This window comes from Ranitomeya imitator, chromosome 6 (genome assembly GCF_032444005.1).
Source record: "Ranitomeya imitator isolate aRanImi1 chromosome 6, aRanImi1.pri, whole genome shotgun sequence".
NCBI classification, from domain to species: Eukaryota; Metazoa; Chordata; class Amphibia; order Anura; family Dendrobatidae; genus Ranitomeya; species Ranitomeya imitator.
In genome coordinates this window covers 393,412,584-393,484,672 of record NC_091287.1, presented here as the reverse complement: position 1 = coordinate 393,484,672, position 72,089 = coordinate 393,412,584, and positions in this window count along the sequence as shown.

Genomic DNA, 72,089 nt, shown 5'->3' with positions numbered 1-72,089 from the left:
GTTGTCCACAGTGCGGACATACCCATCCTCCTGGTCCGGCTAAACTCTGAGGTGGTGTTTGGAGAAAAGATTGGGCATGTCGGTTAAGGTATGGGGGTGGGGTATTTTTAGATTCCACATTTTGTTTTTCTCCACAGCCTGTGGGTCTAATACACCACTTTTTACTCTGTTGATTATATGTCCATCCCTCATTTTCTGCTACCCTAGAGACATCAATCAATGCTTGGATCTGATCTATCCATTTCTTGTCTCTGATTATGCCTTTTTTCCTTTCCTGAATTCCTTCCCATAGTTTTCTACTAAAAGCTTCTGCCCTAGTAACTCCAAACTTACTAAAAATCTTTTTCAGCCCCTTAGTGGCATCTTCACCACTTCTCTCCTTTATGATAGTATAGATATCTAATTCTTCTGGTTCCGACTTTGTTTGCTTATTCCCCATTTTCTTATCCTGAGCTTTCTTGCCCTAGGTGGCGTTTGGGTATGAGAATACCTCGTTACCTTCTTCCTAAGGAGCTAGGATGTCTTTTTCTTGCCCTAGGTGGCGTTTGGGTATGAGAATACCTCGTTACCTTCTTCCTAAGGAGCTAGGATGTTTAAACTGTGTTGATGTAAGAAAATCCTGATTCCTACACCTATAGCAAACAACACAAATGCAACCAGACAGAAAAAGAAAAAGAACATACAACGTATCTTGTCCCAGGCTAATTTATCTGTCCTGGGCTTATACTATCACATACAACGTATTCTTGTCCCAGGCTAATTTATCTGTCCTGGGCTCATACTATCATACACTTATCCGTCACCAGGTTTTTGTCAAAGACAGGATCAGAGATTGAACATAGGCGCGGAGGTCTCCCCGAAAGGACGCAACCACGTTGCCCAGTGGGACAGTCACTTCTTCTGTTTCAACCCCCTGGGCGGCTTATAGGGCTATTCCCAACTTCCACACACCTTCTATTCACATTCACTCTCATTCAATGCCGTACTCCGTGAGGTGATCAATTCCTAAATAGTTCAAGAACCCGAGCTATAGGTATCCTCCTCTACTAGAACTACCCGCTAAAGAACACGACACAGAAAATCTTACGGACAGTGCAGGGCAGATATAAGAGATCTAACAGTGTCTCTTACCTGGCCAGGTTTTTGTTCATCTGCCGTCCATTATCCCAGATTCTCTTTTCGTTCGTATTCTGCCGGTGTTCTTGAAGGAATACACAGACCTCGGGTCCCTGTTCGGGCGCCAGGAAATGTCGGGATCACACTCAGTCGGAGCAGCCTTTGGAAGTGGGGAATCACCAGAAATAATACACAAGACACGTCTTGTATAGTGTATCACTGGGAAGTTTCTGAAGCACGCCTGCCTTCAAGGTGCTATCACTTCTTTATATAGTTGTTTCAGTAGGTTTAGTGGTTATACAAGTTTTGCATGTTTAAACAAAGAGACAAAACAGGAAAGAAAGAAAAGAAAAGAAAACAGTTTCGTGGGCGGCAGTTTCACAACAAACAGTACAAAGGCAATTCCACAGACAAGAAAAACAGGATTTCATACTATAGCTAAAATGTCCTTGAATGGACAGGTCAATATTTATCACAAATTCTTTTTTTTTTATTTTTGTTCATTGAGGTAATCATTTTTGTTCTGCTCTTCACAGCACCATCACGAGGGACACAGATCTTTGATTCTATAGGAAACAACCTAGGGGTTTTCGGCTCCAGTTAAAAGTACACAGATCTGATCCAGTGACCATCTCTGAACCATGGATATGTTTGGAGAAAGTCAGGTTTGGAACTCGCAGGTTGCCTGATTCCATGGAGATGGTCGGATAAGCCAGGTGGTGACTCTCGTGTCACCTGGCTTTGGACCTTGTATCGACTCTATGGACTGTTCTTCATCATCTTCCTACGCTTGTCATTACCTTTTCTCTGTGTGTGTATCACAGGTTGAATAGCGACCCTGGAAGCTCTGACGTCATGTCAACTGGCTTTTGACCTTGTACGGACTCTATTAACTGTTCTCTGTCATCTCCCTACACTTGTCGATATCTCTTCTCTGTGTGTATATCACAGGTGGAATAGCAACCGAGACAAGGAAAGAGTGAGACCCTGTAATGTGCACTATGTTGGGGTAATTGCTGGGACTGTTCTGTTTGCTATTGTGTGTTATGGTTCAATAAAGTATTGCCGCACTGATTTACATTAACCTTGGGTTGTATGTGTAGTGTATTGCCCACTGGGAGATATAGCGGGCGTTCAGTGGTATGAGCCCAGGTCCATGCAGTCTTGCTAAAGACAGCTGGGCCAGCAGACGAGAGCACCCACTGACCCCATTTCTCCACAAATGCAGATATATTTTTAAAAACTTCTTTGAGGGGAAATCTAGAGATGAGTGAATATGTTCAGAAAACGATCGCCAAGCATGAATTTGGCATGAATATGGTACATTCGGATTTATGATTGGTAACATGAGCACTTTTCTTAAAATCGGAAAAAGTCGGTAACATTCGTGTAAAGACAGAGTAATAGCTGGCAATTCATATGCCAGGTTCATTAAAATCACAGAGTGACAGGTTAGAATAGATAGAATAGATATAAACACATAGAAGACATATACAGTATATGTATATATATATATATATATATATACAGTGGGGCAAAAAAGTATTTAGTCAGTCAGCAATAGTGCAAGTTCCACCACTTAAAAAGATGAGAGGCATCTGTAATTTACATCATAGGTAGACCTCAACTATGGGAGACAAACTGAGATAAAAAAATCCAGAAAATCACATTGTCTGTTTTTTTAACAATTTATTTGCATATTATGGTGGAAAATAAGTATTTGGTCAGAAACAAACAATCAAGATTTCTGGCTCTCACAGACCTATAACTTCTTCTTTAAGAGTCTCCTCTTTCCTCCACTCATTATCTGCAGTAATGGCACCTGTTTAAACTTGTTATCAGTATAAAAAGACACCTGTGCACACCCTCAAACAGTCTGACTCCAAACTCCACTATGGTGAAGACCAAAGAGCTGTCAAAGGACACCAGAAACAAAATTGTAGCCCAGCACCAGGCTGGGAAGACTGAATCTGCAATAGCCAACCAGCTTGGAGTGAAGAAATCAACAGTGGGAGCAATAATTAGAAAATGGAAGACATACAAGACCACTGATAATCTCCCTCGATCTGGGGCTCCACGCAAAATCCCACCCCGTGGGGTCAGAGTGATCACAAGAACGGTGAGCAAAAATCCCAGAACCACGCGGGGGGACCTAGTGAATGAACTGCAGAGAGCTGGGACCAATGTAACAAGGCCTACCATAAGTAACACACTACGCCACCATGGACTCAGATCCTGCAGTGCCAGACGTGTCCCACTGCTTAAGCCAGTACATGTCCGGGCCCATCTGAAGTTTGCTAGAGAGCATTTGGATGATCCAGAGGAGTTTTGGGAGAATGTCCTATGGTCTGATGAAACCAAACTGGAACTTGTCGTGTTTGGGGGAAAAAGAATACTGAGTTGCATCCATCAAACACCATACCTACTGTAAAGCATGGTGGTGGAAACATCATGCTTTGGGGCTGTTTCTCTGCAAAGGGGCCAGGACGACTGATCCGGGTACATGAAAGAATGAATGGGGCCATGTATCGTGAGATTTTGAGTGCAAACCTCCTTCCATCAGCAAGGGCATTGAAGATGAAACGTGGCTGTGTCTTTCAACATGACAATGATCCAAAGCACACCACCAGGGCAACGAAGGAGTGGTTTCGTAAGAAGCATTTCAAGGTCCTGGAGTGGCCTAGCCAGTCTCCAGATCTCAACCCTATAGAAAACCTTTGGAGGGAGTTGAAAGTCCGTGTTGCCAAGCGAAAAGCCAAAAACATCACTGCTCTAGAGGAGATCTGCATGGAGGAATGGGTCAACATACCAACAACAGTGTGTGGCAACCTTGTGAAGACTTACAGAAAACGTTTGACCTCTGTCATTGCCAACAAAGGATATATTACAAAGTATTGAGATGAAATTTTGTTTCTGACCAAATACTTATTTTCCACCATAATATGCAAATAAATTGTTAAAAAAACAGACAATGTGATTTTCTGGATTTTTTTTCTCAGTTTGTCTCCCATAGTTGAGGTCTACCTATGATGTAAATTACAGACGCCTCTCATCTTTTTAAGTGGTGGAACTTGCACTATTGCTGACTGACTAAATACTTTTTTGCCCCACTGTATATATATATATATATATATATATATATATACACTATGTTCCAAATTATTATGCAGATGACATTTTTCTCGGATTTTCCTAAATGGTCGGTTCAAATGACAGTCAGTCTAATAAACGTCATTACTCATTAGAGTATACATCAAATTTTATTGAAGAAACCTCCCAATGATAACAGTATAATCTCCAAAATGAATAAAAACTCAAAATGCACGGTTCCAAATTATTAGGCACAGTAGAATTTCTAAACATTTGATATGTTTTAAAGAGCTGAAATTGCTCATTTGTGGAATTTGCACCATTAGGAGGTCACATTCACTGAACAAAAAAGCTATTTAACTCCAAAACATCCTAACAGGCCAAGTTACATTACATAGGACCCCTTCTTTGATATCACCTTCACAATTCTTGCATTCTTGAGTTTTTGGAGAGTTTCTGCTTGTACGCTTTTGCATGAAGTCATAATAGCTTCCCAGAGCTGCTGTTTTGATGTGAACTGCCTCCCACCCTCATAGATCTTTTATGCTCATAGCAGCCAATGACTCAGAGGTATTATTTGCAGCATGAGATGGGGCATTGTCATGCATGAAGCTGATTTTGCTCCTGAAGGCACGTTTCTGCTTTTAGACCATGGAAGAAAGTTGTCAGTCAGAAATTATATTTACTTTACAGAGGTCATTTTCACATCTTCAGGAACCTTAAAGGGCCCCACCAGCTGTTTCCCCATGATTCCGGCCCAAAACATGATTTCTCCACCTTCTTGCTGACGTCGCAGCCTTGTTGCGTCATGGTGGCCATCCACCAACTATGCACTACTCCATCCATCTGGACCATCCAGGGTTGCTCGACACTCATCGGTAAACAAGACTTTTTGAAAATTAGTCTTCATGTATGTCTGGGCCCACTACAACCGTTTCTGCTCATGAACACTGTTTAGGGGTGGCCAAATAGTAGGTTTATGCACCACAGCAAGCCTTTGAAGGATCATACACCTTGAGGTTCGAGGGACTCCAGAGGCATCAGCAGCTTCAAATAACTGTTTGCTGCTTTGTAATGGTATTTTGGCAGCTGCTTTCTTAATCTAATTAATTTGTCTGGCAGAAACCTTCCTCATTATGCCTTTATCTGCATGAACTCTGTCTGTGCTCTGTTTCAGTCACAAATCTCTTCACAGTATGATGATCACAAAGTTTTTGTGAAGTATGTAATTTTTCATACCTTGTCCAAGGCATTGCATTATTTAATGCTTTTCAGCAGCAGAGAGATCCTTTTTATTTCTCATATTGCTTGAAAACTTTGACCTGCTTAATAATGTGGAACATCATTTTTAAGTAGGTTTCCTTTAATTAGAATCACATGGAAAACTAATTATCACATGTGTTTAAGATTGATTTCAGTTATCTATTGAGCCCTGAGAGACAATACCATCCAGAAGTTTATTTAAAAAAAACAAAACAATTAAATCTTTATGACACTTAAATCCAATTTGCTTAATAATTTGGAACACAGTGTATATATATATATATATATATAGATAGATAGATAGATAGATAGATAGATAGATAGATAGATAGATAGATAGTAATGCCGCGGTAGCACCGTGCGCAGTGAAGAGGCAGTGACCCACAAAGTTCAAACACAAAATGTGTTGCTTCACACAGAAAGGTGCATAGCATTTTAAAGTACACATCATCAAATTTCAATACACACAGTTGCATCTCATCTCAGTGCCCGCTTCATAGCACTACACATAATATGACTTTAAGATTGCAGTCCCTAGTATCATCTTCCTATTCATTCCTGTGGGGTTGAACACTTGTTGCACCATATGGGTGCAAGACAGGGCATCCGCATGACCCTGTGATATCCCCACCCAAAACAATATTTTCAGTCTCTCCTGTCAATACCTCTAGGGGGAGCCTATCGGGATTACACTCTGACCCCAATTTGGCAATCCCTTTGGCAGTTTCTTAACATTATCGGGTTCTACGCCCGACAAAGCACAAAAGCACATTCTCTGCTGCTTCCACTGCAGCTCCTGCTGCTGCAGAACCTCTTGCTGCAACTGCATCTCCTACGCATTGAAAACTTCATGCATCCGCTGAGCCGCAGTAAATCTTCGTAACCCCACCGAGTTACCACCAGAAGTCTTCAAAATTAATGGCCCGCTGAACAACAGCAAGCTGTCTTGAAAAATATTTTCCAGCAGATTTGCACAACGCTATGCAGCACGCTTTAGTGTATGCCAAAGTTCACACTGCCCGCATTCTTTCAATCATATGTAATGCCGCGGAAGAACCGTATGCAGGGAAGAGGCAGTGACCCACAAAGTTCAAACACAAAAGTCTCTTTAATGTGTTACTTCACACATAAAGGTGCATAGCATTTTATAGTACGTCATCCATGATTAATACACACAGTTGCATCTCGTCTCAGCGCTGTTTCATAGCACTACACATCATATGGCTTTTAGATTGCAGTCCCTAAACATGCCCGACCTCTTCTTGTTCAGTATCCGTAGGGCGACCGCACGCCATATTACAGTCTCCAAACACAGCTTCACATGTTGCAGACACTACACACACCAGTTCTCCTCTGACTAGTTCCTGTGGGTGTCCTGCACTTCTGTATCACAGACTCTTTACTCACACAGCCATACACAGTCCAGGATATCCTCCAGATATCAGCCGGGCACCATATCCAACTGTTTGCAATCATTACACATGCCAGTCCTCTTGTGGGCACAGGAGATCCACCTCCGGGCACAGGACTGTCCACGTCTGACACTTTTGGGCACATGACATCCACACCAGACTGACACTGATGTTGCACCTGACACCTGACACACCCATACCCCTTACTGCAGGGTTTTTAACAAACAAACCTGTGGCTTTTATATATATGCAGCTCTGGCAAAAATTAAGAGACCACTGTACAGTTTTATAAAGATCAGCTTCTCTACATGTCTGACGGCCATTTCATTCCAGTGTCAGTTGAATTTCAACAAGAGTACACCTCATTCTACTTAATGTGCTTCTGATTGGGTGCTCACTTGTACAAAATCTTATGTAGTGAAGGAAAGTATAAAAAAAACTGCTGTCGTGTTCACAATCCTCTTGCAATAGGACAAGCTGGATGGCAAAATAAGTGCTAGTAATATCCCAAAAGTAATAGGAATGAAAAACAACTTTTAACCATGCCAAAGGAGTTGAAAAGAAAAGCCTTGAGTGAGGAAAAGAAGGGCTCAATTTTGGCTTTACTTGCAGAGGGATGCAGTGAGTGTCATGTTGCCTCCATTTTTAAAATTTCTAAGATGGCAGTCCATTACAACAAGGTCAAGCAGCAGACACTGTGGACAACAAAGCTACACACCGGCAGAGGGCTAAAATGACTCTCCACTGACCACTGCCTTATTCGAATGTCACTCAGCAACCACAGGATGACATTAAAGGGAACCTGTCACCTGAATTTGGCGGGACCGGTTTTCGGTCATATGGGCGGAGTTTTCAGGTGTTTGATTCACCCTTTCCTTACCCGCTGGCTGCATGCTGGCCGCAATATTGGATTGAAGTTCATTCTCTGTCCTCCATAGTACACGCCTGCGCATGGCAAGGTTACAAAATAATTTCTGCAGTAGTCAAGGTTCCTAAGAGCACGGTGGCCTCCATAATACTTAAATGGAAGAAGATTGGGATCACCAGAAGTCTTCCTAGACTTGGCCATCCAGCCAAACTGAGCAATTGTGGGAGAAGAGCCTTGGTGAGAGATGTAAAGAAGAACCCCAAGATCACTGTGGCTGAGCTCCAGAGATGCAGTAGGGAGATCGGAGAAAGTTCCACAAAGCCAACTATGGCTTTATGGCAGAATGGCTCGATAGAAACCTCTCCTCAGTGCAAAACATATGAAACCCCGCATAGAGTTTGCTAATAAACACATGAAGGACTCCCAGACTATGAGAAATAAGATTCTCTGGTCTGATGAGATGAAGATAGACCTTTGTAGTGATAATTCGGTATGTGTGGAGAAAATCAGGCACTGCTCTTCACCTGCCCAACCCCAGCAGTGAAACATGTCGATGGCAAAATGTTGCTGTGGGGGAGTATTTCAGCTGCAGTGACAGGACAACTGGTTGTCATTTAAGGAAACATGAATGCCACCAAGTATAGAGATATTCTAGATGAAAACCTCTTCCAGAGTGCTCTAGACCTCAGACTTGGCCAAAAGTTCACCATCAAACAAGACAATGACCCTAAGCACACAGCCAAAATAACAAAGGAGAGGCTTCAGAATAACTCTGTGACCATTCTTGACTGGCTCAGCCAGAGCCCTGCCCTAAACCCAATTGAGCATCTCTGGCAAGACCTGAAAATGGCTGGCCACAAACATTCACCATCCAACCTGACGGAACTGGAGAGGATCTGCAAGGAAGAATGGCAGAGGATCCCCAAATCCAGTTGTGAAAAGCTTGTTGCATTATTCCCAAGAAGAGTCATGGCTGTACTAGCTCAAAAGGGTGCTTATACTCAATACTGAGCAAAGGGTCTGAATACTTATGACCATGTGATATTTCAGTTTTTTTTTTTAATAAATTTGCAAAAATTACTACATTTCTGTTTTTTTTTACTCAAGATGGGGTGCAGAGTGTACATTAATGAGAAAAAATGAACTTTTTTGTAAAATTTCTGCAATCAAACAAAGAGTGAAAAATTTAAAGGGGTCTGTTAGGAGTCGAGTTTCCTCTGCTGCACAGGGGGAATCTCGATCCGTGTCTGCTGCGGTCTCCCATTCGGTATCGGCCGCAGTGGGCTCTGCTCAGCGGAGACGTCGCTCCCAGCGTCTCGCTGGGGCTGATTCGGTGCATAGGGTCACTACTGCCTTTTCTGGCTTTCCTATGGTACCCTGAACTGATCTGCGGCGAGCGAGCCTCTCTGGGACTAAGTCCTTGTTTACTCACACTGAGCATGCCCAGGGCAGGGCCTTCCATTGGAGGTCGAGGGCCACATGTTCGGTCACATGCTCAGGTGCTGCAGTACATTCCATTGGTCCTTCTGGAAGGTCCTGAAAGGGCAAAACATGCTCAGGTACTGCAGCACTTTCCATTGGTCCTTCTGGAAGGTCCTGAAAGGGCAAAAACTTCAGTAGCAGCTTCCTGTGCTGCAACTATATAAACTGCGCATGACCGCACGGCCATGCGCTAGTATTGTCTTATGTTATGTGCTTTGCGCCAGTGTGGTCACATGTATGTGTGTTCAGGGACCCGGCTGAAATAAGCCCCTAGAATGCTGGCTCCTCCGGCGAGGAGATTGAGTCTGAGTGTATTCAGGGACCCGGCTGAAATAAGCCCCTAGAATGCTGGCTCCTCCAGCGAGGAGTTTTGTGTGTTTGTGTGACCACTGACTGCTCTCTGTTTGGGCAGTTAGCCTGTGCCTCTGTGGAGTCTAACAGGGCACAGTGCTTTCCTTTCACGGCTACTCAGTGAATTAACTGAGTTAAATAAACATAAACCATATAAGGTACCATAGGTGAAGTGGTGCTAACAGGACAAACTGCCGTACTCATGTCCGTGCACCAACAGGACTCTCCCTATCAGATATATACCACATTAGAAAAAATGGAGATAGGTCCAAGGATAACAAAATAACAACTTTATTAAATATATAACAACTATAATGTACAAAATACAAAAATGCAAGACTAGGATCGGGAAAAGGAGGGCACAGGTCCCGACCAATGAGATGGAAAAACGGCCAACATGGGAAAGAAAGCAGGCTAAGTGCCGTCAATAGATAGAGGAAACCAGGGTAGTATATGTTAGGGGTCGAGTTCCCGCTTCTGCACAGGGGGAATCTCGAGCCACCTCCACTGCGGTCTCCCATTCTTGTCCAGCCACAGTGGAGTCTGCTCAGCAAAGACGTCGGTCCCAGCGTCTTGCTCATTCTCACTCTGTTCTGAGAGTTACTGCTGCTTCTCCAGTCTCTGCCATTAAAGTCAGTGCTGGTCAGCAGCGAGCGGACTTCTCTGGGACTAAGTCCTTGTCTGCACGTACTGAGCATGTCCAGGGTAAGATCTCCCGTTGGAGATCGAGGGTCATGTGCTCAGGCTCTGCAGCACATTCCATTGGTCCTTTTGGCAGGTCTTGGAAGGGCAAAGGTACTGTAGCCACTTCCTGTGCTGCTGCTATATAAACTGCGCATGACCGCACGGCCATGCGCTAGTATTGTCTTACAATTGAATACATGTGTTTGTTGTGAGTGCAAGTCGTTCATTAAATACCCCTACCCTATTGTATGACTGTTCGCGTATGGCGTATGGCTGCTATCTAGCGCCCGACTAATCACTCAACGTGTCACACACGTATCAGCGTCTATTACTGTGACCGCCAGTGCGGCGCCACGCACCAGTAGTGCGCTTCCTGACCCACGTCTGGGTGCTTAGTGGTGCCTGCCAGCATGGCACAGTTCGCACTTCGGTGCTCTAATTATAAGAGTTGCCTAACACACCCTGTTGTGGTGTTGTGTCAGCCAGTGGTCTAATCGGACTTCAATCCTGTGTCTTGGGGTTGTGTTCGCTGACTCCTTGCTTGCACTCTTTAGTGCGGTATTGCGGACCTGTGGTTTTACCGGGTTCGCTTCCACCGCCATATTACGCTGCCATTTACTAGCAGCAGGTTTTTACCTGCACGGTGGACCCCGGACTGCGAACGCATCTATTACATCTTTCTTGGTGCGTTCCGCCAGTCCTAACAGAATACTAGCGCCAGGGTCTGGCTAGTAAATGGCAGACGATCAGCGTTTACAGCGGTACATCCAGCAGCTGGAGGGAAGGTTGGCGGCTCTAGAGCGTTCAACCTCAGCTGTGGATGTCACTGCTGTCGCTGTTCAGGCTGCAAGTGTAGCCGCAGCCAGTTTGTCCGCTGCCACCTCTGCCCCGACTTTATCCCGTCTCCCGCTTCCTGACAAGTTTGCTGGTGACAGTAAACAATGTCGCAGATTCGTAAGCCAGTGCTCCATACACCTTGAGCTCCTGGCGGCGCGTTTCCCTACGGAACGGGCGAAAGTGGGATTTATTTTATCTCTCTTGTTGGGCAGGGCGTTGGAGTGGGCAACGCCACTTTGGGAGCGTGATGACCGTGTGGTACAGAGTGCTCCGCTCTTTCTGGACGCTCTGAAGCAGGTCTTTTTGGGACCCCGTATTACACACGATACTGCGCTCCAGTTATTGACAATCACTCAGGGTTCGTCCGTGGTCAGTCAGTTTGCCATCCAGTTCCGGACTCTAGCCTCGGAGTTGGAGTGGTCGGATAAAGTTCTAATTCCGGTGTTCTGGAGGGGACTGGCAGACCACGTGAAGGACGCCTTAGCCACCAGGGAGATACCCACCACACTGGAGGAGCTTATTTCTCTATCTACTCGCATCGACCTCCGTTTTCACGAACGAAGGTTAGAGCAGACCCAGTGTAGGCAGAGGTTTAAACTGGCTCCCACCTTCGCCAGACCTCTTGAATCTTCCGTTTTGGCATCCGACTCCCATGAGCTCATGGAGGTTTCTCGAGCGGGACCTAAGTCTCAGGCCGCTCGAGTACCCATGGTTTGTAAAAATTGTCACCAACGAGGACATTACACTAATAAATGTCCACGGCGGTCAGGAAAACAATCGCGTCTAGTAACCTTAGGGGGAGGTTCACTAGACACAGCGGCTTTTTCCTCCAAACTGTCCTTTAAAGGGACAATCCTGTTTGACTCATCCACTCTACCAGTCGAGCTTTGTGTGGATTCAGGAGCAGAGGGAAATTTCATGTCCTCTGCTTTTGCTCTGCGCCACGCTGTACCACTTGTTATGCTCGCCAAACCTGTAACTGTTAGAGTTGTGAATGGGTCGACACTTCCACAACAAATCACACACCAGACTGTTCCATTCTCGTTGTCCATGTCCCCTTCCCACCAGGAGATTATTTCCCTTCTAGTCCTACCCGAGGGAATGGATGAGATTTTACTGGGAATACCCTGGCTCGGTTACCACTCCCCACATATTGAGTGGTCCTCTGGGAGAATATTGGGTTGGAGTAAGTCTTGTATGGGCAGGTGTGTGAGTGAGTGTGTACAGGTCTCTACTACCGAGGTACCCGCAGACCTTTCATCTCTTCCAAGGTACTATTGGTGCTATGCAGATGTATTCTCTAAAAAGGCAGCAGAGACTCTACCGCCTCATCGCCCCTATGACTGTCCTATTGACCTCTTGCCTGGAGCTGAACCTCCTCGGGGAAGGGTATATCCCCTCTCTCTCCCTGAGACGGAGGCTATGTCTCAATACATCCAGGAGAATTTGGCAAGAGGATTCATTAGGAAGTCAGTGTCTCCTGCAGGGGCGGGATTCTTTTTCATACAGAAGAAGAACGGGGAATTACGTCCTTGCATTGATTACAGGGGTCTCAATGCTATCACCATTAAAAATAAGTACCCGTTGCCCCTGATATCGGAGCTCTTTGACAGGCTAAGGGGAGCAAAGATATTCACCAAACTAGATCTGCGGGGTGCCTACAACTTAATTCGCATCCGTGAGGGGGACGAATGGAAAACGGCTTTCAATACCAGGGATGGGCACTATGAGTACCTGGTGATGCCCTTCGGGCTCTGTAATGCCCGAGCCGTTTTTCAGGACTTTGTCAACGATATCTTCCGGGATATGCTTTCCACCTCGGTTGTAGTCTATCTGGATGATATTCTCATCTTCTCTCCAGATATTGACTCCCACCGGAGAGATGTTGGCAGAGTCTTCGAACTCTTATGGGCGAATTCCTTTTATGCAAAGTTGGAGAAGTGTGTGTTTGAACAGGAGTCCTTGCCTTTCCTGGGCTATATCATCTCGGCCCAGGGATTGGCTATGGATCCTGCCAAACTACAAGCAGTGATGGACTGGCATGAACCCCATTCTCTTAAAGCGGTGCAGCGCTTTATGGGGTTCATAAATTACTATCGCCAGTTCATTCCCCACTTCTCAACTTTGGTAGCTCCCTTGGTATCCCTCACCAAGAAGGGAGCGAATCCCAAATCGTGGTCCGAAGGGGTCTCCAAGGCCTTCTCTTCTATAAAGTCCCATTTTGCCAGTGCTCCTATCTTACATCGTCCCGATGTGGGTAAGCCATTCCTTTTGGAAGTGGATGCCTCATCCGTTGGTGCTGGAGCAGTCCTCTATCAAAAGGATGCTCAGGGTCGGAAGCACCCATGCTTCTTTTTCTCAAAGACCTTCACACCAGCGGAGAGAAATTACTCCATCGGGGATAGAGAGTTGCTGGCAATGAAGTTGGCCTTTTCGGAGTGGAGACATCTCTTGGAGGGTGCTCGGTTCCCATTCCAAGTTTTCACGGATCACAAGAATTTGGTCTATTTACAAACAGCCCAGCGGCTGAATTCTCGTCAGGCCAGATGGTCCTTGTTTTTCTCCCGGTTCCACTTTACCCTACATAATCTCGCCGGGGAGAAGAACATTCGTGCTGACACTCTCTCGCTCCTTCGTGTCAGCTGAGGAGGAGGAGGACGAGCCTCGGCTCATTGTCCCTTCGGAGAGTCTGAGAACTGGAGCTCCGGTTTCGCTGGAGTCTGTGCCCCCGGGCAAGACTTTTGTTCCCATCAATTTGCGTCCGGAGGTTCTCGCTTGGGCTCATTCATCCAGAGTGGGTGGACACTTTGGGGCAAAAAGGACATCTGAGCTACTGGCGAGGACGTACTGGTGGCCACATATGGTTTGTGACGTCGGAGACTACGTTCAGGCATGTGTCTCTTGTGCCAAGAATAAGTCTTCCCGACAATGGCCAGCTGGTTTGTTATACCCTCTGCCGGTGGCAGACAGGCCCTGGGAGATGGTCGGGATAGATTTTGTTGTGGGTCTGCCCAAGTCTCATGGCTGTACCATTATTTGGGTAATCACCGACCATTTTTCTAAAATGGTGCATTTGGTGCCGCTTCCCCGGTTACCTTCTGCACGGGCCTTGGCAGCGTTGTTTGTCAAACACATCTTTCGTCTTCACGGTATGCCAGACAAAATTGTCAGTGACCGAGGTCCCCAGTTTGCGTCTCGGTTCTGGAGAGAGCTTTGTCGTCTTCTCAGTATCGAGTTGAATCTCTCTTCGGCTTATCATCCCGAGATGAATGGGTTGGTAGAGAGAGCCAACCAGACCTTGGTCACATATCTGCGACATTTTGTTTTGGCTAAGCAGGATGACTGGGCATCTTTGCTACCGTGGGCGGAGTTTGCTCTTAACAATGCCGTCGCTGATTCCACTGGACAGACTCCATTCCTCCTTAACTATGGTCAGCATCCGCGGGTACCTGTGCCCATGCCCGTGTCTTCCGCCGATTCCAGGGTGGCAGACTGGGCTGTGGAGGCACGGGACATTTGGGATCGCACTCAGGATGCCGTTCAGGCTTCCAAGGAGAGAATGAGGTCCTCCGCCGATGCACATTGGCGCCCCGCTCCAACCTTTGCTCCTGGCGACTTAGTGTGGCTCTCCGCCCGTAACATCAGGCTGCGAGTTGAGTCTACCAAGTTTGCACCTCGCTACTTAGGTCCTTTTAAGGTCCTCGAACAGGTTAATCCTGTGGTTTACCGTCTGGCCCTTCCTCCACGCCTAGGTATCACCGACACCTTTCACGTGTCCCTCCTTAAGCCCGTCTACATGTCCCGGTTTTCTGAGTCATCTACTGGGACGTCTGGTTCGTCTACGGACGATTACGAGGTGAACGCTATCTTGGGGTACAAGGTGGTTCGTGGCAAAAAATTTTATTTGGTGGATTGGAGGGGTTACGGTCCTGAGGATAGATCCTGGGAGCCTGCTGAGCACATTCAGGCTCCGCAGCTCATTGCTTCCTTCGAATGTAGCGAGGCCCAAGGAGGGGGGGGCCCTAGGGGGGGGGTAATGTTAGGGGTCGAGTTCCCGCTTCTGCACAGGGGGAATCTCGAGCCACCTCCGCTGCGGTCTCCCATTCTTGTCCAGCCACAGTGGAGTCTGCTCAGCAAAGACGTCGGTCCCAGCGTCTTGCTCATTCTCACTCTGTTCTGAGAGTTACTGCTGCTTCTCCAGTCTCTGCCATTAAAGTCAGTGCTGGTCAGCAGCGAGCGGACTTCTCTGGGACTAAGTACTTGTCTGCACGTACTGAGCATGTCCAGGGTAAGATCTCCCGTTGGAGATCGAGGGTCATGTGCTCAGGCTCTGCAGCACATTCCATTGGTCCTTTTGGCAGGTCTTGGAAGGGCAAAGGTACTGTAGCCACTTCCTGTGCTGCTGCTATATAAACTGCGCATGACCGCACGGCCATGCGCTAGTATTGTCTTACAATTGAATACATGTGTTTGTTGTGAGTGCAAGTCGTTCATTAAATACCCCTACCCTATTGTATGACTGTTCGCGTATGGCGTATGGCTGCTATCTAGCGCCCGACTAATCACTCAACGTGTCACACATGTATCAGCGTCTATTGCTGTGACTGCCAGTGCGGCGCCACGCGCCAGTAGTGCGCTTCCTGACCCACGTCTGGGTGCTTAGTGGTGCCTGCCAGCATGGCACAGTTCGCACTTCGGTGCTCTAATTATAAGAGTTGCCTAACACACCCTGTTGCGGTGTTGTGTCAGCAAGTGGTCTAATCGGACTTCAATCCTGTGTCTTGGGGTTGTGTTCGCTGACTCCTTGCTTGCACTCTTTAGTGAGGTATTGCGGACCTGTGGTTTTACCGGGTTCACTTCCACCGCCATATTACGCTGCCATTTACTAGCAGCAGGTTTTTACCTGCACGGTGGACCCCGGACTGCGAACGCATCTATTACATCTTTCTTGGTGCGTTCCGCCAGTCCTAACAGTATATCCGTATTAAGTCCAATAACTAATTAGATCATTTGTATTATGTAGTGCGCACTACCTCCAAACTACAACCCAGTTCGTACACTACCCAATCTGCTTACCCATGCTTATGCCAGGTCGGGACCGATGCTCCCCGCCGCCACCGACGCGCGTTTCGCCTTCTTTGTCATGTTGGCCGTTTTTCCATCTCATTGGTCGGGACCTGTGCCCTCCTTTTCCCGATCCTAGTCTTGCATTTTTGTATTTTGTACATTATAGTTGTTATATATTTAATAAAGTTGTTATTTTGTTATCCTTGGACCTATCTCCATTTTTTCTAATGTGGTATATAGAATTAACTGAGTTAGTCTATACCGCCATATAGCTCCGCCGTTTGCTAGCAGCAGGTACTCCTGCACGGTGGACCCCGGGCTGCGAACGCACCAATATCAATAAACATCTCTATTTACTCGGTGCGTTCCGCTAGCCCTAACAGAATACTAGCGCCAGGGTCTGGCTAGTAAATGGCGGACATTCAGCAATCTTAGCGGTATATCCAGCAGCTGGAGGGTAGGTTGGCGGCTCTCGAGAGCTCAACCTCAGCTGTGGATGTTACCGCAGTTGCAGTACAGGCTGCTAGCGTGGCTGCAGCAACCTTGTCCACTGCCACCCCTGTTCCGACGTTATCTCGCCTCCCGCTGCCAGAAAAATTTTCTGGAAATAGCAAAACTTGTAGGGGATTCGTGAGTCAGTGCTCTATTCACCTCGAGCTCCTGGCTGCATGTTTTCCTACAGAGCGGGCTAAGGTGGGATTTATTTTGTCTCTTTTGTCGGACAGGGCGTTGAAGTGGGCTACGCCGCTGTGGGAGCGTGGTGATCATGTGGTGCAGAGTGCTCCGTTGTTCCTGAGCACTCTGAAAAAGGTCTTTTTAGGACCTCAAGTCACCCATGACACCGTGCTCCAACTACTGGCATTAACTCAGGGTGAGTCCTTGGTCAGCCATTTTTCCGTCCGCTTCCGTACTTTAGCTTCCGAGCTGGAGTGGTCGGATAAAGCCCTTATCCCCATATTTTGGAGGGGCCTGGCTGACCACATTAAGGACGCTCTGGCCACTAGGGAGATTCCTGCCACACTGGAGGAGTTAATAACTGTCTCTACTCGTATTGACCTCCGTTTTAACGAGCGGAGGTTGGAGCGAGCCCAGTGTAGGCAGAGGTTTCGGCTGGCTCCCACCTTCGCCAAACCTTTGGAATCTCCAGTCCAGGCATCCGAGTCACATGAGGCCTTAGAGGTGACACGAGCGGGATCCAAGTCTCAGTCTGCCCGTGCACATAAGGTCCGTCATGTTTGCCAGCAGTCAGGACACCTTGCCTCCAAGGGTCCTCAGCGGTTGGGGAAATGTCAGCGTCTAGTGGCAGTTGGAGGAGGTACACTAGACAAGGCGACGTTTGCCTCAAAGTTGTCCTTCAAGGGGACAATTACCATAGGCCCATCCACTCTTATGGTCGAGCTATGCGTGGATTCTGGTGCAGAGGGTAACTTTATGTCTTCCGCTTTTGCCCAGCGTCACGCAATACCCTTGGTGATGCTCGCCAAGCCAGTAACCGTTCGAGTGGTAAATGGGTCAACACTACCTTCACAGATTACCCACCAAACCATTCCTTTCATGCTATCTGTGTCTCCATCACATCAGGAGATAATCTCCCTATTAGTCATTCCTGAGGGAATTGATGAGGTCCTGTTGGGGATACCATGGCTTTGCTACCATTCTCCTCATATTGAGTGGTCCACTGGGAGAATTTTGGGATGGAGTAAATCCTGCGAGGGTAGATGTCTGAGGGAGTGCGTTCAGGTTGCTACTACACAGGTACCCGCAGATCTTTCCTCTCTCCCCAAGCACTATTGGCCCTATGCAGACGTGTTCTCCAAAAGAGCTGCGGAGACCCTTCCGCCTCACCGCCCCTATGACTGTCCTATTGACCTCTTGCCTGGTGCTGAGCCTCCCCGGGGTCGAGTCTATCCGTTATCTCTCCCGGAGACGGAGGCAATGTCCCAGTACATCCAAGAGAATCTGGCAAGAGGATTCATTAGGAAGTCAGTGTCACCGGCAGGGGCAGGGTTCTTCTTCGTACAGAAGAAGACTGGAGACTTACGTTCATGCATAGACTACAGGGGTCTTAACGCCATCACCGTTAAGAACAAGTACCCACTACCCCTGATATCTGAGCTGTTTAATAGGCTACGGGAGCGAGGGTATTTACAAAGTTAGATCTGCGGGGTGCTTACAACCTGATTCGCATCCGTGAGGGGGATGAATGGAAGACGGCTTTTAACACCAGGGATGGGCACTATGAATATCTGGTGATGCCCTTCGGGCTCTGTAATGCCCCAGCCGTTTTCCAAGACTTTGTGAACGACATCTTCCGGGATATGCTCACCACCTCGGCCGTAGTCTATCTGGATGATATTCTCATCTTCTCTCCAGATATTGACTCCCATCGGAGAGATGTTCGCAAAGTCTTCAACCTCTTACGGGCAAACTCCCTCTACGCCAAGTTGGAGAAGTGTGTGTTTGAGCAGGAGTCCTTGCCTTTCATTGGTTATATCATCTCTGCCCAGGGTTTGGCTATGGATCCTGCCAATCTACAGGCTGTAATGGACTGGCAGGAACCCCATTCTCTTAAAGCGGTGCAGCGCTTTATGGGGTTCATTAATTACTATCGCCAGTTCATTCCACACTTCTCAACTTTGGTAGCTCTCTTGGTTGCCCTCAGCAAGAAGGGAGCAAATCCCAAGTTGTGGTCAGAGGAGGTCTCCAAATCCTTTCTCTCGATCAAGTCACACTTCGCTAGCGCTCCCATCCTACATCGCCCCGATGTTGATAAGCCATTTATCTTGGAGGTGGATGCCTCATCCGTTGGTGCTGGAGCAGTCCTTTTCCAAAAGGATGCTCAAGGTCGGAAGCATCCTTGCTTCTTCTTCTCCAATACCTTCACAACAGCGGAGAGGAATTATTCCATCGGGGACAGGGAGTTGCTGGCCATGAAGTTGGCTTTTTCGGAGTGGAGACATCTCTTGGAGGGAGCTCGCTTTCCCTTCCAAGTCTTCACTGACCACAAGAACTTGGTGTATCTGCAAATGGCCCAGCGGCTGAATTCTCGCCAGGCTAGATGGTCCCTGTTCTTCTCCCGGTTCCATTTTACTCTCCATTTCCTCTCCGGGGAGAAAAATGTTCGTGCTGACGCTCTCTCCCGCTCCGTGGTGTCATCGGAGGAGGAGGAGCTCCGGTTTCGCTAGAGTCTGTGCCCCCGGGCAAGACTTTCGTACCAGCTAACTTGCGACCGGAGGTTCTCTCTTGGGCTCACTCCTCCAGAGTGGGTGGGCATTTTGGGACCAAGAGGACATCTGAGCTTCTGGCGAGAACATACTGGTGGCCGCATATGGCCTGAGATGTCAAGGACTATATTCAGGCGTGCGTTTCTTGCGCCCAGAATCGGTCTCCTCGGCAACGGCCTGCTGGGTTGCTTTACCCTCTACCAGTGGCAGACAGGCCCTGGGAGATGGTCGGGATGGACTTTGTGGTGGGTCTACCCAAGTCGCGTGGCTGCTCCATTATTTGGGTTGTCACCGACCATTTCTCCAAGATGGTGCATTTGGTGCCGCTTCCTCGGTTACCCTCAGCACGGGCCTTGGCGGTGTTGTTCATTAAACACGTTTTCCGATTGCATGGTATGCCTGATAAGATTGTCAGCGATCGGGGTCCCCAGTTCGCATCTCGGTTTTGGAGAGAGCTCTGCCGTTTACTCAGCATAGAGTTAAACCTCTCCTCTGCATACCATCCCGAGACGAATGGGTTGGTGGAGAGAACCAACCAGACTCTGGTGACATATTTGCGACATTTCGTCTCTGCTAGGCAGGATGACTGGGCATCTTTGCTACCTTGGGCGGAATTTGCCCTGAACAACGCTGTAGCCGATTCCACTGGTCAAACTCCTTTTCTCCTTAATTACGGCCAGCATCCGCGTGTCCCTGTGCCCATGCCCGTGTCATCCACCGATTCTAGGGTGGCAGACTGGGCGGTGGAGGCACGTGACATCTGGGACCGCACACAGGATGCCATCCGGGCCTCCAAGGAGAGAATGAGGGTTTCGGCTGATACACACCAGCGCCCCGCTCCGGTCTTTGCTCCTGGCGACTTGGTGTGGCTCTCCGCCCGTAACATCAGGCTGCGAGTTGAGTCCACCAAGTTTGCTCTCCCCTTTTCCTCATAGTTTGTAAGCTTGCGAGCAGGGCCCTCATTCCTCCTGGTATCTGTTTTTAACTGTATTTCTGTTATGCTGTAATGTCTATTGTCTGTACAAGTCCCCTCTATAATTTGTAAAGCGCTGCGGAATATGTTGGCGCTATATAAATAAAAATTATTATTATATTATTTGCTCCTCGCTACATTGGCCCGTTTAAGGTTCTGGAACAGGTCAACCCTGTGGTCTACCGTTTGGCTATTCCTCCACGCCTTGGTATCACCGATACTTTCCACGTTTCCCTCTTAAAGCCCGTTCATTTGTCCCGGTTTTCCGAGTCATCTGCTTGGACATCGGGTTCATCCACGGATGAGTTTGAGGTGAATGCTATTGTGGGGTGCAAGGTGGTACGTGGCAAGAAATTTTATCTGGTGGACTGGAAGGGTCACGGCCCAGAGGATAGAACCTGGGAGCCTGTGGAGCACATTCGGGCTCCGCTGCTTATCCCAGCTTTTGAGCGTAGTGAGGCTCAAGGAGGGGGGGCCCTAGGAGGGGGGTAATGTTAGGAGTCGAGTTTCCTCTGCTGCACAGGGGGAATCTCGATCCGTGTCTGCTGCGGTCTCCCATTCGGTATCGGCCGCAGTGGGCTCTGCTCAGCGGAGACGTCGCTCCCAGCATCTCGCTGGGGCTGATTCGGTGCATAGGGTCACTACTGCCTTTTCTGGCTTTCCTATGGTACCCTGCACTGATCTGCGGCGAGCGAGCCTCTCTGGGACTAAGTCCTTGTTTACTCACACTGAGCATGCCCAGGGCAGGGCCTTCCATTGGAGGTCGAGGGCCACATGTTCGGTCACATGCTCAGGTGCTGCAGTACATTCCATTGGTCCTTCTGGAAGGTCCTGAAAGGGCAAAACATGCTCAGGTACTGCAGCACTTTCCATTGGTCCTTCTGGAAGGTCCTGAAAGGGCAAAAACTTCAGTAGCAGCTTCCTGTGCTGCAACTATATAAACTGCGCATGACCGCACGGCCATGCGCTAGTATTGTCTTATGTTATGTGCTTTGCGCCAGTGTGGTCACATGTATGTGTGTTCAGGGACCCGGCTGAAATAAGCCCCTAGAATGCTGGCTCCTCCGGCGAGGAGTTTTGTGTGTTTGTGTGACCACTGACTGCTCTCTGTTTGGGCAGTTAGCCTGTGCCTCTGTGGAGTCTAACAGGGCACAGTGCTTTCCTTTCACGGCTACTCAGTGAATTAACTGAGTTAGTCTATACCGCCATATAGCTCCGCCGTTTGCTTGCAGCAGGTTCTCCTGCACGGTGGACCCCGGGCTGCGAACGCACCAATATCAATAAACATCTCTATTTACTCGGTGCATTCCGCTAGCCCTAACAGGGTCTGAATACTTTCCGTACCCACTGTATTTCACAGAAATGACCATTGAATACTGTATGGGTGAAAAATTTAACCCAGCAACATTTTTAACACTTTTTCTGAGTGTTATATATCACAGAAATGTACCCCAAACCACAATAGTGTATGGATGAGAAACTGAACACAGAAAACATTTGAATGGTTTTTGGAGGTTAAATATCACAAAAATATACCCCAGACTACAGAATACTGTATGAGTGTGGTAAATTTAACCCAGCAAAATTTGTTAACAGCTTTGTGTAGTTTTATATATCACAGACATTTACCGCAGATCACAGAATACTGTATGACTGAGAAATTTAACCCAACAAAAAACTTTTACACTTTTTTGGAGTGTTAGAAATCACAAAACTGTACCCCAGAGCATGGAATACTCAATGGGTGAGTAATTCAATCCAGAAAAAATGTCAACACTATTATTCAATGTAGCAAAAAGCACATACATTTTGATGGATAACACAATATATTATATTTTTTCCCTCAAAAAAATGCCACAGATATTTTGCCAGGGACTGCACAGCCCTATTCCCTGTATAGTGTTAGGCATTGGGATTCTCCCACTGCTCAAGGTAGATCCCAACTCTTGTCTAAATCAGTGGCCTCTGATTCACTTTCAGCCACTGCTGGTGCTGCTGAGCATAGATGTCGGTCCCAGCGTCTTGCCCAGGCTTGTGCTTTTCATCTGGTTTCTGCTGGCCGTTCAGCCAGGTCTATGGTAACCATGCTAAGTCTAGAAATCATTCCACTGAGCATGCTCTTGATGGGGTGGCGTCTCATTGGTGATCAGTTGTCAGCTACTCTGGTGATGTGGCAGTTCCGGATTGGTCCGTGAGCAAGGTCCTGTTCAATTGGACATAAGCTGAACATATAAAAGAGTCTCAGGGGCAACCAGCATGTGCTCAGGTTCGGCAGAAAGCCTTTAGAATTACAGCTATCTGGAGAGGAGTTTGTCTGTATGAATTCAGGGCTGGCGTCTAGCCATTAGAATTCCGGCACCTCCTGAGAGGAGTTGGTTGAGTGCACTTGCTGACTGTGAGACCACTGGCTGCCTTTTACCCTGTTTGAAAGTTACGTTCCCCTGTGAGGTTAACAGGGGTCGTGTTTAGCATCATACCTGCTCTGTTACTGTGTGCGAGTGACACAGCTCTACTGCAGAGCATCTATTCTGTTACTGTGTGTGAGTGACACAGCTCTATTGCAGAGCATCTGTTTTGTTTCTGCTTGCATGTTCTTTTCCTGAGCTGTTCACGGAGTGGCATTTAACTCTGTTTGTTCAAGCAATCGCTCCCTCTGTGTTCCATCATTGTTCACACTAGCTGCAGCTTAACATCTCTGCATGGCAGACCCCAGGTTGCGATTGCACTTCTCTATTAAATTTATTTAGTGCAATCTGCCAACCCTAACATACAGAATGTATTTTGCCACTGTACCTGCTTGTGCAATTCTCACTCCCTCCCAAGACTAAATGCAGAATGTGCGTGATGCAAACAGTGAAGCAATTAGCCCTTAGAAGTCCTGTTAGTATGATAGATCAGCTTCAGCACCAGCATCAATTCATTGATTAGTTATACTGTGCACATACATGGCTGGACAAGCACTCTCTCTTTCCAATACAAACTATCACAGAGCTGTGCAATAGCATCAGTGTACCGAGCAAGGCCGCGACTGTTCTTTTATAATCATAGATTATGTCACACGGCCAGCCAATCACAGTAAAGCTATTGCCAAGATGGCTACAGCATTACAGTGATGCACAGGCAGTCCCCACATATGTAGTAATAGTAAAATGTATGCAGTGACATAATTTTTTTTTTTTATGTTAGCATATGTGCATCACAGCCCAATTGCAGGTGGCCAATTAAACATTTTGGAGGGACTTTTTTTAAATGCCTTCTATTATTTAATGTTTTAATTTTAATATTAAAAAGTGTATGTGTCAGAAAACTTTAATGGTCTGATGGTTCATTTACCAATTGTAAACACCTAAATATAGATACAACGGAGACCAAAGTTTAACTTTTTTAAAAGTGTGATTCCTTCTGTCTGGTTGTTGTGATGCAATTTTCCTGGTGATGAATTGAAAGTGCAAGAAGTGCATGAAGTTGTCATCATGCAAGACATTAATTGTAAACAAAATGCTTTAGAATATTGGTATGGTCTTTTAGTTAAAGAAAACTGACTGCCAAAAGTTTTACATATACTATTTATTGATGACAACAAAAGAGTAATTCACTGTTTCCAATGCCAAAATGTAGAATTTTGTGGCATAACTTCCTCCTTTAACCCCTTCATGACCCAGCCTCTTTTTACCTTAATGACCAGGCCGATTTTTGCAATTCTGACCAGTGTCTCTTTATGAGGTAATAACTCAGGAACGCTTCAACGGATACTAGCGGTTCTGAGACTGTTTTGGGATTCACGATAGTGGTAAATTTAGGTCGATAATTTTTGCTTTTATTTGTGAAAAAACGGAAATTTGGCTAAAATTTTGAAGATTTTGCAATTTTCAAATTTTGAATTTTTATTCTGTTAAACGAGAGAGTTATGTGACACAAAATAGTTAATAAATAACATTACCCACATGTCTACTTTACATCAGCACAATTTTGGAAACAAAATTTTATTTTTGCTAGGAAGTTATAACGGTTAAAATTTGACCATCGATTTCTCATTTTTACAACAAAATTTACAAAACCATTTTTTTAAGGACCACCTCACATTTGAAGTCAGTTTGAGGGGTCTATATGGCTGAAAATACCCAAAAGTGAAACCATTCTAAAAACTGCACCCCTCAAGGTGCTCAAAACAACATTCAAGAAGTTTATTAACCCTTCAGGTGCTTCACAGCACCAGAAGCAACATGGAAGAAAAAATGAACATTTAACTTTTTAGTCGCAAAAATGATAATTTAGCAACAATTTTTTTTATTTTCCCAAGGGTAAAAAGAGAAACTGGACCTCAAAAGTTATTGTACAATTTGTCCTGAGTATGCGGACACTCCATATGTGGGGGGGGGGGAACCACTGTTTGGGGGCACGACAGGGCTTGGAAGGGAAGGAGCGCCATTTGACTTTTTCAATGAAAAATTGGCTCCACTCCTTAGCGGACACTATGTCGCGTTTGGAGAGCCCCTGTGTGCCTAAACATTGGAGCTCCCCCACATGTGACCCCATTTTGGAAACTAGACCTCCCATGGAACTAATCTAGATGTGCGGTGACCAGTTAAAACCCCCAAGTGCTTCAGAGAAGTTTATAACACAGAGCCGTGAAAATAAAATTCATTTTTCTTTCCTCAAATATTATTTTTAGCCCACAATTTTTTATTTTCACAAGAGAAACTGGACCCCAAAAGTTGTTGTCCAGTTTTGTCCTGAGTTTGCTACCACTGTTTGGGCACACGTTGGGGCTCGGAAGGGAAGTAGTGACGTTTTGGAATGCAGACTTTGATGGAATGGTCTGCGGGCATCATGTTATGTTTACAGAGCTCCTGATGTGCCTAAAAAGTAGAAACCCCACAAGTGATCCCATTTTGGAAACTAGACCCCCCAAGGAACATATATAGATATGTGGTGAGCACTTTGAACCCCCAAGTGATTCACAGAAGTTTACAACGCAGAGCCGTGAAAATAAAAAAATCATTTTTCTTTCCTCAAAAATGATGTTTTAGCAAGCAATTTTTTATTTTCACAAGGGTATCAGGAGAAATTGGACCCCAATAATTGTTGCCCAGTTTGTTCTGAGTATGCTGGTACCCCATATGTGGGGGTAAACCACTGTTTGGGCACACGTCGGGGCTCAGAAGGGAAGTAGTGACGTTTTGAAATGCAGACTTTGATGGAATGGTCTGCGGGCGTCACATTGCATTTGCAGAGCCCCTGATGTGCCTAAACAGTAGAAACCCACACAAGTGACCCTATTTTGGAAACTAGACCCCCCAAGGAACTTATCTAGATATATGGTGAGCACTTTGAACCACCAAGTGCTTCACAAAAGTTTACAAGGCAGAGCAGTGAAAATAAAAAATCATTTTTCTATCCTCAAAAATTATGTTTTAGCAAGCAATTTTTTATTTTCACAAGGGTAACAGGAGAAATTGGATGCAATAGTTGTTGCCACGTTTGTCCAGAGTATGCTGGTACCCCATAAATGGGGGTAAACCACTGTTTGGGTGCATGTCGCGGCTCAGAAGGGAGGGAGCACCATTTGACTTTTTGAACGCAAGATTGGTTGGAATCATTGGTGGCGCCATGTTGCGTTTGGAGATCCCTGATGTGCCTAAACAGTGGAAACCCCTCAATTCTAACTCCAAAACTAACCCCAACACACCCCTAACCCTAATCCCAACTCTAGCCATAACCCTAATCACAACCCTAACCCCAACACACCCCTAACCACAACCCTAGCCCCAACACACCCCTAACCCTAATCCCAACCCTAACTCTAATCCAAACACTAATCCCAACCCTAACCACAACCCTAACCCCAACACACCCCTAACCCTAACCATGACCCTACCCACAAGCCTAATCTTAACCCTATTTCTAACCCTAGCCCTAATTCCAACCCTAACTCTAATTCCAACCCTAACCCTAAGGCTATGTGCCCACGTTGCGGATTCGTGTGAGGTTTTTCCGCACCATTTTTGAAAAATCCGCAGGCAAAAGGCACTGTGTTTTACCTGCGGATTTCCAGTGTTTTTTGTGCGGATTTCAACTGCGGATTCCTACTGAGGAACAGGTGTAAAACGCTGCGGAATCTGCACAAAGAATTGACATGCTGTGGAAAATACAATGCAGCGTTTCTGCGCGGTATTTTCAGCACCATGGGCACAGCGGATTTGGTTTTCCATAGGTTTACATGGAACTGTAAACCTGATGAAAAATTGCTATGAATCCGCAGCGGCCAATCAGCTGCGGATCCGCAGCCAAATCCGCACCGTGTGCACATAGCCTAATTCTAAGGGTATATGCACACGCTGTGGAAAACGCTGCGGGTCCGCAGAAGTTTCCCATGAGTTTACAGTTCAATGTAAACCTATGGGAAACAAAAAACACTGTGCGGAAATGCAGCGGTTTACATTCCACAGCATGTCACTTCTTTCTGCAGATTCCGCAGCGGTTTTACAACTGCTCCAATAGAAAACCGCAGTTGTAAAACCGCAGTTAAATCCGCAGAAAAATTGCAGAAAAACCGCGGTAAATCCGCGATAAATCTGCAGCGGTTTTGCACTGTGGATTTATCAAATCCGCTGTGGAAAAATCTGCAGAGGACCAGAATACGTGTGCACATAGCCTTACCCTAACCCTAACCCTAGCCCTAACCCTAGTTCTAACCCTAACCCTAGTGGAAAAATAAAAGTAAATATATTTTCTTTATTTTACTATTGTCCCTACCTATGGGGTTGATAAAGGGGGGGGGGTTCATTTACTATTTTTTTTATTTTGATCACTGTGATGGGGGGTGGATCGGAGCATGGGGGGGTGGATCGGAGCACGGGGGAGCGGACCGGAGGATGGAGGGGAGCACAGCACAGGACGGAGGACTGGGGAGGAGATCGGTGGTGGGTGGCAGATCAGGGTTTCCAGCCATGGCCGATGATATTGCAGCATCGGCCATGGTTGTAATATTTCACCACTTTTCATAGGTGAAATATTACAAATTGCTCTGATTGGCTGTTGCACTTTCAATAGCCAATCAGAGCGATCATAGCCACGGGGGGTCACAGTCACCCCCTGGGCTAAAGTACCACTCCCCCTGTCCCTGCAGATCAGGGGAAATTGGAGTTAACCCTTTCACCTGATCTGCAGGGATGCGATCATTCTGTGACACAGCATATGCGTCACAGGTCGGATTGGCACAGACTTTCATGACGCATACACTGTGTCACAGGTCAGGAAGGGGTTAATCACTGCACCACACCAACGGGGCATTCAAGATATCTTGAGGGATCTTGCGCCATTACATTTGCAATTCTGCAAACAAATAATCTTTAAATTGCTCTATAGGGTTTAAACAAGGTGATTGCCTTGGCCATTGCAACAGGCAAACATTTTTCGTTGCTGACCAATTTTTGAATACATTGGATGTGTGCTTAGGATTATTGTCTTGATGGAATTTCCAGCCCCTGCCTACTTTGGTTTTATAATGTGGCAGCATTACATTCTCCAGTATATCCTTGTACATGATATAATTCATATTTCTATCAATTCTATGCAGAGGGCCAATGGCAGATGTAGAAAAGACACACCAAACAATGACATTGCCACTATGTTTCACTGTAGGTGTTTGATACCTTACATCATTGCGTTTTCCAATTGGGAGGTATGTACAGTGCTTTCCATCACTAACAGATTGAATTTTGTTTCATCCGTCGACAACGCCTTAGACCAATCTGTCTCTTTCCATGGGCTGTGTTTCTTGGCAAACTCATTTTCTTCTTGACTGGAAGTTGTGCGTTCAACCCCACTGCTCTTAGCTGTCGCACCACAGTTTGGTGGCTCACTTTGGTAGCTCACTCCATATTCTTCCTTCATTTCATGCAAAATCTGTACAGGATTGTTATGGAAATCTGATACTGACTTTCTCCTAATAATGTGATCAAGTTTGGAGGAAGTTTTCCACTTCTATGTTTGTCAGTTGTTCCATAGCCTTCTTTTTCTTTCTTTATTATACTTGACACTTGACCTCTGAGAGCAGTTGAATTCCGTAGCTACCTCTTTTAGGCTTTTACCTGACTTTACTCTATGAATAATAAACTTCCTGACAGCTGGTGATAACTTTGGCTTTGACTTTCCCAAGTTTTAATTAAAAAAAAATCACACAAACAAAAAAATAAAAATTTTAGGCAAAATTCGACTACTCAAGTCATGACAAAATATGCAAAACATTTGGCCCAGCAAATGTTGAAAACAAGCACATTAAGGGATACGAGAATATCAAACACAATCTTCATCCATATAGCTGACAACTATTTGCTTCCAGTTTACTAAAATCACCAGGAAAATGGCATGCATCACAACAAATAGATAGAAGTAATAACACTTTTTTTTTTTTTTTAAAGCAAAACTTTTGGCTGCCACTGTATATTCCGGCAACTGATTTTTTTTCCACAGACATTCATCTATTTTAAAACTGCTAAGTCAATAAAACATATAGCTAAAATTGTTTTTTATAAAATTACAAATGATGTCACTTTTATTCCTTCATGAAATAAAGTGCAATCTGTCTTTGTCTGATATAACAGCATTATTTAGGTGAAATATTAGATCAGCACCCACAAAATTTCCAATACTCTTTTTGATGTACAATTAGATAGAAAATGACATGCCAAAGGCAGTTTATCTACTTTTCAGAATATTCTGTAACTGACTCCTGTTAAAACTTTTTATAAGTCACGTTAAACTTTAAAAATTCGAAATATTTTTCTATCTACTGGCTAACACGGTACCAAGATATATTTCTTTCCTGTGTTAAACTTTAAATATTTTTTAAACCAATATAGTTTTAACCTCAAAATATCTTATGTAATTGATATATTCATAATAATCATTTCATGCAAGAGACAAGAACATTAATCAATCTATGTATTTTGCACAATATTTTTTCTATAACTAGTGATTAGCGAGCTGTAAAATGGTCGTGTACTCAAGTCGAGCAAATTATAATGATCGAGTGTTTGACCCGAGTAACGAGTATAATGGAAGTCAATGGGAAACTAGAGTATTTTTCCAGCCTTCTCCTCGGAGGTCTGGAGGGGGTCAAAAAATTCCTGAAAATTATGTAAACAGCACTGAAATGCCATGCCAACAGCATGGAGAAGACTTCTGGAAGCATCTCTAAATCCCAGGCCAATGCTGTGAACAATTATGCCAGAGTATTACACCACTTTTACAGACTGGCAATAAAACATACAAACAGCACTTAAAATGGATTTGACTGGAAAAAATGTTAAGAAACATTCTTTCCAGGATAAGGAATTGTATACAAGGCAAAATAAATAATAGAAAAAAAGCTCCTCAGCACTTGGGGCTAAGTTCACACGAAGTGCTTTTGCTGCATTTTCTCACATATGCATTGCTTTCAATGGTGAAAAAAACATTCAAAAGGAAATTTAATTTTATCATTTTAATACCTTATCTGGCCTTGTGGTGTTAGACATGATCAAACACATTGAATGTAATTTTTTTTTTGGAGGGACATTAGCTAGCCATCACTATTTGTAGAGGGCCATCAGGAGGTCCTTTCTATTGTTATTGATAGAGGGCCAGCAGGTGTCTTGTGGACAGATGAGGTCAAGATAGAGTTTTTTAGTAAAGCACATATTTCTACTATTTAGTGTAAGTAGAATGAGGCCTACAAATAAAAGGACACAGTAGTTACAGTCAAATATGATTGAGGTTTAAAGATCTCTTGGGGTTGTTTTGCTGCCTGTGGCCCTAGATGCTTTAAAATGTGAAGAATCTCAAAGGATTTTGGGTTGCTGCCTGAGGTGCGTGCACTCCTAGCAAGTCTCCAGGCACTGTGGTTTGGGTGCGTGCATGCACTTCCTCTTTCTTAAAGGGGTCACATGAGTTCCTCTAAAGTGTCCCCAGCCAATAGCTGGAGGTCACTTACTATTTAAACCATCTCCTCCAACATGGAGGTGCCTGTGTAAGTTTCTTCCTAACATGCTTGTCAGTTCTCAAGTCCCAGTACTTGTATCTTAGCCTGCTGCAACCGCCAGAGCTTTCTTCAATGGCAGATGAGCCAGCTGCATCCGCCAGTGCTCACCTCAATGGCAGCTGAGCCAGCTGCAAACACCAGTGCTCACCTCAATGGCAGCCAAGTCAGCTACACACACCAGTGCTTTCATCAATGACAGCAGAGCCAGCTGCACCCGCTAGTAGGGTTGAGCGAAACGGATCGGACAAATTCAAAAATTGCCGACTTTCGGCAAAGTCGGGTTTCATGAAACCTGACCCAATCCTAGTGTGGGATCGGCCATGAGGTCGGCGATCTTCGCACCAAAGTCGCGTTTCGTATGACGTTTTCAGCGCCATTTCTCATTCAATGAAGGAGGACGCAGAGTGTGGGCAGCATTTTGACATAGGTCTCGGTCCCCACCATCTAGAGAAGGGCATTACAGTGATTTGCTTGCTTTCTGTGGCATTACAGGGGCTAAAAAGGGGCGTGCATGCCAACCGCCATCTTACTTCTGCCGATCTTAGCATAGGGAGAGGTGTTATGACCTGGTGGTTAGGAGCACCCGGTACGACCTGATAGTTAAACTCACACAGGACAAGCTCTGGGATGTGGGAGCTCTGCTGACCGCAGGCCCTAATCCTATCACAACAACTAAAAATAGCCGTGGAGCGTTCCTGACTCTCCCTAGACGCCTCTTCACAGCCTAAGAGCTAGCTAGCCCTAGAGATAGAAAATAAAGCCTACCTTGCCTCAGAGAAATTCCCCAAAGGAAAAAGCAGCCCCCCACAAATATTGACTGTGAGTAAAGATGAAAGTCACAAACGCAGAAATGAAACAGGTTTCAGCAAAGGGAGGCCAGACTTTCTAAACAGACAGAGGATAGGAAAGGTATCTTTGCAGTCAGCACAAAAAACTACAAAAGACCACGCAGAGTGTGCAAAAAGACCTCCGCACCGACTAACGGTGCGGAGATGCCACTCTGCCTCCCAGAGCTTCCAGCTAGCAAGACAAAATCATGATAACCAGCTGGACAAGGAAACAATGAGCAAATAATAACTATCAGGAACTTAGCTTCTGCTGGAGAAGACAGGTCACCAGAAAGATCCAAGAGCGAACTGAACCAATGCAGGAACATTGACAGCTGGCATGGAGTAACGATCTGAGTGGAGTTAAATAGAGCAGCCAACCAAAGGATAAACCACGTCACCTGTGTAAGGAACCTCAGAAGCAGCAGCTTCACTCACAGCCACCAGAGGGAGTCCATGGACAGAACTCGCCAAAGTACCATTCACGACCACAGGAGGGAGTTCGACAACAGAATTCACAACAGAGAGGTTGCTGCAGCTTTATCAGAAGAAGGGATATAGTTAGGGAGGGAAGATTAACCCCGAAACTGCTTGTGCTGTAGCACTTTCCACTGTCCAACAACACCTTTTCTTTGCAAGGACAGTGGAGTTTATATTTTTGTGCATCAGCTCTGTAGCTTACTAGGCTGCCTTATAAGGCTCCCTGATAGCTGCATTGCTGTTTGTACGCCGCTATGCAAACCAACTGATTTTTTAAAAACAAAAATCCTGTTGCTCCTTTCTGCACAGTTATCTTGTTTATTTGTCCACACTTTTTTGTGCAGCAGTCCTTTTTATTGCTGCCATACTTGTCCTGAGATCATTGTAGGGAGATTGAAATTGTACTACAGTCCTTGTATTTTTTCATATATCTTCCAGCCACTTTTTGCCACTTACATTGTGCTGTTTTATTCACAGGGTCTGAGGTTTGGTTTAGTCTCCCCCCCAAAAAAAGTGAGATTCAAATTATCACAAAGTGGATATACTGCAGTCCTGTTAGTTTGTGGTATATCATCCAGCCACTTTCTGCCACTTACAGTACATTGTGTTGTTTTATGCACAGGGCCTGAGGTTTGGTTTAGTCTCCCCCCAAAAAAAGTGAGATTAAAATGATCACAAAGTGGATATATTTAAGTCCTGTTAGTTTGTGGTATATCAGCCAGCCACTTTCTGCCACTTACATTGTGTTGTTTTATGCACAGGGCCTCAGATTGGGTTTAGTCTCCTGTTGTGAATTCATTCTGCTCTTGGGTTCCCTCCAGTGGTTGTAGGTGGGAATGCAGTTGTCTCTGAGTCACAGTCCTGGCCAGGTGTATCTGCTAATTGCTGTTCTGACTGGGATATTTAAGTGTGCAGGATTCATTAGCCCTTGCCAGTTGTCAATGTTTCTTTGGAAGTATTGGATCTCTGCCTGGCCTTACCTGCTTAGCTGCCAGTTCAGCCAAGATAAGTGTCTGTTTCTTTTTCTGAAGCAAACTTGCTGTGTGCTTATTTTCAGTGCTGATCTTTTGTTTCTATTTGTCCAAGCTTAGACTGTGTCAGTTGTTTTTCTCAGTCTGGTTGGATTCGCTGGAGTTGCAGTTATACTCTCCACATCTTTAGTTAGGTGGTGGAGTTTTGTATTTTCTGCTGTGGATATTTTTGTAGTATTTTTAGGCTGACCACTTAGTATCCTGTCCTTTTCTATTTAGCTAGAAGTGGCCTCCTTTGCTAAGCCTGTTTTCTGCCTGCGTGTGTCTTTTCCTCTCCAACTCACAGTCATTATTTGTGGGGGGCTGCCTATCCTTTGGGGGTCTACTCTGAGGCAAGATAGTTTTCCTATTTCCATCTTTAGGGGTATTTAGTCCTCCGGCTGTGTCGAGGTGTCTAGGTTTTGTTAGGCACACCCCACGGCTACTTTTGAGATTCAAATTATCACAAAGTGGATATATTTCAGTCCTGTTAGTTTGTGGTGTATCAGCCAGACACTTTCTGCCACATACATTGTGTTATTTTATGCACAGGGCCTGAGGTTTGGTTTAGTCTCCCCTCCAAAAAAGTGAGATTCAAATTATCACAAAGTGGATATACTGCAGTCCTGTTAATTTGTGGTATATCAGCCAGCCACTTTATGCCACTTACATTGTGTTGTTTTATGCACAGTGCCTGAGGTTTGGTTTAGTCTCCCCCCAAAAAAGTGAGATTCAAATTATCACAAAGTGGATATATTTCAGTCCTGTTAGTTTATGGTATATCAGCCAGCCACTTTATGCCACTTACATTGTGTTGTTATATACACTGGGCCTAAGTTGTGGTTCAGTCTCTCAAAAAAAAAGGGGAGATTCAAATTCTCACAAAGTGGATATACTTCTGTCCTTTTAGTTTGTCGTATATCAGCCAGCCACTTTCTGCCACTTAGATTGCGTTGTTATATACACTGGGCCTAAGTTGTGGTTCAGTCTCCCCCAAAAAAGATGGAGATTCAAATTCTCACAAAGTGGATATACTTCTGTCCTGTTAGATTGTCGTATATCAGCCAGCCACTTTCTGCCACTTAGATTGCGTTGTTATATACACTGGGCCTAAGTTGTGGTTCAGTCTCCCAAAAAAAAGAGGTGAGGATCAAATTCTCACAAAGTGGATATACTTCTGTCCTGTTAGTTTGTCGTATATCAGCCAGCCACTTTCAACCACTTACATTGTGTTGTTTTTTGCACAGGGCCTGCTTTTTTGTTCCATCTTCTAAAAAAAGGGAGATTTAAAATCTCAACACGTTTATATACACCTTCTACCTTGTTTTACAGTACCATATAATGGTTGTTATTTTGGTTAGATTTTCCAAAAAATGAGGAAGTCAGGTGGAAGAGGCCGTGGTCGGTGGTTGCGAGCTGGTACTGATGGTGGTGGTGGTGCATCTGGTGGTAGTGGCAAAAGCACAATAGCACCTAAGGCTGGAGGTACTGAGCCAGCGTCATCATCTGGCTACACAAGGCCTCGAAGACTCCCTTATCTGTGAGTAGGAAAACGGCTTTTAAAGCCGGAGCAGCAGGAAAAAGTTTTGGCTTTCCTTGCTGACTCAGCCTCTAGCTATTTCGCCTCCTCTTCAGAAAGTTCCAAATATAAAAGCAGTGAGTCATCAGTGGATGCTCCTGGTCAGGAACAAGACGTTTCCTTGTGTCCTTCACCCAAACCAAAAGTGAAGGATGCGTCAGGCGACACTACAGTTTACTCCATGGAGCTCTTTACACATACCGTGCCTGGGTTCGAATGGAAAATTGTTAACTGACTATTGCAAGATTTTTTACCACCTAATTTGCGACCAGTGGTTCTGTTTTGGGCTCACTCATCCAGGATGGGTGGACATTTTGGAACTAACAGGACATCTGAGCTCCTGGCGAGGACATACTGGTGGCCGCATATGGCCCTTGACATTGGAGACTATATTCGGGCATGTGTCTCCCGAGCCAAGAATCGGTCTTCCCGGCAACAGCTTGATAGGCTACTTTACCCCCTGCCGGTGGCAGATAGGCCCTGTAAAATGGTCAGGATGGACTTTGTGGTCTGCTTAACCAAGTCTCGCAGCTGCAATGTTATCTGGGTAGTTACCGACTATTTTTCCAAAATGGGGCACTTGGTGCCTCTCGCGCGGGTACCTTCTACCCAGCTTTGGCGGCATTGTTCGTTAAGCACGTTTTCTGCCTACACAGTATGCCTGACAAAATTGTCAGTGGCCAGGGTTCCTAATCTGCTTCTTGGTGATGGGGAGAGCTTTCTAGCTTACTCAGCATTAAGTTGAATCTCTCTTCAGCTTATCATCCCGAGACGAATGGGTTGAAAAAGAGGTCCAACCAGATCCTGGTCACATACCTGCAACAGTTTGTTTCTGCCAGGCAGGATGACTGGGCATTCTTGCTACCATGTGCGGAGTTTGCGCTGAACAACGCCATGGCAGACTCCACTGGGCAGACCCCTTTTCTCCTTAACTATGGCCAGCATCTGTGAGTTCCTTTCCCTATGCCTGTGTCTTCCACCGACTCTAGGGTGACAGACTGGGCGGTGGAGGCACATGACATTTGGGACTGCACACAGGATGCCATCTTTGCCTCCAAAGAGAGAATGAGGGTTTCTGCCGATGCTCACCAGTGCCCAGCTCCGACCTTTGCACCCTGCAACTTTGTGTGGCTTTCCGCCCATAACATCAGGCTGCGAGTTGAGTCCACTAAGTTTACGCCTCATCACATAGGTCTCTTCAAGTTCCTGGAATAAGACAACCCTGTGGTCTATCGGTTGGCCCTTTTTTCATGCCTAGGTATCACCAAAACATTTCATACGTCCCTCCTAAAACCTGTTCACATGTCCTGGTTTTCCGAGTCATCTGCCGTGACATCGGGCTCATCCACGGATGACTATGAGGTGAACACTATCATTGGGTGTAAGGTGGTACATGGCAAAAAGTATTATCTGGTGGATTGGAAGGATCAAGACCAAGAGGACAGGACCTGGGAGCCTAATGAGCACATTCAGGCTCCTCAGATCATTGCTGCCTTTGAGCGTAGCCCACCGCTGACAGGGGGAATCTCGAATTATGTTCTCCATTTTTACCCAGCTACAGATGAGCCTGCTCAGCAAAGATGACGGTCCCAGCATCTTGCTCAAGCTGATGGTGTGCGTCTGGTTACCACTGTCATTGCTGGTTCTGCTATAACCAACAGTGGTGAGTGGCGAGCAGACGTTCCTGGGACCTGCATTTTCTCAACTGAGCATGCCCATGGGACTACCTCTCATTGGAGGTCTGGGGTCACATGCTCAAGTCCTGAAGCGGCCCTTATTGGACCACTGGGAAGGTCCTGGAAGGACACCGCTATAAAAGGTTTGCATGGTTGCTCGACCATGCCCTTGTATAAAACTTATGTCGTGTGTGTGTGAATGAGTGTTTGATATCTGGTGAAAGCTCCAGTCCTAAACAATTCTCTCCCTAGCATTGTTGTTTGTGGTTTGGGTGTTGGAGCTGACTAATGCCGGTTTGTGCCAACCTGCAGAAAGCACGATTATACTGTCTCAGCTCAGCACCATCCGCCAGTGCGCATCTAGTGCGCTTTTAGGTCCGTAGCTAGAGTGGTTAGTGGCAACTGCCAGAGCGGCACTGCGCGCACTCAGTGTGCTAAACCGTTATTATTTAGGTCTCCTACGGCAACGCAGTTGCGGCGCCATGTGCTAGTGGGTCTAGAGGGACTCTAACCCTGTGTCCTTGGGGCAGAGTCCTGTGACCTAACACTAGCATTCAGTCAGCGGTATTGCGGCCCTGCAAAGCAACAGGGCTCACCTCCTTACATACCGGGTAAAGTTAACCCATGTGTGTTCACATTATACAGTATATATAGTCCGTCATTACCGAACAGCAGATGTCATCTCTGCACGGTGGAACCCGGGCTGCCTTCGCACCATATAGCTTACTTTATATTATTTGGTGCGTTCTGCCAGCCCTAACATGGATAACACACATGGATGTCATCCGTGACACGCAATGGAGGGAACCAAGGAAGAAGCATTACAGTAAGCGCTGCTCCCCAGTGCTGGGTGCTGAAAACGGCTCTCATCATTTTCCCCTGCTCTGCTGGCAATTGTCATTAGCAGGGGAGAATGATGAGAGCTTTAGTTAAGTGATAAAAGAAACAGCAGGCGGTGGCTGATGGACTATTACTTCCATCGGCCTACCCCTGCTGACGCTAATAACAGTGACACCAGGAGAGGCTGATGGGGGTATTCATCAGCCACTGCCTGCACTATAAATAAATAAATGACAAAAAATGACTTGGGGTTCCCTGTATTTTCTATAACCAGCCAGGCAAAACTCACAGCTGGGAGCTGCAACCCTCAGCTGTCAGCTTCAGCAAGGTTGGTTATCCAGAATATAGGGGACTGCACGCTATTTTTTTAATTATTTAAATAAATAATTATTTTTTTGACAACCAGCCTTGCTAATGCTCAAAGCTGGGGGCTGGTATTCTCAGGTTGGTAAGGGCCCATGGATATTGACCCCTTAGCCTAAAAATAGCAGCCCGCAGCCGCCCAGGCATCTATTAGATGTGCCAATCCTGGCACATTTGCCAGCTCTTCCCACTTACCCTGTAGGAGTGGCAAGAGGGATTCATCTTTGTGGGGTTAATGTCACCTTTGTATTATCTGGTGACATCAAGCCAACAGATTAGTAATGGAGAGGCGTCTATGAGACACCTATCTATTAATAATCCTATAGTTACATAGTAAATAAAGGCACAGCCAGAATAAAGTATTTTATTTTAAATAAAACAAAATACACATTTCCATTTTTATTTAACCCCTTTCTGCCATTAGACGTACTATTCCGTCCATGTGGGGTGGGCTTTACTTCCCAAGGACGGAATAGTACGTCATAGGCGATCGGCCGCGCTCACGGGGGGAGCGCGGCCGATCGCGGCCGTGTGTCAGCTGTTTATCACAGCTGACATCCGGCACTATGTGCCAGGAGCGGTCACGGACCGTCCCCGGCACATTAACACCCGGCACACCGCGATCAAACATGATCGCGATGTGCCGGCGGTGCAGGGAAGCATCGCGCAGGGAGGGGGCTCCCTGCGTGCTTCCCTGAGACCCCGCAGCAACGTGATGTGATCGCGTTGCTCCGGGGGTCTCCTACCTTCCTCCCTGCAGAAAGTCCCGGATCCAAGATGGCCGCGGATCCGGGTCCTGCAGGGAGGGAGGTGGCTTACCAAGTGCCTGCTCAGAGCAGGCACTTGGTAACGCTGCACTGCTCTCAGACAGATCGGTGATCTGTCAGAGTGCTGTGCAAACTGGCAGATCACCGATCTGTATTGTCCCCCCCTGGGACAAAGTAAAAAAGTTAAAAAATTTTTTTACAAGTGTGTAAAAAAAAAATCCTAAATAATGAAAAAAAAAAAAAATATTATTCCTATAAATACATTTCTTTATCTAAATAAAAAAAAACAAACAATAAAAGTATACATATTTAGTATCGCCGCGTCCGTAACGACCCGACCTATAAAACTGTCCCAATAGTTAACCCCTTCAGTAAACACCGTAAGAAGAAAAAAAAAAAAAAACGAGACAAAAAACAATGCTTTATTATCATACTGCCGAACAAAAAGTGGAATAACACGCGATAAAAAAAACAGATATAAATAACCATGGTACCGCTGAAAGCGTCATCTTGTCCCGCAAAAAATGAGCTGCCAGACAGCATCATCAGCAAAAAAATAAAAAAGTTATAGTCCTCAGAATAAAGCGATGCAAAAATAATTATTTTTTCTATAAAATAGTTTTTATCGTATAAAAGCGCCAAAAATAAAAAAAAGATATAAATGAGGTGTCGCTGTAATCGTACTGACCTGAAGAATAAAACTGCTTTATCAATTTTACCAAACGCGGAAATTCATGAATAGCTGGTTTTTGGTAATTCTGCCTCACAAAAATTGGAATAAAAAGCAATCAAAAAATGTCACGTGCCCGAATATGTTACCAATAAAAACGTCAACTCGTCCCGCAAAAAACAAGACCTCACATGATTCTGTGGACTCAAATATGGAAAAATTATAGCTCTCAAAATGTGGTAACGCAAAAAATATTTTTTGCAATAAAAAGAGTCTTTCAGTGTGTGACGGCTGCCAATCATAAAAATCCGCTAAAAAACCCGCTATAAAAGTAAATCAAACCCCCCTTCATCACCCTCTTAGTTAGGGAAAAATAAAAAAAATTAAAAAAATGTATTTATTTCCATTTTCCCATTAGGGTTAGGGCTAGGGCTAGGGTTAGGGCTAGGGTTAGGGCTAGGGTTAGGGTTAGGGCTAGGGTTAGGGCTAGGGTTAGGGTTAGGGCTAGGGCTAGGGTTAGGGCTAGGGTTAGGGCTAAGGTTAGGGCTAGAGCTAGGGTTAGGGCTAGGGATAGGGCTAGGGTTAGGGCTAGGGTTAGGGTTAGGGCTAGGGCTAGGGTTAGGGCTAGGGTTAGGGCTAGGGCTAGGGTTAGGGCTAGGGTTAGGGCTAGGGTTAGGGCTAGGGTTAAGGCTACAGTTAGGGTTGGGGCTAAAGTTAGGGTTAGGGTTTGGATTACATTTGCGGTTGGGAATAGGGTTGGGATTAGGGTTAGGGGTGTGTCTGGGTTAGAGGTGTGGTTAGGGTTACCGTTGGAATTAGGGTTAGGGGTGTGTTTGGATTAGGGTTTCAGTTATAATTGGGGGGTTTCCACTGTTTAGACACATCAGGGGCTCTCCAAACGCGACATGGCGTCCGATCTCAATTCCAGCCAATTCTGCGTTGAAAAAGTGAAACAATGCTCCTTCCCTTCCGAGCTCTCCCGTGTGTCCAAACAGGGGTTTACCCCAACATATGGAGTATCAGCGTACTCAGGACAAATTGGACAACAACTTTTGGGATCCAATTTCTCCTGTTACCCTTGGGAAAATACAAAACTGGGGGCTAAAAAATAATTTTTGTGGGAAAAAAAAGATTTTTTATTTTCACGGCTCTGCGTTATAAACTGTAGTGAAACACTTGGGGGCTCAAAGTTCTCACAACACATCTAGATAAGTTCGTGGGGGGGTCTAGTTTCCAATATGGGGTCACTTGTGGGGGGTTTCTACTGTTTAGGTACATTAGGGGCTCTGCAAATGCAATGTGACGCCTGCAGACCATTCCATCTAAGTCTGCATTCCAAATGGCGCTCCTTCCCTTCCGAGCCCTCCCATGCGCCCAAACGGTGGATCCCCCCCACATATGGGGAATCAGCGCACTCAGGACAAATTGGACAACAACTTTTGGGGTCCAATTTCTCCTGCTACCCTCAAGAAAATACAAAACTGGGGGCTAAAAAATAATTTTGGGGGGAATTTTTTGTTTTTATTTTCACGGCTCTGCGTTAGAAACTGTAGTGAAACACTTGGGGGCTCAAAGTTCTCACAACACATCTAGATAAGTTCCTTGGGGGGTCAAGTTTCCAATATGGGGTCACTTGTGGGGGGTTTCTACTGTTTAGGTACATTAGGGGCTCTGCAAACGCAATGTGACGCCTGCAGACCATTCCATCTAAGTCTGTATTCCAAATGGCGCTCCTTCCCTTCCGAGCCCTCCCATGCGCCCAAACGGTGGTTCCCCCCCACATATGGGGTATCAGCGCACTCAGGACAAATTGCACAACAACTTTTGGGGTCCAATTTCTCCTGTTACCCTTGGGAAAATACAAAACTGGGGAATAAAAAATAATTTTTGTGGGAAAAAATGTTTGTGTTATTTTTACGGCTCTGCATTATAAACTTCTGTGAAGCTCTTGGTGGGTCAAAGGGCTCATCACACATCTAGATAAGTTCCTTAGGGGGTCTACTTTCCAAAATGGTGTCACTTGTGTGGGGTTTCAATGTTTAGTCACATCAGTGGCTCTCCAAACGCAACATGGCGTCTCATCTTAATTCCTGTGAATTTTGCATTGAAAAGTCAAACGGCGCTCCTTCCCTTCCGAGCTCTCCCACGCACCCAAACAGTGGTTTACCCCCACATATGGGGTATCAGCGTACTCAGGACAAATTGTACAACAACTTTTTGGTTCCAATTTCTTCTCTTACCATTGGGAAAATAAAAAATTAAGGGCGAAAAGATAATTTTTGTGAAAAAAAAATGATTTTTTATTTTTACGGTTCTGCATTATAAACTTCTGTGAAGCACTTGGTGGGTCAAAGTGCTCACCACACCTCTAGATAAGTTCCTTAGGGGGTCTACTTTCCAAAATGGTGTCACTTGTGGGGGGTTTCAATGTTTAGGCACATCAGTGGCTCTTCAAACGCAACATGGCGTCCCATCTCAATTCCTGTCAATTTTGCATTGAAAGGTCAAACGGCGCTCCTTCCCTTCCGAGGTCTCCCATGCGCCCAAACAGTGGTTTGCCCCCACATATGGGGTATCAGAGTACTCAGGACAAATTGTGCAACAACTTTTTGGTTCCAATTTCTTCTCTTACCATTGGGAAAATAAAAAATTGGGGGCGAAAAGATAATTTTTGTGAAAAAAAATGATTTTTTATTTTTACGGTTCTGCATTATAAACTTCTGTGAAGCACTTGGTGGGTCAAAGTGCTCACCACACCTCTAGATAAGTTCCTTAGGGGGTCTACTTTTCAAAATGGTGTCACTTGTGGGGGGTTTCAATGTTTAGGCACATCAGTGGCTCTCCAAACGCAACATGGCGTCCCATCTCAATTCCAGCCAATTTTGCATTAAAAAGTCAAATGGCGATCCTTTGCTTCCAAGCTCTGTCGTGCGCCCAAACAGTGGTTTACCTCCACTTATGGGGTATTGGCGTACTCAGGACAAATTGTACAACAAGGCTTGGGGTCCATTTTCTCCTGTAACCCTTGGTAAAATGAAACAAATTGGAGCTGAAGTAAATTTTTTGTGAAAAAAAGTAAAATGTTAATTTTTATTTAAACATTCCAAAAATTCCTGTGAAACACCTGAAGGGTTAATAAACTTCCTGAATGTGGTTTTGAGAACCTTGAGGGGTGCAGTTTTTAGAATGGTGTCACACTTGGGTATTTTCTATCATATAGACTCCTCAAAATGACTTCAAATGAGATGTGGTCCCTAAAATAAAATGGTGTTGTAAAAATGAGAAATTGCTGGTCAACTTTTAACCCTTATGACTCCCTAACAAAAAAAAATTTTGGTTCCAAAATTGTGCTGATGTAAAGTAGACATGTGGGAAATGTTACTTATTAAGTATTTTGTGTGACATATCTCTGTGATTTAATTGCATAAAAATTCAAAGTTGGAAAATTGCGAAATTTTCAAAATTGTCGCCATATTTCTGTTTTTTTCACAAATAAACGCAGGTAATATCAAAGAAATTTTACCACTATCATAAAGTACAATATGTCACGAGAAAACCAGGTCAGAATCACCGGGATCCGTTGAAGCGTTCCAGAGTTATAACCTCATAAAGGGACAGTGGTCAGAATTGTAAAAATTGGCCCGGTCCATAACATGCAAACCACCCTTGGGGGTAAAGGGGTTAAAAATAATAATGTTGGGATGCAATTAAAATCACAGCATGGAGAAGGGCGGGGTGTTCAAGAACTAGTCTGAACTGGTGCATAACCAAAAAACAACTTACAGAGCAAATAGATAAATGGCTGCACTCAATTATACTAAAGCAAATGAATGTGTGACACATGAAATGTGAATAGCATAATGGCTTGTGAAATCTATGAAAAAACACAATTCAGAATAGTTCTCTGTTCAATCAGTTTACCATTACTTGCTATGTACTATTTTTTATGACTTGAACCCCCCGCCCTTCACCATGCTGTAATTTTAATTACATCCAAAACATTTGATTCTGACCTTCCTATAAATACAGGCTTTACCATGACATTAGCCTGAGGTAAGTGTTCACACTAGGCAGTCAGGTCAGGGACCCATCCGATCCATGAGATTACCTTGACGTTGGTGGATGGGCTCACAATTTTTGGCCAAATTTTGTGCTAAGCATCTCATGTGTTTTTTTCATAGATTTCACAAGCCATCATGCTATTCACATTTCATGTATCACACATTCATTTGCTTTAGTACAATTGAGTGCAGCCATTTATCTATTTGCTATGTAAGTTGTTTTTTGGTTATGCACCAGTTCAGACTAGTTCTCTGTACTTGCTATGTACTATTTTTTCTGACTTGAACATCCCACGCTTCATCATACTGTGATTTTAATTACATCCAAACACATTTGATTCCGACCTTCCTATAAGTACAGGCTTTACCATGACATTAGCCAGAGGTAAGTGTTTATTCTAGGCAGTTAGGTCAGGGACCCGTTCTATTCTTGAGATTACCTTGAAGTTTGTGTGTTTTTTCATAGATTTCACAAGCCATTATTGTTAGGGCTAGCGGAACGCACCGAGTATAGGTAGGAAGCAACAAGGTGCGTTCACAGGTCGGGGTCCACCGTGCAGAGATATCTGCTGCAAAGTAATGGCGGATAAACTCTGAGCTCACCCGTGGGTTAAGCTTCACCCCGTGTGAACTGAAAGCAATCTCCGTTGCCGCACAGAGTCGCGCTGTACACAAAACTATAGCCCTAACTAGGGTTATGCTTGCAAGCAAGCCAACGGCTAATTGCCCCCACTGATGCTAACTGCCTGCCTGAGTGTACAGTCCCAGCGCTACAGTTTCACACCACATGTATAAAAAGTGGTATAGTATCCACTGGCCTAAGTCATACATATTTGATACTAGCGCATGGCCATGTGGCCATGCGAATGTTTTACAGTTGCAGCTCTTCAGGACCTTCCTGGAGAACCAATAGGAGCTGCTACAGGGCCTGAGCATGTGACCCCCGACCTCCAATGAGAGGTCTTCCCGTGGGCATGCTCAGTGTGTGCAAAGCAGGACTTAGTCCCAGAAAATCCTGCTCGCCGCTGACCAGTGCTGGCTACAAAAGCAGAGCCTGGAAAGGCAGCAGTAACCCTTTGCACAGTATCAGGCTGAGCGAGACACTGGGATGACATCTCTGCTGTGCAGGCTCCACTGCGGCTGATGTAGAATGGGAGACTGTAGCAGACAAGCAGACATGGTTCGAGAATCCCCCTGTGCAGCGGCGGGAAATCAAAAACTAACATTATGCTATTCAAATTTCAGGTATCACACATTCATTTGCTTTAGTACAACCGAGTCCAGCTATTTATCTATTTGCTATGCATTGTAATACAGCAGCCATCTTTGTTGTGGTATTATAGTGACTGGCTGGCAGCACAGCTTCATTAGGTCTACAAGAGACCTGACGCCACCCTGCTCGGCGCATTCTGCTCCGGACTCAGCTAGTGTAGGGAGAGCTGCTGCCGAGATAGGGTCAGATTCATTCTTTGATGAGTTAGTGTGGGACTACTAGTGTTAAATCCACAAATCCTGATAAACCAATAGTCCTTTTTAGGGCTAATTCAGGGGTACATAGATTGCTGTGCTAGGTAGGCAGGGGAGTCTATATGCACAAATCCACATCAGGGCAAGGCAGGTACTGTATGTAACATAGTAACATAGTAACATAGTTAGTAAGGCCGAAAAAAGACATTTGTCCATCCAGTTCAGCCTATATTCCATCATAATAAATCCCCAGATCTATGTCCTTCTACAGAACCTAATAATTGTATGATACAATATTGTTCTGCTCCAGGAAGACATCCAGGCCTCTCTTGAACCCCTCGACTGAGTTCGCCATCACCACCTCCTCAGGCAAGCAATTCCAGATTCTCACTGCCCTAACAGTAAAGAATCCTCTTCTATGTTGGTGGAAAAACCTTCTCTCCTCCAGACGCAAAGAATGCCCCCTTGTGCCCGTCACCTTCCTTGGTATAAACAGATCCTCAGCGAGATATTTGTATTGTCCACTTATATACTTATACATGGTTATTAGATCGCCCCTCAGTCGTCTTTTTTCTAGACTAAATAATCCTAATTTTGCTAATCTATCTGGGTATTGTAGTTCTCCCATCCCCTTTATTAATTTTGTTGCCCTCCTTTGTACTCTCTCTAGTTCCATTATATCCTTCCTGAGCACCGGTGCCCAAAACTGGACACAGTACTCCATGTGCGGTCTAACTAGGGATTTGTACAGAGGCAGTATAATGCTCTCATCATGTGTATCCAGACCTCTTTTAATGCACGCCATGATCCTGTTTGCCTTGGCAGCTGCTGCCTGGCACTGGCTGCTCCAGGTAAGTTTATCATTAACTAGGATCCCCAAGTCCTTCTCCCTGTCAGATTTACCCAGTGGTTTCCCGTTCAGTGTGTAATGGTGATATTGATTCCCTCTTCCCATGTGTATAACCTTACATTTATCATTGTTAAACCTCATCTGCCACCTTTCAGCCCAAGTTTCCAACTTATCCAGATCCATCTGTAGCAGAATACTATCTTCTCTTGTATTAACTGCTTTACATAGTTTTGTATCATCTGCAAATATCGATATTTTACTGTGTAAACCTTCTACCAGATCATTAATGAATATGTTGAAGAGAACAGGTCCCAATACTGACCCCTGCGGTACCCCACTGGTCACAGCGACCCAGTTAGAGACTATACCATTTATAACCACCCTCTGCTTTCTATCACTAAGCCAGTTACTAACCCATTTACACACATTTTCCCCCAGACCAAGCATTCTCATTTTGTGTACCAACCTCTTGTGCGGCACGGTATCAAATGCTTTGGAAAAATCGAGATATACCACGTCCAATGACTCACCGTGGTCCAGTCTATAGCTTACCTCTTCATAAAAACTGATTAGATTGGTTTGACAGGAGCGATTTCTCATAAACCCATGCTGATATGGAGTTAAACAGTTATTCTCATTGAGATAATCCAGAATAACATCCCTCAGAAACCCTTCAAATATTTTACCAACAATAGAGGTTAGACTTACTGGCCTATAATTTCCAGGTTCACTTTTAGAGCCCTTTTTGAATATTGGCACCACATTTGCTATGCGCCAATCCTGCGGAACAGACCCTGTCGCTATAGAGTCCCTAAAAATAAGAAATAATGGTTTATCTATTACATTACTTAGTTCTCTTAGTACTCGTGGGTGTATGCCATCCGGACCCGGAGATTTATCTATTTTAATCTTATTTAGCCGGTTTCGCACCTCTTCTTGGGTTAGATTGGTGACCCTTAATATAGGGTTTTCATTGTTTCTTGGGATTTCACCTAGCATTTCATTTTCCACCGTGAATACCGTGGAGAAGAAGGTGTTTAATATGTTAGCTTTTTCCTCGTCATCTACAACCATTCTTTCCTCACTATTTTTTAACGGGCCTACATTTTCAGTTTTTATTCTTTTACTATTGATATAGTTGAAGAACAGTTTGGGATTAGTTTTACTCTCCTTAGCAATGTGCTTCTCTGTTTCCTTTTTGGCAGCTTTAATTAGTTTTTTAGATAAAGTATTTTTCTCCCTATAGTTTTTTAGAGCTTCAATGGTGCCATCCTGCTTTAGTAGTGCAAATGCTTTCTTTTTACTGTTAATTGCCTGTCTTACTTCTTCGTTTAGCCACATTGGGTTTTTCCTATTTCTAGTCCTTTTATTCCCACAAGGTATAAACCGCTTACACTGCCTATTTAGGATGTTCTTAAACATTTCCCATTTATTATCTGTATTCTCATTTCTGAGGATATTGTCCCAGTCTACCAGATTAAGGGCATCTCTAAGCTGTTCAAACTTTGCCTTCCTAAAGTTCAATGTTTTTGTGACTCCCTGACAAGTCCCCCTAGTGAAAGACAGGTGAAACTGCACAATATTGTGGTCGCTATTTCCTAAATGCCCAACCACCTGCAGATTTGTTATTCTGTCAGGTCTATTAGATAGTATTAGGTCTAAAAGTGCTGCTCCTCTGGTTGGATTCTGCACCAATTGTGAAAGATAATTTTTCTTGGTTATTAGCAGAAACCTGTTGCCTTTATGGGTTTCACAGGTTTCTGTTTCCCAGTTAATATCCGGGTAGTTAAAGTCCCCCATAACCAGGACCTCATTATGGGTTGCAGCTTCATCTATCTGCTTTAGAAGTAGACTTTCCATGCTTTCTGTTATATTTGGGGGTTTGTAACAGACCCCAATGAGAATTTTGTTACCATTTTTCCCTCCATGAATTTCAACCCATATGGACTCGACATCCTCATTCCCTTCGCTAATATCCTCCCTTAAAGTGGACTTTAGACAAGACTTTACATAGAGACAAACCCCTCCTCCTCTCCGATTTTTACGATCCTTTCTAAACAGACTGTAACCCTGTAAGTTAACTGCCCAGTCATAGCTTTCATCTAACCATGTCTCGGTTATTCCCACTATGTCAAAGTTACCTGTAGATATTTCTGCTTCTAGTTCTTCCATCTTGTTTGTCAGGCTTCTGGCGTTTGCGAGCATGCAGTTTAGAGGATTTTTTTTTGTTCCAATCTCCTCACTGTGGATTGTTTTAGAAATGTTCTTACCTCCCTTCTGAGTATGTTTTCCTGGGTTGTCTTTGTTCGAGTCTAATGTTTTTCTTCCCGTCCCCTCTTCTTCTAGTTTAACGCCCTCCTGATGAGTGTAGCGAGTCTTCTGGCGAATGTGTGTTTCCCAGGTTTGTTGAGGTGTAGTCCGTCTCTGGCGAGGAGTCCATCATACCAGTAATTCACACCGTGGTCCAGGAATCCAAATCCTTGTTGTCTGCACCATCGTCTTAGCCAGTTGTTTGCATCAAGGATCCTGTTCCATCTCCTGGTGCCATGCCCATCTACTGGAAGGATAGAAGAAAAAACTACCTGTGCATCCAGTTCCTTTACTTTCTTCCCCAACTCTTCAAAGTCCTTGTAGATTGTCGGTAGGTCCTTCCTTGCCGTGTCATTGGTGCCAACATGTATCAGAAGAAATGGGTGGACGTCCTTGGAGCTGAAGAGCTTTGGTATCCTATCGGTCACATCCTTGATCATCGCACCTGGAAGGCAGCATACTTCTCTTGCAGTTATGTCCGGTCTGCAGATGGCTGCTTCTGTGCCTCTCAGTAGTGAGTCTCCCACCACCACCACTCTTCGTTGCTTCTTGGCTGTACTTTTTGCTGTCACTTGTTGCTGTGTGCCCTTTTCTTTTTTGCTTACTGGTATTGCTTCATTCTTAGGTGTGCCATCTTCATCCTCTACAAAGATTTGATATCGGTTCTTCAGTTGTGTGGTTGGTGATTTCTCCACGGTCTTCTTGCTTCTTTTGGTCACATGCTTCCACTCATCTGCTTTTGGAGGTGCTCTGAAACTTTTTTCACCTTCTGTGACCAGTAGAGATGCTTCTGTTCTGTCTAGAAAGTCTTCATTCTCTTTGATGAGTTTCAAAGTTGCTATTCTTTCTTCCAGACCCCGCACCTTTTCTTCTAAAAGGGCCACTAGTCTACACTTCTGACAGGTGAAATTGGATTCTTCTTCTGGTCGATCTGTGAACATGTAGCACATGCTGCAGCTCACCATGTAGGTTGTCACATCTGCCATGTTGCTCCTAGATCCTGCTGACTTGCTGTGTGTTTTCCTTCTTGTGTAATCTACTCAGCCAAGCTCTCTTGCAATAATGTCCTACAGGCAAAAATTCGCGCGCCTTACGGCGCGCGGTTTGGTGATGCTTTCGAAGCAGCTGGTCCCGGCTGTACCCAACGATCTTCTAGCTTAGGGAGACTTCGCTTCTCCCAGAAGGCACCTGGAATATGCAAATTAGCCTCCTGAAGCTTGAATCCCTGGTTTGGTGATGCTTTCGAAGCAGCTGGTCCCGGCTGTACCCAACGATCTTCTAGCTTAGGGAGACTTCGCTTCTCCCAGAAGGCACCTGGAATATGCAAATTAGCCTCCTGAAGCTTGAATCCCTGGTTTGGTGATGCTTTCGAAGCAGCTGGTCCCGGCTGTACCCAACGATCTTCTAGCTTAGGGAGACTTCGCTTCTCCCAGAAGGCACCTGGAATATGCAAATTAGCCTCCTGAAGCTTGAATCCCTGTGAGTATATAGACTGCAGTATATAGAATCCCTGTGAGTATATAGACCGCAGATCAGTCTATAGAATCCCTGTGAGTATATATATGTGAGTATATAGACCTCACTGCATACATCAAGAGGCTCCATTACTGTCTGCTGCTGCGTATTTTACATATACGTAGCTGCAGGTATCAGTGGCTAGGATTTTTTTTTTGCACCTTATACCTGCTAATTTTATTACAAAGCAATCCATAGCCACCTTTTTTCTACATTTATTTGTTTGGTCTCACTGCAGACTACAGCCAGGTCATTTCAATACAAGAGCATAAAAATCTAACAATTTAACAGATATGTCCCAGGCATCAGATATGAGTGCTCAGAAAATTCTGGCCTTTTTTTGGTACTATAGGTTTTTTATGTGTCTTACACCATTTTTAGTCACCATTTTGCTGACTAAAAAATCTTTAGCTGGCCCAAAAATATTTAGCTACAGTTCATATATTTATCACTGTGATTTCTATGCCACAGGAATCGCATGTAATTGCACTAAATATTTAGCAATTTTAGTACTCTAATTTTTTTTAGTGTCATAGCCTACTTATTGACACAATTTTGGTGGGCCCCAAAAAATTAAGGCCACATATTGAAACAGTCTGTTATCTCAGTCAGACGTGGTCTATCTGTGGTCTCCAAATACTTGCTTTTCAGGCATACATTCCACTTTTTTGTCTGTCTGCTACCCTTGGTCTATACAGAATTTTGTGGCTAAAAAAAATTTAAAAAATCCAGGCAACATATTGAAACAGTCTGTTATCTCCGTCCGACTCCTGGTCTGTCTGTGGTCTCCAAATATTTGCTTTTCAGGCATACATTCCACTTTTTTGTCTGTCTGCTACTCTTGGTCTATGCAGTATTTTGTGTTTACATTTTTTTTTAAAACTCCAGGCCACATATTGAAACAGTCTGCTTTCTCAGTCCGACGCCCAATCTTTCTGTGGTCACCAAAGATTTTCTTTTCAGGCATACATTCCACTTTTTTCTGTCTGCTACCCTTGCTCTATACAGTATTTTGTGGTTCAAAAAAAAATAAAAAATCCAGGCCACATACTGAAACAGTCTGTTATCTCAGTCAGATGCCCGGTCTATCTGTGGTCTCCAAATACTTGCATTTCAGGCGTACATTCCATTTCTTGTCAGTCTTCTACCTTTGTTCTATACAGTACTTTGTGGTAAAACATTTAAAAAAAACTCCAGGCCACATATTGAAAGTGGTAAGGACTGGCGGAACACACCAAGTATAGATGATATGAAACTAGGTGCGTTCGCAGTCCGAGGTCCACCGTGCAGGTAAAAACCCTGCTGCTAGTAAGACGGACTATATGGCGGTACTATAAGTATACACACATGGGTTAACTTCACCCAGCGTGAAGGAAGCAATCCTGTTGCATCACAGGACTGCGGTACCGCACATAGAGAGCGAGCAAGAAGTCAGCGAACACAACCCCTACTCAGGATTGAAGTCCGATTAGACCACTTGCTGGCACAACACCGCAACTGGGTGTGTAAGGAAACTATTTAAATAGTATATAAAGGCACGAGAGTGCGTGCGGTGCCGCACTGACGGACGCCACTAACCACCCAGGCTTGGGTAAGGAAAGCGCAGAGGAAGTGCACGGCGCCATACAGGCGGACACAGCAACTGGACGCTGTGATGTGTGTTATGTGCAGATGGCTAGTCGGGCGCTAGATAGCTACCATCATCCGCGAGCAGTCAACAACACTAGGGAGGGATACTTAGGAGCTTTCATCCATCGACATACATCCATCTACACACACACATTATATCGAGACAATACTAGCGCATGGCCGTGCGGTAATGCGCAGTTTATATAGTTGCAGCACAGGAAGCTGCTACAGAAGTTTTGCCCTTTCAGGACCTGCCAAGAAGACCAATGGGATGTGCTGCAGCACCTGAGCATGTGACCCTCGATCTCCAACGGGAGATCCTGTCCTGGGCATGCTCAGTGTGTGCAAATAAGGACTTAGTCCCAGGAAAGCCCGCTCGCCGCAGATCAGTGCAGGGTACAACAGGAGAGCCGGAAAAGGCAGCAGTAACCCTTTGCACAGAATCAGTCCCAGCGAGACGCTGGGAGCGACGCCTCCGCTGAGCAGAGCCCACTGCGGCCGAAGCAGAATGGGAGACCGCAGCAGACACGGATCGAGATTCCCCCTGTGCAGCAGAGGAAACTCGACTCCTAACATTACCCCCCCTCCTAGGGCCCCCCCTCCTTGGGCCTCGCTACGTTCGAAGGCAGCAATAAGCTGCGGAGCTCGAAAGTGCTCAGCAGGCTCCCAGGACCTATCCTCAGGGCCGTAACCCTTCCAGTCCACCAAAAAAATTTTTTTGCCACGTACCACCTTGCACCCCAAGATAGCGTTCACCTCGAAATCGTCCGTAGACAAACCCGATGTCTCGGCAGATGACTCAGAAAACCGGGACATGTATACGGGCTTAAGGAGGGACACATGAAAGGTGTCGGTGATACCAAGGCGTGGAGGAAGGGCCAGACGGTAGACCACAGGATTAACCTGTTCGAGGACCTTGAAGGGACCCAAGTAGCGAGGAGCAAACTTAGTGGACTCAACTCGCAGCCTGATGTTACGGGCGGAGAGCCACACCAAGTCGCCAGGAGCAAAGGTCGGAGCGGGGCGCCGATGAGCATCGGCGGAGGACTGTTGTGGATTCTGTTTTTGGGCTCCCTCTGGTGGTTACAGATGGTACTGGGTGACTTGTGTTCTCTGCGGTCTCTGGTGACCACCTGTTCTATCAGGATATGGGAGTTTCCTATTTAACCTGGCTTTCTTGTCATTTCCTCGCCGGCGATCAATGTAATCAGTGTGTCTTGTTACCTCTGCTTTCCGCTTCTGTAATCATCAGGACAAGCTAAGTTTTTGATTTTCCTGTTCCACGTTTTGCTTTATTTTTGTTTTAGTCCAGCTTGCAGTTATGTGATTCCTTGTTGCTGGTTGCTCTAGTGGGCTGATATTACTCCTCATGTTCCATGAGTTTGTGCTTTCCTCTCATTTCACCGTCATTACATGTGGGGGGCTGCTATTTCTGTGGGGTGTTTCTCTGGAGGCAAGAGAGGTCTTTGTTTCTTCTAATAGGGGAAGAAAGTCCTTCGGCTGGCGCGAGACGTCTAGAATCATCGTAGGCACGTTCCCCGGCTACTGCTAGTGATGTGAATTAGGTTCAGGATCGCGGTCAGCTCAGTTTCCATCACCCTAGAGCTTGTTCTGTTTTTTGTGTGCTTGTCCTTTTGTGATCCCCTGCCATTGGGATCATGACAGTATCGCCGGCCCAAAAGTGGTAATCGTATTAGCTGAAGTAGGAGGAAAAGTAGTCTGAGGAAGTTTTTTTTTTTTTTTTTCCTTCCCTCAGAGTTTGCTGCCTAGCCTTAAATGCAGCCTGGCTGCGTCTTACCTCCTCTTAATCCTTGAATGGCTCTGACCTCAGCTGTTTATCATGGACGTCCAGAGTTTGGCTTCCAGCCTGAATAGTCTTGCTGCTAAGGTTCAAAATATACAAGATTTTGTTGTACATGCTCCTATGTCTGAACCTAGAATTCCTATCCCAGAGTTTTTTTCTGGAGATAGATCTAGTTTTCTGAATTTAAGAACAATTGCAAGTTGTTTCTTTCTTTGAAATCTCGCTCCTCTGGAGACTCTGCTCAGCAAGTCAAAATTGTAATATCTTTCCTGCGGGGTGACCCTCAGAATTGGGCATTTGCATTGGCACCAGGGGATCCTGCGTTGCTCAATGTGGACGCGTTTTTTCTGGCATTGGGTTTGCTCTATGAGGAACCTAACCTAGAGATTTAGGCTGAAAAAGCTTTATTGGCTCTCTCTCAGGGGCAAGATGAAGCAGAAATGTATTGTCAGAAATTTCGGAAATGGTCGGTGCTTACTCAGTGGAATGAGTGCGCTCTGGCTGCAAAATTCAGAGATGGCCTTTCTGAGGCCATTAAAGATGTTATGGTGGGGTTCCCGGCGCCTACAGGTCTGAATGAGTCTATGACTATGGCTATTCAGATTGATCGGCGTTTACGGGAGCGCAAACCTGTGCACCATTTGGCGGTGTCTTCTGAACAGGCACCTGAGACAATGCAATGTGATAGAATTCAGTCCAGAAGTGAACGGCAAAACTATAGGCGGAAAAATGGGTTGTGTTTTAATTGTGGTGATTCAGCTCATGTTATATCAGCATGCTCTAAACGCACAAAAAAGGTTGATAAGTCTGTTGCCATTAGTACTTTACAGTCTAAGTTCATTCTGTCTGTGACTCTGATTTGTTCATTATCAGCCATTTCCGTCGATGCCTATGTGGATTCAGGCGCTGCCCTGAGTCTTATGGATTGGTCATTTGCCAACCGCTGTGGGTTTAGTCTGGAGCCTCTGGAAGTCCCTATTCCTTTGAAAGGAATTGACTCTACACCTTTGGCTATGAATAAACCTCAGTACTGGACACACGTGACCATGCGTATGACTCCCGTTCATCAGGAGGTGATTCGCTTCCTGGTACTGTATAATTTACATGATGTCTTAGTGCTTGGTCTGCCATGGTTACAAACTCATAACCCAGTCTTGGAATGGAAGGCGATGTCTGTGTTAAGCTGGGGATGTCAGGGGGTTCATGATGATGCACCTCCGATTTCTATCGCTTCATCTACTCCTTCTGAGGTTCCGGTATTTTTGTCTGATTATCGGGATGTTTTTGAGGAGCCTAAGCTCAATTCGCTTCCTCCTCACAGGGATTGCGATTGTGCTATAGATTTGATTCCTGGCAGTAAATTTCCTGAAGGTCGTTTGTTCAATCTGTCAGTGCCAGAGCATACTGCTATGCGGGATTATGTTAAGGAGTCCTTGGAAAAGGGACATATCCGTCCATCTTCATCTCCTTTGGGAGCAGGTTTTTTTTTCGTGGCCAAAAAAGATGGTTCCTTGAGGCCTTGTATAGATTACCGTCTTTTGAATAAGATTACGGTCAAATATCAGTATCCTTTGCCATTGTTGACTGATTTGTTCGCTCGCATTAAGGGGGCTAAATGGTTCACTAAGATTGATCTTCGGGGTGCGTATAATCTTGTGCGGATTAAGCAGGGTGATGAGTGGAAAACCGCATTTAATACGCCTGAGGGCCATTTTGAGTATTTGGTGATGCCTTTTGGACTTTCTAATGCTCCTTCTGTCTTCCAGTCCTTTATGCACGATATTTTCCATGAATATCTGGATAAATTTATGATTGTGTATTTGGATGATGTTTTGGTTTTTTCTGATGACTGGGAGTCCCATGTTCAGCAGGTCAGGAAGGTGTTTCAGGTCCTGCGGGCCAATTCTTTGTTTGTAAAAGGTTCAAAGTGTCTCTTTGGAGTCCAGAAGATTTCTTTTTTGGGGTATATTTTTTCCCCTTCTACTATTGAGATGGATCCCGTCAAGGTTCAAGCTATTTGTGACTGGACGCAGCCTACATCTCTTAAGAGTCTACAGAAGTTCTTGGGCTTTGCTAATTTTTATCGTCGTTTCATAACTAATTTTTCTAGTGTTGTTAAGCCTTTGACGGATCTGACTAAGAAGGGTGCTGATGTTGCTGATTGGTCTCCTGCGGCTGTGGAGGCCTTTCAGGAACTTTAGCGCCGGTTTTCTTCTGCTCCTGTGTTGCGTCAGCCAGATGTTTCGCTTCCTTTTCAGGTTGAGGTTGATGCTTCTGAGATTGGAGCGGGGGCGGTTTTGTCACAGAGAAGCTCCGATTGCTCGGTGATGAAGCCATGTGCGTTCTTTTCTAGAAAGTTTTCGCCCACTGAGCGGAATTATGATGTTGGTGATCGGGAGCTTTTGGCCATGAAGTGGGCATTTGAGGAGTGGCGTCATTGGCTTGAGGGTGCTAGACATCGTGTGGTGGTCTTGACTGATCACAAAAATCTGATTTACCTTGAGTCTGCCAAGCGTCTGAATCCTAGACAGGCTCGTTGGTCACTGTTTTTCTCCCGTTTCGATTTTGTGGTTTCATACCTGCCAGGTTCAAAGAATGTGAAGGCGGATGCTCTTTCTAGGAGTTTTGTGCCTGATTCCCCTGGAAATTCTGAGCCCACTGGTATCCTTAGGGATGGGGTGATTTTGTCGGCTGTCTTCCCAGACTTGCGACGTGCTTTGCAGGAGTTTCAGGCGGATAAACCTGATCGTTGTCCGCCTGAAAGACTGTTTGTTCCGGATAATTGGACCAGTAGAGTCATCTCCGAGGTCCATTCTTCTGCGTTGGCAGGTCATCCTGGAATATTTGGTGGCCAGGTCTTTTTGGTGGCCTTCCTTGTCGAGGGATGTGCGTTCTTTTGTGCAGTCTTGTGAAGTTTGCGCTCGGGCTAAGCCTTGCTGTTCTCGGGCCAGTGGATTGTTGTCACCTTTGCCTATCCCGAAGAGGCCTTGGACGCACATTTCCATGGACTTTATTTCGGATCTCCCTGTCTCTCAAAAGATGTCCGTCATCTGGGTTGTGTGTGACCGCTTTTCTAAGATGGTTCATCTGGTCCCCTTGCCTAAGTTACCTTCCTCCTCTGAGTTGGTCCCTCTGTTTTTTCAGAACGTGGTTCGTTTGCATGGGATTCCGGAGAACATTGTTTCTGACAGGGGATCCCAGTTTGTGTCTAGATTTTGGCGGACGTTCTGTGCTAAGATGGGCATTGATTTGTCCTTTTCGTCTGCATTCCATCCTCAGACGAATGGCCAGACGGAACGAACTAATCAGACCTTGGAAACTTATTTAAGGTGTTTTGTTTCTGCTGATCAAGATGACTGGGTTACCTTTTTGCCGCTTGCCGAATTTGCCCTTAATAATCGGGCTAGTTCTGCTACCTTGGTTTCTCCTTTCTTTTGTAATTCGGGGTTTCATCCTCGTTTTTCCTCTGGTCAGGTGGAGCCTTCTGATTGTCCTGGAGTGGACATGGTGGTGGATAGGTTGCATCAGATTTGGAGTCATGTGGTGGACAATTTGAAGCTGTCCCAGGAGAGGGCTCAGCAGTTTGCTAATCGCCGTCGCCGCGTGGGTCCTCGACTTCGTGTTGGGGACTTGGTGTGGTTGTCTTCTCGTTTTGTTCCTATGAAGGTCTCTTCTCCTAAGTTCAAGCCTCGGTTTATCGGTCCCTATAGGATCTTGGAAATTCTTAACCCTGTGTCGTTTCGTTTGGATCTCCCGGCATCGTTTGCTATTCATAATGTGTTCCATCGGTCGTTGTTGCGGAAGTATGAGGTACCTGTTGTTCCTTCGCTTGAGCCTCCTGCTCCGGTGCTGGTGGAGGGAGAATTGGAGTATGTTGTGGAGAAGATCTTGGATTCTCGTGTTTCCAGACGGAAACTTCAATATTTGGTCAAGTGGAAGGGTTATGGTCAGGAGGATAATTCTTGGGTGGTTGCCTCTGATGTTCATGCTGCTGATTTGGTCCGTGCATTTCATAGGGCTCATCCTGGTCGCCCTGGTGGTTCTCGTGAGGGTTCGGTGACCCCTCCTCAGGGGGGGGTACTGTTGTGGATTCTGTTTTTGGGCTCCCTCTGGTGGTTACAGATGGTACTGGGTGACTTGTGTTCTCTGCGGTCTCTGGTGTCCACCTGTTCTATCAGGATATGGGAGTTTCCTATTTAACCTGGCTTTCTTGTCATTTCCTCGCCGGCGATCAATGTAATCAGTGTGTCTTGTTACCTCTGCTTTCCGCTTCTGTAATCATCAGGACAAGCTAAGTTTTTGATTTTCCTGTTCCACGTTTTGCTTTATTTTTGTTTTAGTCCAGCTTGCAGTTATGTGATTCCTTGTTGCTGGTTGCTCTAGTGGGCTGATATTACTCCTTATGTTCCATGAGTTGGCACATGAGTTCAGGTAATTTCAGGATGGTTTTTTGTAGGGTTTTTCGCTGACCGCGCAGTTCACTTTTGTATCCTCTGCTATCTAGTTTTAGCGGGCCTCATTTTGCTGAATCTGTTTTCATTACTACGTATGTGCTTTCCTCTCATTTCACCGTCATTACATGTGGGGGGCTGCTATTTCTGTGGGGTGTTTCTCTGGAGGCAAGAGAGGTCTTTGTTTCTTCTAATAGAGGAAGCTAGTCCTTCGGCTGGCGCGAGACGTCTAGAATCATCGTAGGCACGTTCCCCGGCTACTGCTAGTGTTGTGAATTAGGTTCAGGATCGCGGTCAGCTTAGTTTCCATCACCCTAGAGCTTGTTCTGTTTTTTGTGTGCTTGTCCTTTTGTGATCCCCTGCCATTGGGATCATGACAGAGGACCTCATTCTCTCCTTAGAGGCCCGAATGGCATTCTGAGTGCGGTCCCAAATATCCCGTGCCTCCACAGCCCAGTCTGCCACCCTGGAGTCTGCGGAAGACACGGGCATAGGCACAGGTACCCGTGGATGCTGACCATAGTTGAGGAGGAATGGGGTTTGTCCAGTGGAGTCGGCTACGGCGTTGTTCAGTGCAAACTCTGCCCACGATAGCAAGGATGCCCAGTCATCCTGCCTGGCTGAAACAAAATGTCGCAGGTATGTGACCAAGGTCTGGTTGGCCCTCTCTACCAACCCATTCGTCTCGGGATGATAAGCGGAAGAGAGATTCAACTCAATACTGAGAAGACGACAAAGCTCTCTCCAGAACCGAGACGCAAACTGGGGACCCCGGTCACTGACAATTTTGTCAGGCATACCATGTAGGCGGAAGATGTGTTTAATGAACAACGCTGCCAAGGCCCGTGCAGAAGGTAACCGTGGTAGCGGCACCAAATGCACCATTTTTGAGAAATGATCGGTGATGACCCAAATGATGGTACAGCTGTGAGATTTGGGTAAACACACGACAAAGTCCATCCCGACCATCTCCCAGGGCCTATCTGCCACCGGCAAGGGATAGAGCAGCCCAGCTGGCCTTTGCCGCGGAGATTTATTTTTGGCGCAGGAGACACACGCCAGAATATAATCCCTGACATCCCAGACCATATGCGGCCACCAGTACGTCCTCGCCAGTAGCTCAGATGTCCTCTTTGTCCCAAAGTGTCCACCCACCCTGGACGAATGAGCCCAAGAGAGAACCTCCGGTCGCAAATTAATGGGCACAAAAGTCTTGCCTGGAGGCACAGACTCCAGCGAAACCGGCGCTACGGTTCTCAGGCTCTCAGAAGGGACAATAAGCCGAGGCTCCTCTTCCTCCTCTTCAGTTGACATAAGGGAGCGAGAGAGAGCGTCAGCACGAATATTCTTCTCCCCGGCGAGAAAATGAAGGGAAAAGTGGAACAAGGGAAAGTGGGAAAAGAACAAGGACCATCTGGCTTGGCGAGAATTTAGCCGCTGGGCTGTTTGCAAGTAGACCAAATTTTTGTGGTCCGTGTAAACTTGGAAGGGAAACCGCGCACCTTCCAGAAGGTGTCTCCACTCTGAAAAGGCCAATTTCATTGCTAGCAACTCCCTATCCCCGATGGAGTAGTTTCTCTCCGCTGGCGCGAAGGTCTTAGAGAAGAAGAAGCATGGATGCTTCCGACCTTGAGCATCCTTTTGATAGAGGACTGCTCCAGCACCAACGGATGAGGCATCCACCTCCATTAGGAATGGCTTATCCACATCGGGACGATATAAGATGGGAGCGCTAGCAAAGTGGGACTTAATAGAAGTGAAGGCCTTGGAGACCTCTTCCGACCACAATTTGGGATTCGCTCCCTTCTTGGTGAGGGCTACCAAGGGAGCTACCAGAGTTGAGAAGTGGGGAATGAACTGGCGGTAATAGTTAATGAACCCCATAAAGCGCTGCACCGCTTTAAGAGAATGGGGCTCTTGCCAGTCCATCACAGCCTGTAGTTTGGCAGGATCCATAGCCAATCCCTGGGCGGAGATGATATAGCCGAGGAACGGTAAAGACTCCTGCTCAAACATACACTTCTCCAACTTAGCATAAAGAGAGTTTGCCCGTAGGAGGTTGAAGACTCTGCCAACATCTCTCCGGTGGGAGTCTATATCTGGAGAAAAGATGAGAATATCATCCAGATAGACTACAACTGAGGTGGAAAGCATATCCCGGAAGATGTCGTTGACAAAGTCTTGGAAAACGGCTGGGGCATTACAGAGCCCGAAGGGCATCACCAGATACTCATAGTGCCCATCTCTGGTGTTAAACGCCGTTTTCCATTCGTCCCCCTAACGGATGCGAATCAGGTTATAAGCACCCCGCAGATCTAATTTAGTAAACACTCTAGCTCCCCGAAGCCTATCGAAGAGCTCGGATATCAAGGGCAAAGGATACTTGTTCTTAACGGTGATAGCGTTAAGACCCCTGTAGTCTATGCATGGACGTAGTTCCCCATTCTTCTTCTGCACGAAGAAGAACCCTGCCCCAGCAGGTGACACTGACTTCCTGATAAACCCTCTTGCCAGATTCTCTTGAATGTACTGAGACATGGCCTCCGTCTCTGGGAGAGATAATGGATAAACTCGACCCCGGGGAGGCTCCGCACCAGGCAAGAGATCGATAGGACAGTCACAGGGGCGATGGGGCGGAAGGGTCTCCGCCACCTTTTTGGAGAACACGTCTGCGTAAGACCAATATTGCTTGGGGAGAGAGGATAGATCTGCGGGTACCTCAGTAGTAGCAACCAGAACGCACTCTCGGTGATACCTACCCCCACATGATTCACCCCATCCCAGAATTCTGCCTGAGGACCACTCGATGTGAGGAGAGTGGTACCGTAACCAAGGTATCCTCAACAGGACCTCATCAATCCCCTCAGGAATGATGAGCAGAGATATAATCTCCTGATGGGATGGTGACATGGACAGAGTAAAAGGGATGGTCTGATGTGTTATCTGAGCGGGGAGTGTCGACCCATTCACCACTCGTACCGTTACTGGTTGAGGTAGCATAACCAGGGGTATTGCGTGACGTTGGGCGAAAGCAGAAGACATAAAATTGCCCTCCGCCCCAGAATCCACACAGAGCTCTACCGAGTGGGAGGATGAGCCAAAAGTAATTGTCCCCTTAAAGGACAATTTGGAGGCAAACGTTGCAGTGTCTAGTGCACCTCCACCTACTACCACTAGACGCTGGCGTTTCCTCGACCACTGATGACAAGATGTCCTGACTGTTGGCATACATGGCAAACCTGGGGTGCACGAGCGGTCCGGGACTTAGATCCCGCTCGTGACACTACCTTAGGTTCATGGGGCTCAGGAGCCTGGACTGGAGATTCCAAAGGTTTGGCGAAGGTGGGAGCCAGCCGAAACCTCTGCCTACACTGGGCTCGCTCTAACCTCCGCTCGTGAAAACGGAGGTCAGTACGAGTAGATACTGTTATTAATTCTTCCAGTGTGGCGGGAATCTCCCTAGTGGCCAGGGCGTCCTTAACGTGGTCAGCCAGCCCCCTCCAATATATAGGGATAAGGGCTTTATCCGACCTCTCCAGCTCAGATGCTAGAGTGCGGAAGTGGACGGCAAAAAGGCTGACCATGGACGAGCCCTGAGTCAATGCCAACAGTTGGAGCGCCGTATCATGGGTGACACGAGGTCCTAAAAAGACCTGTTTCAGAGTGCTCAGGAATAACAGAGCACTCTGCACCACATGATCGCCACGCTCCCACAGCTGCGTAGCCCACTGCAACGCCCTGTCCGACAATAAGGATATGATAAAGCCCACCTTAGCCCGCTCTGTAGGGAAACGAGAGGCCAGAAGCTCGAGATGTATTGAGCACTGACTCACGAAACCCCTACAGGACTTACTGTCACCAGAAAATTTCTCTGGTAGCGGGAGGCGAGATAGCGTCGGTACAGGGGCGGCAGTGGACAAGGTAGCTGCAGCCACACTTGCAGCCTGAACAGCGACAGCAGTAACATCCACAGCTGAGGTTGAACGCTCTAGAGCCGCCAACCTTCCCTCCAGCTGCTGGATGTACCGCTGTAAACGCTGATCGTCCGTCATTACTAGCCAGACCTTGGCGCTAGTATTATGTTAAGGACTGGCGGAACGCGCCAACTATAGATGATATGAAACTAGGTGCGTTCGCAGTCCGAGGTCCACCGTGCAGGTAAAAACCCTGCTGCTAGTAAGACGGACTATATGGCGGTACTATAAGTATACACACATGGGTTAACTTCACCCAGCGTGAAGAAGCGATCCTGTTGCGTCATAGGACCGCGGTACCGCACATAGAGCGCGAGCAAGAAGTCAGCGAACACAACCCCTACTCAGGATTGAAGTCCGATTAGACCACTTGCTGGCACAACACCGCAACTGGGTGTGTAAGGAAACTATTAAAATAGTATATAAAGGCACGAGAGTGCGTGCGGTGCCGCACTGACGGACGCCACTAACCACCCAGGCTTGGGTAAGGAAAGCGCAGAGGAAGCGCACGGCGCCGTACAGGCGGACACAGCAACTGGACGCTGTGATGTGTGTTACGTGCAGATGGCTAGTCGGGCGCTAGATAGCTACCATCATCCGCGAGCAGTCAACAACACTAGGGAGGGATACTTAGGAGCTTTCATCCATCGACATACATCCATCTACACACACACATTATATCAAGACAATACTAGCGCATGGCTGTGCGGTCATGCGCAGTTCATATAGTTGCAGCACAGGAAGCTGCTACAGAAGTTTTGCCCTTTCAGGACCTGCCAAGAGGACCAATGGGATGTGCTGCAGCACCTGAGCATGTGACCCTCGATCTCCAACGGGAGATCCTGTCCTGGGCATGCTCAGTGTGTGCAAATAAGGACTTAGTCCCAGGGAAGCCCGCTCGCCGCAGATCAGTGCAGGGTACAACAGGAGAGCCGGAAAAGGCAGCAGTAACCCTTTGCACAGAATCAGTCCCAGCGAGACGCTGGGAGCGACGCCTCCGCTGAGCAGAGCCCACTGCGGCCGAAGCAGAATGGGAGACCACAGCAGACACGGATCGAGATTCCCCCTGTGCAGCAGAGGAAACTCGACTCCTAACAGAAAGTCTGTTATCTCCATCAGACACCCGGTCTATCTGTGATCTCCAAATACTTGCTTTTTAGGCATACATTCCAATTTTGTCTGTCTGCTATTCTTGGTCTATACAGTGTTTTGTGGTTAAAACATTTTAAAAAATCCAGACCACAAATTGAAACAGTCTGTTATCTCAATCCGACGCCTGGTCTATCTGTGGTCTCCAAATTCTTGCTTTTCAGGCTTACATTGCACTTTTTTATGACTTGAACACCCCGCCCTTCACCATACTGTGATTTTAATTACATTCACACACATTTGTTTCCGACCTTTCTATAAATACAGGCTTTACCATGACATTAGCCAGAGGTAAGTGTTTACACTAGGCAGTTAGGTCAGGGACCCATCCGATTCTTGAGATTACCTTGAAGTTCATGTGTTTTTTCATAGATTTCACAAGGCATTATGCTATTCACATTTCATTTATTACACATTTATTTGCTTTAGTACAATTGAGTGCAGCCATTTATCTATTTGCTATATATACTGTATTTTGAGGTTAAAAAAATTTTAGAAACCTCCAGACCACATATTGAAGCAGTCTGTTATCTCAGTCAGATGACTGGTCTATCTGTGGTCTCAAAATACTTGCTTTTAAGACATACATTCAACTTTTCTGTCTGTCTGCTACCCTTGGTCTGTACAGTATTTTGTGGTTAAAAAAAAGTAAAAAACTTCAGGCCACATATTATAAAAGTCTATTATCTCCGTCCGACGCCTGGTCTATCTGGAAGTCTCTAAATACTTGCTTTTCAGGCATACATTCCACTTTTTTGTCCATCTGCTACCCTTTGTCTATACAGTATGTTGTGGTTAAAAAAATATAAAAAAAAATCCAGGCCACAAATTGAAACAGTGTGTTATCTCCGTCCGACGCCTGGTCTATCTGTGGTCTCCAAATACTTGCTTTTCAGGCATATATTCCACTTTTTTGTCTGTCTGCTACCCTTGGTCTATGCAGTATTTTGTGGTTAAAAAAATTTAAATAACTCTAGGCCACATATTGAAACAGTCTGTTATCTCTATCCGACACCTGGTCTATCTGTGGACTACAAAAACTTGCTTTTCAGGCATACATTTCCACTTTTTTGGTGTTGTGTTATCCTGCTTCATGACAGTAATTTTCTTTTAAAATACTAAAAAAGCCTCAAATTAAACATTGTAGTTTCTCTGTCAGGCGCCTCCTCTACCTGTGGTTTAAAAATTGTTGCATTTGAGTGCTCTTTTGAACTGGTTTTGGTGTGTCTTACCCTAGTTATTAATTATTTTTTTTTAAAAACAAAATAAAAAAATTACCAACTTTCCACTGAATTAAAAGTGTGTTTTTTAGGCACACTGATCACACATAAGTTTTCTCTAAATTAATTCATTTGTATTAAACTTTTTAAATATTTCAGTAGTCCACTTAAAGTGGGGGCAAGGCAAGGGACAGGGAAGTGGACATGATGCTGATGCTGCATGCAGAGGACGAGGCCGTGGCCAGGCTGAAAGTGGGCCACAACAAAGACACATATTTTCTCGCTCAACCTTCCTTTCACAGTTTCTAGGGGACCGCAGCACACCACTATTGAAGCAGGGCAGTGTGAAATGGTTGGTGTTGGATAGCAGATAGTGATGAGCGAGTTTACTTGTTGCTCGGGTGGTCTCCGAGTATTTGTAACTGCTCGGAGGTTTAGTTTTGTTGATCCAGCTTCATGATTTATGGCTACCAGCCAGCCTGAGTACATGTGGGGGTTGTCTGGTTGCTAGGGAATCCCCACATGTATTCAAACTGTCTATCAGCTGTAAATCTTGCAGCTGAGGCAACGAAAACTAAATCTCCGAGCACTTACAAATACTCTGACATCACTCGAGCGTGCTCGGGAAAACCCTAGCAATGAGAATACTCACTCATCACTAATAGTGGATAATGCTTCCAGTCACTTAGTCACCACCACATCTTCCACACGCTCAAGTCTGAGTAGCCATGAGTCTGGACCAAATATTACTCACCCTGATCCTCCTTCCTCCCACCATGCCGAGTGCCCGGAGACAACTGATCCCACCCTTAGACACTCGGAAGAGCTGTTCACTTTTCCCTTTAAAGATTTAGGACTCTCGGCCATCATCTTGAAGTAGGGCAATATGAGATGGCATGTAGCGATGCCCAAAGATTTGAGCAGCCATGGTCACATGAAGGCGATGGTGGGAAAGTGTCACAAAAGGTGGACAATGATGAGACACAATTGCCAGAAAGTCAGGAGGATGAGCAGGGTGCGGATGGGGAAGACAAATTGGTGGATGACATAGTAACTGACCCAACCTGTAGGAGGACATGCAGAGCAATGACAGCAGCACATATGGGGAAGGAGGCATAGCACCCCAACAGGCAGAAAGAAGCAGTGTGGTGGCCGGAGACACAAGTCGTGCATTCGTTCCCCATAACACCAACATGAAGGAAGTTGCCATTCCAAATGTTAGATCTTCTCGAGTCTGGTTATTTTTTAAAGACTCTGACAAAAACCACAAACTGGCCATTTTCAGCACCTGACATTCCTGCATCAGCAATGGTAAAAAAAACTACTAGCCTGACCACCACTAGCATGGCCAGGCTCATGGCAGCAAAGCATCCGACTTTGTGGACCGAACCCCAGGCTCAAGGAACACTGTCTGCAGATGACACTACTGCTTCTTCCACTGTTTTGCATACAAACCAATCCTCAGTCCATGGTGCATGTGAAAATGCCTTGTGCCCTGCACCTGTTGTCGCCCACAGTCAACTAGCACCATCATCAAGTCCATCCACGTCCTTGTCCCAGCGTACCCTTCACTTGTCTATACCCCAGTCATTGGAACGCAAGCAGAAATACGCAGCCAAAGCCTCACAGGCCACAATACTAAATTCTTACATTTCTTTTCTGCTTGCACTCAAAATGTTGCCTTTTAGGCTCATTGAGATGGAAGCTTTCCTCAACCTGATGGCGGCAGCAGTCCCAAGATGCTACTATTTCTCTCGGTGTGCCGTACCGGCATTACACCAGCATGTGCACCACAACATTACCCGTGCCCTCAACAATGCTGTTACTGAGAAAGTCCACCCAACCACAGACACAAAGACAAGTGCTTGGGGGCAGGGATGGTAAATCTCACTGACGGCACACTGGGTTAGCATAGTGGAAGCCGGGACCCAGTCGGACCTTGGGATGGAACACATCCTCCCGAAACCGAAGATTGCAGACCCTACATCAATCAGGATTGCCTCAATCTACAGCTCATGAGCACATGAGTCAGAAGCTGGAAGCACTGCAGCACTGCCTCAGCAAAGCGGCAACAGGCTGTGCTGAAGCTAATCTGCATAGGTGACAAACCGCACAATGCAGAAGAGTTGTGGACAGCGCTGAAAGAGCAGTCAGATGTTTTGATGACACCGCTTAACCTACAGCCAGGCATGGTCGTATGTGACAATGGCCGTAACCTGGTGGCGGCTCTGAGGCAAGGTGAGCTCACACACGTACCTTGCCTGGCCCATGTGCTTAACATCGTCGTTCAACGTTTTCTCAAAACATACCCAGAACTGCCTGATCTGCTAGTGAAAGTATGCCATCTGTCTGGCCATTTTAGAAAGTCAGCTACAGCTTCAGCTGCGCTTGCCGTCCTTTAGCAGTGTTTGCAGCTTCCAGCTCACCGACTGGCATGTGATGTCCCCACGCGTTGGAACTCTACAATGCCTATGTTGGAAAGGATTTGTGAGGAGAAGAGGGCAGTTGATGACTACCAGCATTAACAAGACCGTCATTATTCAGTTTAGGCTCCACACAAAAGACCTCAGGAGTGGACATGGATGTCAGACATATGTACCATCCTCCAAAACTTGGGAGGCTATGGGAGCGTGGCAATTATGTGGTTCAGAGCGCTCCATTGTTCCTGAGCACTCTGAAACAGGTATTTTTAGGACCTCGTGTCACCCATGAAACGGCGTTCCAATTGTTGGCATTGACTCAGGGCTCGACCTTGGTCAGCAATTTTGCCGTCCACTTTCGCACCCTAGCGTCTGAGCTGGAGTGGTCCGATAAGGCCCTTATTCCGACATTTTGGAGGGGGGCTGGCTTACCACGTGAAGGACGCTCTGGCCATTAGGGAGATTCCTGCCTCACTGGAAGAGTTAATAGCTGTGTCCACTCATATTGACCTCCGTTTTCACGAGCGGAGGTTAGAGCAAGCCCACTGTATGCAGAGGTTTCGGCTGGCCCCCACCATCTCCAAACCTTTGGAATCTCCCATCCAGGTCCCTGAGTCACATGAGTCCATGGTAGTGTCACGAGCGGGATCTAAGTTCCAGACAGCTTGTGCACTCCAGGTTTGTCATGTTTGCCAGCAGTCAGGACATATTGCCCCAGCGGTCGAGGAAACGTCAGCATCTAGTGGTAATAGGTGGAGGTACACTAGACACGGCAATGTTAGCCTCCAAATTGTCCTTCAAGGGGACAATTACTATAGGCTCATTTACCCACACGGTAGAGCTCTGTGTGGATTCTGGGGCGGAGGGCAATTTTATGTCTTCTGCCTTCGCCTAACGTCACGCAATTCCCCTGGTAATGTTAGCTCCACCAGTAACCGTACGAGTGGTAAATGGGTCGACACTGCCCTCACAGATAACACACCAGACCATCCCTTTTTCTCTGTCCATGTCACCATCTCATCTGGAAATTATATCTCTGCTCATCATTCCTGAGGAAATTGATGAGGTCCTGTTAGGGATACCTTGGCTACGGTACCATTCTCCTCATATTGAGTGGTCCACAGGCAGAATTTTGGGATGGGGTGAATCTTGTGGGGGTAGATGTCAGAGGGAATGTGTTCAGGTTGCTACTACTGAGGTACCGGCAGATCTATCCTCTCTCCCCAAGCAATATTGGCCCTATGCGGATGTGTTCTCCAAAAGAGCTGCGGAGATCCTTCTGCCTCACCACCCCATGACTGTCTTATTGACCTCTTGCCTGGTGCTGAGCCTCCACAGGGTCGAGTCTATCCGTTATCTCTCCCGAAGATGGAGGCAATGTCACAGTACATCCAAGAAAATCTGGCAAGAGGATTCATTAGGAAGTCAGTGTCACCTGCAGGGGCTGGGTTCTTCTTCGTGCAGAAGAAGAACGGGGAGCTACGTCCATGCATAAATTACAGAGGTCTTAACACCATTACCGTTAAGAATAAGTATCCTCTGCCCCTGGTATCTGAGCTCTTTGATAGGCTTCAGGGAGCAAGGGTATTTACAAAATTAGATCTGCGGGGTGCTTACAACCTAATTCGCATCCGTGAGGGGGACAAATGGAAGACGGCTTTTAACACCAGGGATGGGCACTATGAATATCTGGTGATGCCCTTCGGTTTCTGTAATGCCCCAGCTGTTTTCAAAGACTTTGTTAACAACATCTTCTGGGATATGCTCGCCACCTCGGTTGTAGTCTTTCTGGATGATATTCTCATCTATTCCTCAGATATTGACTCCCACCAGAGAGATGTTTGCAGAGTCTTCGACCTATTACGGGCAAATTCCCTCTACGCAAAGTTACAGAAATGTGTGTTTTAGCAGGAGTCCTTACCTTTCCTAGGCTATATTATCTCCGCCCAGGGATTGGCTATGGATCCTGCCAAACTACAGGCTGTGACGGACTGGCAGGAACCCCATTCTCTTAAAGCGGTGCAGCGCTTTATGGGGTTCATTAACTACTATCGTCAGTTCATTCCACACTTCTCAACTTTGGTAGCTTCTTTGGTAGCCCTCACCAAGAAGGGAGCAAATCCCAAATTGTGGTCTTGGGAGGTCTCCAAGGCCATTCACTCCATTAAGTCACACTTTGCTAACGCTCCCATACTACATCGCCCCGATGTAGATAAACAATTTATAATGGAGGTGGATGCCTCATCCGTTGGTGCTGAAGCAGTCCTTTTCCAAAAGGATGCTCAAGGTCGGAAGCGTCCTTGATTCTTTTCTAAGACCATCTCACCAGCGGAGAGGAATTATTCCATCGGGGACAGGGAGTTGCTAGCCATGAAGTTGGCCTTCTCAGAGTGGAGACATATCTTGGAGGGGGCTCGTTTTCCCTTCCAAGTCATAAGAACAGATCATAAGAATTTGGTGTACTTGCAGACAGCCCAGCGGTTTAATTCTCGCCAGGCCAGATGGTCCTTGTTCTTCTCCCAGTTTCATTTCACCCTCCATTTTCTTTCTGGGGAGAAGAACATTCATGCCAATGCTTTCTCTCGCTCCGCTCCATTGAGGAGGATGAAGAGGAGCCTCGGCTTATTGTCCCCACCGAGGGCCTGAGAACTGTGGCCCCGGTTTCTCTACAGTCTGTGCCTCTGGGCAAGAATTTTGTACCATCCAGCCTGTGTCTGGAGGTTCTCTCTTGAACTCACTTGTCCAGGGTGGGTGGACATTTTGGGTCCAAAAGGACATCTTAACTACTGGGGAGGACATAATGGTGGCCGCATATGGCTTGTGACGTCACAGACTATGTTCAAGCGTGTGTCTCTTGCGCCAAGAACAAGCCTCCTCGGCAATGGCCAGCTGGGTTGCTTTACCCCCTGCCGGTGGCAGACAGACCCTGGGAAATGATCGGGATGGATTTTGTGGTGGTCTTACCTAAGTCTCGTAGCTGCACCATTATCTGGGTGATCACCGACCATTTTTCCAAAATGGTGTACTTGGTGCCTCTTCCACAGCTACCTTCTGCACAGGCTCTGGCAGCGTTGTTCATCAAGTATATATTTTGCCTATATGGTATGCCGGACAAAATTGTCAGTGACCAGGGTCCAGAGTTTGCATATCGATTCTGGAGAGAGCTTTGTCTTCTACTCAGTATTGAGTAGAATCTCTCCTCGGCATATCATCCCGAGATGAATGTGTTGGTTGAGAGGGCCAATCAGACCCTGCTCACATATTTATGACATTTTTTTTCTGCCAGGCAGGATGACTGGGCATCCTTGCTACCATCGACGGAGTTTGCGCTTAACAACGCCATAGCCGACTCCACTGGTCAGACTCTATTCCTCCTAAATTACGGCCAGCATCTGCGTGTCCCTGTGTCCATGCCTGTGTCTTCCGCCGACTCCATGGTGGCCGACTGGGCTGTGGAGGCACGGGACATTTGGGACTGCACTCAGGATGCCATTCGGGCCTCCAAGGAGAGAATGAGGACCTCCGCTGGTGCACTTCGATGCCCCACTCTGACCTTTGCTCCTGGCGACTTGGTGTGGCTCTCCGCCCGTAACATCAGGCTGTGAGTTGAGTCCAGTGAGTTTGCACCTCACTACTTGAGTCCCTTCAAGGTCCTCAAATGGGTTATCCCTGTAGTCTACCTTCTAGCCCTTCCCCCACACCTAGGTATCACCGACACCTTTCATGAGTCCCTCTTGCAGCCCGTATACATGTCCCGGTTTTCCGAGTCATCTTCCGGGACATCAGGTTCGTCTAGGGACAATTACAAGGTGAGCGCTATTTTGGGGTGCAAGGTGGTACGTGGCAAAAAAATTCTATTTGGTGGATTGGAAGGGTTATGGCCCAGAGGACAGGTCCTGGGAGCCTGCTGAACACATTCGAGCTCCACAGCTCATTGCTGCTTTCGAGCGTAGCGAGGTCCAAGGAGGGGGGCCATGTTAGGTGTTGAGTTCCCACCTCTGCACAGGGGGAATCTCGAATCATCTCTGCTGCAGTCTCCCATGCTTCTCCAGCCACAGGGGAGTCTGCTCAGTGGAGACGTCAGTCCCAGCGTCTAGCTCAGGCTGATACTGGATGACTGGTTACTACTGCCTTTCCAGGCTCTGTCCTTGTACCCAGCAATGTTCAGCAGCGAGCAGGTCTTTCTAGGACTAAGTCTTGCTTTTCCCTTACTGAGCATGCCCATGGGACAACCTCCCATTGGAGGTCGGGGGTCACATGCTCAGGTCCTGTTGCGGCTCCTATTGGACCATCTGGAAGGTCTTGTAGCACTGCCGCTATAAAAGGTTCGCTTGGCTGCTCAGCCATGCGCTAGTGTACACTTGTAAACGTGTGTATGTTGATGTATGAAAGTTGCTGATCAATTATCGCCTATCTTGTGTATGACTGCTTGCATTAGGTGGATGATTGCTATCTAGTGCCCAACTTAGCTATCAGCACGTGACACCAAAAACAGCATCAAATTGCTGTGACCGCCAGTGCGGCGCCGTTCGCTTTCACAGCTCTTTCCTTACCCAAGCCTAAGTGGTTAGTGGTGTCCACCAGAGCAGCACCGTACGCACTCCCGTGCATCTAAATTATTATTTCGGTTGCGCTGACACCCCAGTTGCAGTGTCGAGCGCAAGAGGTCTAGATGTACTCTAATCCCGAGTCTAGCGGTAGAGTTCTGTGACTCCTTGCTTGCGCTCTTTGTGCGGTACCGCGGCCCTGTTACGCAACAGGGTTCATTTTCTTCATACTGGGTGAAGTTAACCCATGTGTGAATCCATTTTGTACCGCAATATAGTCCGTCATTACTTATGTTGTGAATTCTGTTGTCGGGCTCCCTCCTGTGGTCATGAATGGTACTTCGGCTGGTTCTGTCCATGGACTTCCTCTGGTGGGTGTTTCTGAGTTTCCTTCCACAGGTGACGAGGTTAATTCATTAGCTGGCTGCTCTATTTAACTCCACTTGGATCTTTGCTCCATGCCACCGGTCAATGTTCCAGTATTGGTCTAGTTCACTCCTGGATCGTTCTTGTGACCTGTCTTCCCAGCAGAAGCTAAGTTCTAGCTTGTATTTCTTTGGTTTGCTATTTTTCTGTCCAGCTTGCTATTTTTATTGTTGTCTTGCTTGCTGGAAGCTCTGGGACGCAGAGGGAGCGCCTCCGCACCGTGAGTCGGTGCGGAGGGTCTTTTTTGCGCCCTCTGCGTGGTCTTTTTGGTTTTTTTTGTGCTGACCGCAAAGTAACCTTTCCTATCCTCGGTCTGTTCAGTAAGTCGGGCCTCACTTTGCTAAATCTATTTCATCTCTGTGTTTGTATTTTCATCTTTACTCACAGTCATTATATGTGGGGGGCTGCCTTTTCCTTTGGGGAATTTCTCTGAGGCAAGGTAGGCTTTATTTTTCTATCTTCAGGGCTAGCTAGTTCCTTAGGCTGTGCCGAGTTGCATAGGGAGCGTTAGGCGCAATCCACGGCTATTTCTAGTGTGTTTGATAGGATTAAGGATTGCGGTCAGCAGAGTTCCCACGTCCCAGAGCTCGTCCTTTATTATCAGTAACTATCAGGTCATTCCGTGTGCTCTTAACCACCAGGTCCATTATTGTCCTGACCACCAGGTCATAACAGTACAGGTGGCCCAAAGTACTAATGCATCTCAATAGAGGGATAAGAGAAGTTCTGAGACCATTTTTTTTCTTTGCAGTGTGTTTTGTCTCTCTTTTCCCCTTTACCTCTGGGTGGTTCAGGACACAGGTGTAAACATGGACATTCAAGGTCTGTCCTCTTGGATGGATAATCTCACTACAAAGGTACAAAACATTCAAGATTTTGTGGTTCAGAATCCGATGTCAGAGCCTAGGATTCCAATTCCTGATTTGTTTTTTGGTGATAGATCTAAGTTCTTGAATTTCAAAAATAATTGTAAATTGTTTCTTGCCTTGAAACCTCGCTCCTCGGGTGACCCTGTTCAACAAGTAAAGATCATTATTTCTTTGTTACGTGGTGACCCTCAAGACTGGGCATTTTCCCTTGCGCCAGGAGATCCGGCATTGCGTGATGTTGATGCGTTTTTCCTGGCGCTTGGATTGCTTTATGACGAACCTAATTCAGTGGATCAGGCAGAGAAAATCTTGCTGGCTCTGTGTCAGGGTCAGGATGAAGCGGAGATATATTGTCAGAAGTTTAGAAAGTGGTCTGTGCTCACTCAGTGGAATGAATGTGCCCTGGCAGCAATCTTCAGAAAGGGTCTCTCTGAAGCCCTTAAGGATGTCATGGTGGGATTTCCCATGCCTGCTGGTCTGAATGAGTCTATGTCCGTGGCCATTCAGATCGATCGACGCTTGCGTGAGCGTAAAGCTGTGCACCATTTAGCGGTACTATCTGAGCATGGGCCTGAGCCTATGCAATGTGATAGGACTTTGACCAGAGCTGAACGGCAAGAACACAGACGTCGGAATGGGCTATGTTTTTACTGTGGTGATTCCACTCATGCTCTCTCCGATTGTCCTAAGCGCACTAAGCGGTTCGCTAGGTCTGCCACCATTGGTACGGTACAGTCTAAATTTCTATTGTCCGTTACTCTGATTTGCTCTTTGTCATCCTATTCTGTTATGGC